The sequence below is a fragment of the Pagrus major genome, chromosome 21 (assembly GCF_040436345.1).
Source record: "Pagrus major chromosome 21, Pma_NU_1.0".
NCBI classification, from domain to species: domain Eukaryota; kingdom Metazoa; phylum Chordata; class Actinopteri; order Spariformes; family Sparidae; genus Pagrus; species Pagrus major.
In genome coordinates, this window is record NC_133235.1 from 25729448 (window position 1) to 25800160 (window position 70713).

Below are 70713 nucleotides of genomic sequence, written 5' to 3' on the forward strand. Positions count from 1 at the left end.
TCTACATCCTCATTGAGTGTGGGCCGAGTCGTTTTATAGGCATGTAATGAAAAAGAAAAGTGTACGACTGCCAGTGAGGACATTTTTAAGACCTTGAACAATATAATGCGAACGACCATTTCATTCAACTCTTCTGCAAAGGAAGCTTTAAACCATTTTAACTATTGTTCAGTCAGCAAAGGCACGACAGATGTTTCCAGCACGTCTTCCCAGAGGGAGGCGGAAAATCAGGCAGTCTTGTAAAAAGGCTGAAACTGTCGGAAATCTGTCTTTTTTTTAAAGATTAGAGTTCAGCTAACACTTAAAGTCTCCCTGTTTATCGTGTCGAAACATGTGATAAATAGTTTATAACACACTTCAATGTGACTGTAAGCAGAAATGAATGAAAACAGAGAATTTATAAACAACACGTAACACAAAAATGTCCTTATATCTACAAACAGCTACATTTTAGAGGGTTTAATCGTTTATTACGTTTATATACTGTTTAGAAACACTTCTCTGTGTGTGTGTCTGTGTGTGTGTGTGTGTGTGTGAGTCTCTATTGTCGGTGTGCTCTCGCTGTTCAGAGCTCTGTCCTCTTCACAGTTACCTTGAGCTGTTGGTATGTATGAGATATTACATAAAATATGACTCTCACATGGTGAGGGAGTGTGCGGCTGTGTTCGCACTATGTGTGAGGAATGCGATAATGGATTGACGTTACACAAGCTGCAGTCTGTGTAAATAATCGTGTCCCGTCAGCTCTTTCTTTCTGCCGTCCTCTCGCCACACTTGTCCTCCTGTCTCACGGTGTCTCGTTAGTCTGCGAGTGGAGAGACTGACAGGAGAGTTTATTGTCAGGGACTCTTGCTTATTGTTCATCTCGAGGAGGCGTCAGTTTGGACGCATTGGGGTTTAATGCACAGCACTCAATCCAGACAGTTGTGTCACATCAGTATGTTAAAGGGGCATTACACCAATTGTATACATGTAGATCAGTTTACCTGCCAGGTGGAGTAGCGTTTAGCCTCTGAGAATAGTTGTGTGATGTTTTCTGTTGCTCTCTGACGTGATGTGATCAGGGTTATCTTTACTTTGGATCGATGATGTCAAACTTGTGACAGAAAGCCTTCATTGCAAACTGGGACTGTGGAGTTTGAAAGATGTGGCTGCAACTAATGATTACTTTCACTGTCGGTCAATCTGTCAATTATTTTTATATACATATAAGAGACTCAGTTTACTGTCATAGAGGAGTAAAGAAAGAGAGTTTGTCTTTTTTCTTAAAGAGGTCATATAATGCATATTCTCGGGTTCATACTTTTATTTGGGGGTCCTAGTGGAACAGGTTTACATCCTTTAATTTTCAAAAAACACGTTATTTTTCTCATATGGTGCATTGCTGCAGGCCCCTTTGCACACTGTGTCTTGAATGCTCCATTTTAGCTACAGAGTGAGACATCTTGCCTCTGTTCAATCTTTGGTGAGAGATGCACATGCTCATTACTTAACGGGCAGGATGTAGCCAATCAGAGGCAGAGTAGGGCGTGTCATGCTGAGAAAGGTAGTGTGATATAAAATAAGCAGCTGCAGCAGTAGCAGCTGTATGTCTGCTGACTGACTGGAGTGAATATATTTTATAATAAATATATATTTATATAGTGGCTGTTCTTTCATAATGGCTCTTTCAGTGAGTGCAGGAGCAGTGTGGTGACCCACAGAACAACATACCCAATCATTCAGTTATTAGGAGTCCTCACACAATGCCCATATAATTATAACACTAAGAGAATAGCACAAAATCAGTGCACACTTACACAAAAAATGAAACGATAAGTCTGGTTGTATTCTATCGTCAAATCCTGTGAAAAGACCAGAACCAACAGTACGATAATCCATCTCTCAATACTTTTCCGGCCTGTCGCTGCGGCTCATTCATTCATTACTAACGACTTAAATCATCAAAAAGGGGCAACAAAACAGGCTGAAACAACTGGGCACTGTGGCTTCAAACAGACGCTGCTCAAACAGGAGGAAGTAGTGTTTTTGTTGGGGACTATTTACAGCGGTGGATGAATACACATTTTTACACCAGTGAGCATTTACAGCAGCAGGATGCTGTATATTGGACTGAGTTACGATAAACTACACTCATCCACGTTCATCGTAATGAAGAGACATGTCTCCAGGTGCAATAGTGTGACTCATTAATTGGTTTTTAATTCGTCTTTAAACAATGGAGGTCTACGATACATGAGGAACGCTTGTTTGCAGGATCAGTTAAATGCTGTCAACCCAAACTCCAGAGTAAATGTTGCGATGTCCTCGCTGCGTGAATGTGAATGTATCAGTGGTTTGCAGAAACGTTAACATTTAACATTTTATCACTGTCCTCTCAGCTCTGTCTGACCCCTCTCTCCGTCCTCTGCAGGGTTCACTCACGCTGACCTGGACCATGAGCAATGATTTGCCTGTTCTTACAAGTCTGACTGAGAACTCCACTGTGAGTACCGACTGTGTCCACCTCCACCCCTCCTCCTGCACTCTGTCCATCAGCACACACTCCCCACATTTCACATCCAGCTAGTGTGTCTGTCGTCCGGTGAGCGACGACTCTTCTTCAATACTTCACAGATCACACTGGACCTCTGCCAAAAAATACACAGTGAGTTAACACCAAGTCTTTTATCCCGGTGGTGGAGGACAGTCTGATCTGTGTCCAAAGAGGATTTGACTCAAAAACAGAACTGAGTGTGCTGCCGCTGCTGCTGAAGGCTTTGTGTGCCATGTAGCCCCCGGAGGGACTGGGGGGGGGATATCTGAGCCAGCGGTGGTGATTATCGGACAGTTAAAGCTGTCCTTGTGGAGGGAGAATTGACAGTTGTTTGCTCGACAGTGTGTGTTAGAAACATGGCCCGAAGACTAGCGAGAGGCTTCGCCGCTCCAGCTGATTGATTGTGTTGTTCTCCCTGTTTGGCTGAGCTTGTAAAAACAGCAGATTTCATTAAGCTACAGATGCTCTGACAAAGTGTGTGTGTTTCTGTGCTGCACACACACACACACACACACACACACACACACACACGCAATCGTGGGTGCATCAAGGTGTGTGCTTTGCTTTTGTGCTGTGATGGATCTGTTATTCTATCGCAGACGTGCATTCAGACAGCGTCAAACATATTATGCTGCATCTCCCCGAAGGCTGCTGGAATACCAGAATTTTAAACTTGAGGTTGAACATAAAGGCAAAAAGGGCGTTTTTCATTTCCTGGTTTTACAAGTAGAGAATTATAACAGCTTCCTCTGTTCAGCAGCTCGCTCTCTCCTCCGTGTCAGATTGACTTTGTGATTGAAGTGGACGCAGACTGATTTACGCTCACATGGAGTACCTTAACCGTTTACAGCGGAAGCAGAGTCATCAGAAAATCAGCTGTTTTTGCTCTTTTTCACACACATTTACAAACACTTTCACACACACACCCTCTGTTCTTCACACCTCCATTTGTCCACAAACAGGAAAATTATTTGCAACTATTTTCACAATTCATTAACCCTCAAAGACAATTTTTACGGCACCTGGCTCTCCTGTATGTAGGCTGCGTTGTTTTCCCCACCCTATTCCTGCAGTAAGCATCACGTGCCATACATCACTGATTCAGTAAACCTTACGTTTAAATCTGGCTCATTTGCTTTAATCCTGACTTTAAACTCAGAATCCTGACTTTAAACTACTATACTCAGCATTTCTCAGTGAAAAACAGGTGTAATCCTATATTTAATTAACTGACCATGTAGATGTGTCCAAAAAAGTTCAGCTAGTAAATAGAAAGGTTGTCAAATCATAACAAATGGGACTGAAGCAAAAGTGACTTTTTTCAGAAATATATCATCCATTGAACATGAACAACAAGAGTAGCTCGGCTACAACCATTGTGGAAGAAACTACGTGGGTTTCTTTGAATAATCGATGCTTCAGAACATGCTGATGTAATCATGTTCACTATCTGGAGCCACTGAATGCCCCAAACAAGATGTGTTTTTAAAGTGTATAGGTAGGATTAGAGGTTCAGAAGATATTAAACATTGTAGAACAATGTCCAGATCTTTGACAGAGAGCAGATTATAAATGTTTTTCACTATTTTCTGACATTATATAAAGAAAATGATTGATTGAGAGCGCAACAGGCAGATTAATCGATAATGAAAATGATCCAGTCAGCAGCAGGATTTGAGTTTTTCTGCTGCTGCTGCTCCTCCCGTTAAGGTCATCATCATCTAAAGGTCGGTCTGTTCTCAGCGAGGAGCTCCTCCACTCCTTCAGAGCCGTGCACGATGACATCCTTTAACATTAGCGTATATTATATAAGGCTAAACGCTGCAACAGATGAATGTTCCATTTGTGACGGTGCAAAGGACCCAATTATTTTCACGCTCTCTTTTGAAAAACTGACATCGGAAGAGGAGCCAGGAAAAGTCTGGTGTGGGGATTGCTCATGTGCGTCTGCATCCTCCTCCTCCTCCTCCTCCTCCGATTTCCATTTTTAGCCTGCAGAGGCCTCATTTCCCCCTCATTGAGAGGAGCTGGGAAATTGAATTAAGGGTCTCGCTGACGTTTCGATTAGCATCCCCAAGCTCACTCAGCCAAGACTGAGAGTATTAATCAGAGAGTAGAAGAGGGCAGTTTTGCTGTCGACTCCGTCTGTGTGCAGAAGCAGCAGGATGTATATGAGTGTGTGTGTGGATAAGAATCGCTGTGAGAAAGCAGCGACTTAAGGAAGTTGTTCAGCGTTAATTCTACTCCTTATTAAATATCGTGCCGCTTATCTGACAGCGTAATACGACAAAGAGATTCCTCATTACTGTGAAGCTCAAAGGGAGAAGAGTCAATGACTGTCCTGGCAGGACTGATGCAGCCGCCGAGCTCGCAAACAACGAAACATGACAACACAGATATGTGAGCTTCTGCCTTACCGTGCTGTTAAAGGATGAATTAAGGGCTCCAACGATGCCGTTTGAATATAAGCAATAGGAATTCAAATTGATGTTGTGCAACCAAAAAAAAGAAAAAAAAGAAAAGAGGATCAGGGTTCAGCTGGTATTGTTTTTGAAGGCTGGTATTTATAGTGACTTTTATATTTTGTCAGCATGGGAATGCTCCTATTTTTGTGTGCAGATGTGGTTTTTCTGCTTGGTGAGGTGGAAAAGGGGGTTTAGGGTCACTGCACAGGGCATTTTTGGCTTAGTAGTCAGGCACCAGGGGGAACAGCCCCATTCACTGCTGGGAAAAGGACAAATTACTTTCTGTCATTTGGTAAAACCTCCCTGAAAAAAACAGTCATCTGCTGTACATACACTGTTCAGATAAACTGAACTCCAGTCACACGTAAAAAAACCAAACTTTTGCTTGGGGCTGCACTAATTAATATCTTTATATTAATAGTTATGGTGGCCCTGAGGGTCAAAACACAACAACATTTGAGAAAACACAACAATATTTCAGGCCACAGACAACAACAGCAATCTCAAAGGCCCGTGACAAGTCGACAAAGATCCAATGCTAATGTTGCTTTACATATATGAGTTATGTGTTGGCAGGGGTTTAAAGTTGTAGCTGGTAGAGGTGGCACAGACTTTAACTGCTATATATCTTTTATATTTTATAAAGGTATAAGGTATAGCTGTCAAATGAGTCAAAAGTACATTACAGTATTTCCCTGTGAAGCCTTTATAGGATCTATGTAACATAGAAAGAGACAATATTTATTTGCAGCACTGTCCCAAGATGTTAAAAGTGAAGTAGAAGTACACAGGAGCATATAATGGAAATACTCTAGTGCATCAAAATTGTACCTAAGCACAGTACTTGAGTAAATGTACTGGTGCTGGTGTGCTAACCTCTTCTCCCCTCCATCAGGATGTGCCTGTGTCCGCGGGCCAGGTGGAGAACTATGTGCTGCTGTTGGTGCTGCTGAGTGTTTTTGCCGGGGGGACGCTGGTCCTGCTCTCCCTGCTGCTGCTCTTCTGTCACCGCTGCTGCATGGGTGGGCGACGCTACTCCAGGTTGGTGACACAACTTGTGTGGGGTTCGAGCAGGCCTGGTTAGTCTGGTTGTGTGAGCTGTGAGTCAAAGCTGTGTCGAATGTGAAATTGAAAGCTGTGGCGTGACGATGGGTTTTTTTGCTTCTGTGAAAGAGCACAAAAAGTAAAACTCATTCCTCCCCTTCAGAGCCAGCGATGACCTTGAGAAGACAAACACCACCTATGCTGAGGATTCTCAGCCCACCCAAGGTCAGAACTGTGTTTTCATCAAGTCCATATATGCAAGTATTCTGGTCCGCAGTCGTCACCAACTCCATTATTTCACTCCCTCTGCTTGTCCTTGCTTCTTTGTCACTCAGAGATCACCATTCATCTGGATGAATCAGACGCTCTCTCAGCGGCAAGCTGTCACGATGGAGAGTCAGAACGATTCGTCTCCACAGGGTCCACCGGCCGCAGAGTCTCCTTCAATGAATCTGCACTTTATGAACAGGAGAAGACGACTCAGGACAAAGCACGCAGGTAACGATCAAATGAGTGAATCTTTCATAATTATCCAGATGAGCTGTAGATGATGGTGATGATACGTCCACTCTCTCAGGTACACTCTGACTGAGGGAGACTTCCACCACCTGAAAAAGGCCCGGCTGACCCACCTCCACCTGCCTCCAGCCCCGTGTGACCTGAAGATCCTCACCATCATGGAGTGTGACTCGACAGAGAGCAGCACCCTCAACATCAGTGAGACTGCAGCTCCCAAACTGCCCCTCACCATCTACCAGGTGACTGGACGCACACCTGAGTGTCTCGGTGAATGAGGTTCGTTGTCTCATCTCTAACCTGTGCTGATTTCTCTCTCCAGCCGGCTGAGAGAAGAGTCTCCGAGTGGATGGGACAGAGCCTCAGTGGAGGTCTGCCAGGAGACCCGCACCACTCCACCATCCTGGACCAGATCCCCAGACAGACCTCGTCAGCCATGAAACCACAGCACACACGCTCGCAGACAGTGAGTTTTAAAATGATCATTACAGACTACAGGTCAAAAAATATTGTTACCCTAACCTTTGATGTTCCCTTTGGCCTCACATGTGCTGCAAATGTTAGCATGCTAACACGCTAATTCAACATTTTACACATATGTTCAGCATGTTAGCATGCTGCTAAGCACCGTTAGCCGGCTGTAGAGTCTCAGTCTTTTTCATCACCTCCTCAACATGGCATGAGAAGCTCTGTGTTTTTGTTGACTTTTATTTTTGGATCCGGATCAGGCTCTTGGGAATGGCTGTGAGAAAAGTTTTAAACATTTTTGTTCACATAAAAAGAGCACATTACCTCACAAATTCAGCTTTGCAGTAGAAAATATCAGGTAGTAAAGCTAACAATCACACTGTTTGGTCAGAAATACATTTGGACAGATAGGTGCCTCAGTGCAGATTGATCCACTTGTATCACACATAAACAGAGCTGTGAAAAACATCTGCCACAGGCTCAAACCTGCTGATGCGCTGGAACATCAGTCATCACTGCAGATGAGTGACAGTATGACAAACTGCTGTCCCCTGAGGGATTCGCCTCTGCCCGTCACGATTCAACCCCTCCCTAATGTCTCATCATCTCCCTCCACCCTCCTCTTCTTCCATCTCTTCTGTCAGATGGAGGCTGTCGGGGACGGGGGAGAGGCTGAAAGTGAAAGGGGTTTGAGAGGACAGTTAACTCAAGCTCCGGGCCAGACTTCAGTTCTACATTTCTTCTCTAAACTGCGGCGCCACGCCAGTCTGGAGGGGGCAGGGCCTTACTTCAGGAGGTGGAAGTTCGACAGCAGTCACCGGGCTGCCAGCCTGGATGCAAAAGGTTAGATTTGATTTGTAACTGCATTTGTGAACTGCAAGTGAAATGGTGAGAAATGTCAAGCTGACAGCTATCTTTTCAAGCAGGGTCCCCTAAGAGACGGCCCTTCCAGAGACAGAGAGCAGCGAGTGAAACCACCGATCACACCGAAGACGAATCCTCTCCTCTCCGAGATGAGGCCATTGAATCTTTCCCACACACTCCCATCCAGACCAGTGGCCTCCAGTCCCTCTCTGCAGAGTCCCTGTCTCACAGCGCCACCACGCCCACCTGCTCAGTCTTCCTCAGCAGGTACGTCCCTTCCCATAACCCCATGACTTGCACCATGAAATTCCCAGAATTTAACTGTTTAACCGTGTGTTCTCCGTCTGTGCAGGCAAAAACTGGAGGCCATGGTGGAGGTAGGTGGTAGCAGCAGCGCCAGAAGAGAGGATCTCTGCTCTCCAACAAATGTTTGTTGCGCCCAGAGCCAAGAGGAGGCCACTGTCAATGGCACAGGAGTAGAAAGAGAAACAAAGTTCTGTGCAGTTATGAGAACAGAAGAGACTGAAGTCGAGCAACAGTCGGTTGACGACGACGATTTGTTTGGGGACCAACAAGAAGCTGCCATACAGGAAAGGTTTGAAGACATGTTGAGGAAAACTAAAGACACAAAGATGGACCTCATGACATCAGATGTGAGGACAAAGAGCGAGGCCGAGGTAGACGACGGAGATGAGGTGGTGTTGGGAGCGGAGGCCAGAGGAAGGGCCGACTCAGGATCATCTCTTACCTTCATGATTCGCCAGGAGAGCTCGGAGGCTCCTCCCTCCCTGTACAGAGACATCTGGAGCCTGCGAGCCTCTCTTGAGCAGTACGCTTCCTCGGACCAGAGCAGCACAGATCGGGAGTCCGTCCGCAGTGATGCCGACAGCGTCTCGTCCATCGGTGGTGCAGGAGCTCGCTCTGGCCTCGAGAGCTGCTTGTCCCAAGACCTGGATGATGAGCCTGACGGAGAAGTTGAGGGAGAGGTGTTGGAGAGAGGAATCAGAGGGGCGTCAGGTGGGGACAGTGAGATGGGAAGTGGAGCTGGAGGAGAGATTGAGGCAGGGAACCGTAAGCTGCTCCAGATGGACAGTGGCTACGCCTCCATCGAAGCACCATCCAAGGCTCCTGAGGAAATGAGGCTTTTTGGGACTCCCGGAGCTCCTCGAGGGAAGACGGCGTCTGAGAGAAGGTTGTTCTTCACCAGCTCTGGGAGAAAAGGTTCGGTGTGCGAGAGCATCGAGGCCAAGCTGTTTCAGGAGGAGCTGGAGGATGAGATGACGGACAGCACAGAGACGGAGGAGAAACTGAAGGTGAAATCTCAAACTGGCAGCCAGTCCGTTACCCTTCAAGAACCACATCAACTTCTGAAAGCCCTCCATCCTCAGAAACCTCCAGAATCACAATCACAACTGATGTCTCCGCTGACGAAGCCGATCGCACAGCCCTCTAGTCCTCACCCACCACGTCTCCGCCGCCGTGACTACAGCATCGATGAGAAGACGGATGCTCTTTTCAACGAGTTCCTCCGTCATGACCCGCGCTTCGACCAGCAGGATTCTCCGCTGCGCGCCAGGCACAGATCCAGAGTTCACCTCCGGAAACAGTGGCAGAGACACAAGCAATACAGCGACCCGGGGTCAGGCGCTGGGGGTAGGTACTCCCCATCTTTGGAGAGGCAGAGGTTCACTCCGCTGCGGAGAGGTGACAGCGCCGGCTACCCTCTGGACACCAGGTATCACAGCACGCTCTCACGCATTGCGAGTGCTGCAGATGAAGAAGCCAGTGAGGTGGCGGCTTGTGAGGAAGCAGCCAAAGAGAGCACAGAGGACAAAGATCCATCGAGTGAAAGAGCTACAGGGGACGCCACAGGAAGTACAGCCAGCACAACCTCTGAAGGCACTGGCGCAGCGAAAAGTTGTGCAGAGTCGACGGGCGAGGACGACGGCTCGACAGAAAAGGACACGGAAAGCACAACTAGCCCAACTTTGACCACTGTGACTACACAGAAAAACCACATGGATCCGAGAGTCGACAACAGAAACAACAACAGCAGTCAAGCGATTTTATCAGAGAGCAGCCTGACAGACAAGCTGGTCGTGTCGGTGGAAGAGAGGCTCTACAGCGGTCTGCGCAGCTCAGAGAAGCTCGGCCAGGGAGGAACCGAGCGTGTGCTTACCGTGTCTCACACAGCCTCACCTGGCTTCAGTCCCACATAACCTGTAACGTGACACTCATCAACTTTATTTCAGATCCTTTGTCTATAGACGACAGACTTGGACAAAACGGTCTATAGCACTTCAAAACATCATCGTGTGTTAGACACTTGGTCCCTTACATTCGGACAAACCTTCAAAATAAACATAATCTGATAACTGATGCATCAAAACATATAATCTATAAGGACTGAAGTACCTTCTTGATGGCCAGTCTCTTCCAGAATCTCCATCCAGACCTTAATTTCCACTGTGACACCATGTGACATGTGATGCCCCCTTTTTATTGGTAACCGTTCTTCAAAATCAAAAATGCATTCTTTACATAGCTTTGAAAATATAGACCCCATCTTTAGAAAAAAAAAAAAAAAAATTTCAGACTTAACTGTGAATTTTCAGCATGCTACTGTATGTCCAGACAACGTGTATGTGAATACTGTACAGTTTTAACTTTGAAAACAAAAAGCACTTTGATGGGAAGAAAAGATGATGATGGAGTTTGTCGCCCATTTCTCTCATTTTAAAACCCACATCCTCCTCAAGTGTCCTTCTTGTCTCGATCACCATGACGGTAAATGTCTCCATGAAAGCTTCGATCGGAAGCCGACCATATAAAAGAAACCAAAACATAATCATTCTTCAGTGCTTGCCTCCCCTCTTTCATTAACAGCCTACCATATCAGCAGATCTGGAGAGTTACGCAGAGTATATCGTAAAAAAAAAACAACAGATGGGATACCCAGACTATACAGCCGTCACAGCGGTTGAAAAACCCATGCATCAAGAATTTTTATACTCATATGTCATCTATTTTTATAGGATTTTTGTTAGTCATCGTCCCTGTTATTCATCATAATTAAGGAGGTGGTATCCAGGAGCTTCCGTGGGCTCCAGTGTAGTGTTGTATCACTGCTGGGACTCTGTTGAGGGTGAGACTGACAGATGATACTTAAATTGACTGACACAGGAGCCTCTCAGGCTTTTAGACAGATGGTCCAGTGACAGAGAGTTGAGGCTGTGAAAGCGGAGGTTTAGCTCGATAGCGGTGGCACTGTCGGCTCCAACATCCAAGCAGAACAGGATATCTTATTCTGTATTACTGAATAAAAGAACGGTGATAGTCTGTATTTTTCTTATTGTCAACAAATGCAGTGAAAAGACAAAAACTAACAATTAATTAATCCCATTGAAAATGACTCATGTAGGCAAATCCTGACACGGCATAGTCCTCATTAATCAATGATCCCCATTGTTGTCCGGTGGTCATTAGACCACTTTAATTCAATCAAGCCTAATCATCTCGTTTGTATCTTTCTGAATGCCAATCGTCTCAACTGTGCATTGGAAGTAGTCGCAGGATTTTATCCCGATGTGTTACCATAAAACAGCTGGAAAAAAAAAAACCTATGAAAAACATTTAAATCCGGATTTTTTTTTAGCATGTGCATCAACTTTAACTCGCTCACAGATGACAGCCATTTTAAAATGCCTGATTTTTAAAATCAAGACCCATGCATTATTCCCCGAGAAATAAATGGAAATGACAACAACAAAAACACCCTTGTGTTGCATCTGTCCCTTTATCCGGATCCACACCAAAAGTGAATGGGGTCTTATTCTGGGCCGAGACCCGTCCTTCATCCAAGTTTTGGGGAAATGCATTCAGTAGTTTTTGTGAAATTCTACTGACAAACCAACCAAAAGAGATCAACAAAGGGACATGGGTTGAAACGTAACCTCCTTGGCAGAGGTAAATATGTTTCTTCATGGCTACAAACACGGCCACACAAGTTTAATTTAACCGAATCTCTCATACATTGTCGTTTCTAAAACAAATAAAATGATAATGATAAAATGATTGATAAAAATGACAGTGCCGAGCTGTTTTAGCATAAAATTAGCAAAAAGAAAACATTTGTGACGCCTTTCTAAGTAATAAAACATTGTGAGACAAACACCTTGCTGGTTTTGAAGTCATGACTTTCTTGACATTAAGGAAAATATAGAATATTGCCAGCCTTACCCTCGAGGTAATATTCTACATATATCCTATCTCGACATGTGAAAATCTGGTGATCTAACAGGCCAAACAGCTCTTTTCCCTCCTCTAATGCGTCATCATTTATCCTACCTTCATGTCAAATGAGAATTGCTGCATGTTATAACGTGTGATGAAGACTGTCACCTGGGAAACTGCAATGGTAGGTACAGCTTGTTCCTTTTTTCTTTCACATGGTCTTGAGTTTGAGCCGCAGTACACGTGTGTATCTTATGAAACTCATATCTTTGTCATCCATGGTGAGCCATCTGTTTTATTGTAAAACGAGTAGTGCAGAAAAATCCAAACGTCTTGCAGCCTTGACAAAGGCGAGACCTTGCGGGACCAACTGAGGCACATATTCATTTTGGACTGAACATTTTTCTGAATAAAAAGAAAGAAAAAAAAAAAAAAGTCACTCCGCTACGCATCATGTTATGCCGTGTAATGTGATTCATGTATGCTGATGTGTTGCGTGATACTGTCTAAACGGAGAGCAAACATACACACTAATCATACTGCTGAAATAATGAGAGACATCTCTTCATCCGCACCACTTTTCTCCTCGTGTCTCGTTGAGCGGAGAGCCTTTGTGTCGACCTTGCTGACGTGATAAGCGCTGCTCCCTCCCTCCCTCCCTCAGAGTTGTGACTCACCTGCTCTCTGATCTATTCCCAGCGAGGGGCTGATGATGGGCCTGGCTGCGTAAGAGGGGGGCAGGGCTCCCGCTGATGTGATCGGCACAACAAAGAGCAGCGCTGGAGAACAGGCGACTGGGCGATTGTGACGGCACACCGCCTGCAGCTGAGCGGCACTGGCACGTGATATTCTGGGGTCTGACTCTAAACTAGCTGCAGCCGTCAGAGAAAGACGAGTGTAGCATTCCTTTAAAAATATAACCTTGTAAAAAGGACACTCGAATAATAACGATAATCGACTAAAAACGCGACATAAACCACTGAGGTGTCTTGCATAATAAAAATATGCTCAAATCAAAGTTAAACAGAAAAGATCATCCAACAAAACAGCCTGTTTGGGACATATTTTATATAAATAATAATTAAAAAATATTCATTGGAAAAAAGAAAAAGAAAAAAACCTAAATGGAAATCATAAATCCCCAACAGGTCAGCGGTGGATCTCAAGGCTTCAGTCGATCAGTCTGTCCACAAACCAAGCACTTTCCCTTTCTTTCAGCTCTGTACAGCATGCAGTTTTTTATGTTGGTGGTAGTAGAGTACTATCATAATTATTCTCATCATAGATCTAAATATAGAATTATTCATAACTTTTGTCATTTTTTTTTTTTCTCTTTAATTTTTTACACATCACAATGTGTCTTAAAAACTGCCATTAGGGTTCTGTAAAAACAAAGGTAGTCAAAGAAACAGAGGGTGGGTGAGAGGGGGTGGATGGGTGGGTGGGGGGTACACGGGTGATGGTGTTCATAACGTCCGGTGCAACACTTGGCCCTCCTGAGAGGATGACGGGATGAAGTGGGGCGATGACTCGATGACAGAACTGGATGACAGGAGTTGAAAGAAAGGAAAAAAAAAAAAAGAAGAAGAAAAACACCATCTTCACAGCCAGTGCCTCAGTCTCAGAGCAAAAAGAACATTTCATGCTGTCCTCCTCCTCCCCGTCACTCATACCGCATCTTCAAAAGACTCTGCAGGCCAGTGGTCCAAGGAGGTATGGGGGCATTAACGTCAGCAGGTTTCTCTCACAACTGTGAGGACTCCGGACATAGAAGGACGGGGGCAGTTCAACCTGAGAGGGACACAGACGGAGGACTGTAACAGACATTTGGTGGATTTTTTTTGTTCGTTTTATCTCATCACACACACGAACAAAAGTTACAAGTTAACAACATCACGGGAATAAAACGAGAAAACTACTAATTGGAGCTGGTGCTGTTTCTCAACCCGACAGAGTGAGAATGAGAGAGACAAACATCCCACAGCCCACTTCATCTCATCCAGGGTGAGTCATCGCCTGAACAAATTAATACACAGCATCTCCTCTGCACTGCACCCATGACAAACAGCCTCACACTGCTCATGAGTGGTTCGTATGTGCGAGAGAGATTCAAAGAGCAAACTGTGGGTGGTAACGGGAAAATGAGGAGGACAACCTGTGAAGTTTGTGTGCGTGCGCTCGCAGCGTAAATCTGCCCCACTTCTGTGCCTGAATTAGGGCCTCTGACGAGCCCCTGGACGGTTACAATCTTGACAAATCCTGACAGAGAACAGAAAAAAAAGAAACATGCTCCAAAACCAGACCAGTCCAGATCTAGTTTTGTGACTGTAAAGGAAACCGCCCATGTGTTTGCCTGGGGAGTGGTGGTGAGTCAGAGCACTGCTTGCTGAATAGCAACACAAATCCTCACCCCCCCCCTCCCTGGTTTCCTCTTCCTCCTCCTGCCTGATACTCATCTCTACATCTCTGTCTGTTCGAACGCATTCTCATCTCATCCCTCTGATCTTTTCATCTGGATCTGCTGCACCTGTTCTCTTCTCAATCTTTTTCCTCTTTCTACTGTGGAAAAAAGGTGTCCTCTAAGCACAATTCAGCTGGAGTTTTTGTCAGCAGTCTGCACCACTCACCAGGTGGAGGAAGGGGAGGGGGTCATTGCTGTTTGCAGGTGGAGAGCTTGCGGATCTTGCTGGCTGTGGAGACTCCTTTACGTGAGGGGTTGGATGAAGAGGAGGATCGGCGCTCCGCTTTGGCCTTGCTGTTCAGAGTCCCGCCCTCTGTCCCATTCACACAAACTGGCTTGGCTAGAGCTGGACTGTGGTCTGCGAGCCCCTGATCATGATCTTCCTCGGCCACTTGTCCTGCAGAAAGAAAAAAAGAAGAAAAAACACACCTTAGGCTTATGAGTGCTGACTTGACCGTTGCTTTATTGAGCAAGCATGCGTTAACAGCACATTTACACTATGAGTGGTAACGTGGATGAGAATTACCACAGACCTGCCGCGGTGAAAACATGTTTATTTTAAGAGGGGACCTTTAAAAGCTAATTTGTCAGCATCAGCAGCAAAATGTCAGGTCAGGCAACCGTGAGAAAAACAAGAGGAACACTAACCTACAACAACAGGAAATCTGCTGAGTGAAAAACAGGCCCCAACCTTAATGCCACTTGTTCATTTCCAGTGAAGCGGTGTGTGTGTGTGTGTGTGTGTGTTTGTATAGCTGGGGCCGCGAGAGTCCCCACACTTCATAAACAGTACCACCGAGGAGAATATTAACAGAGGTGAGATGTTAAGAAGAGAAACATCAGGTCGAGCTGTTGTTTCATTTATCACACACTCCTTCATTTCATTCATTTGCAGCATCCTACGAGCGACAGTGCTCAGCATGTGTGGGAGTGAACCCTGGAAAACCATTCATACTCCCACACACCAAAACCAATTTCAACCCGACTATTTTTAGATCACTTCATTCACATTCCTCGGCTCCGTTTGGTTTCTATGTGGGGCACCACTTCTAGATACCCGACACAGACTGCAGCATTTATTATTACCGGCTGTTGCCTAGCAACAGATAAAGGATCTGAATTCTGTGGGGAAAAAAGATAAAAGAAGAAGAGTTGGGAAACAAATTAAGTCAAATACAAAAGATGCTGTTGTTACCTATTCACCCCAAAGTCAGTGAACACTCCGGAGAAGGTTTGTACACACAGGTCTGCATTTTATAAAGCTACATTAAGGGCCGATGAGGTGTCCATTATCAGAAATTAAATGAATGGTTAGCTAGCTGAACAAAGTCCATGTACAGAAAATGTTGCTTCTTTTCACTTTCTAGTGAAGAACAGAGAGTATAGTTTTATGGTTTTTATCAAAGTCATTAGCTCAGTGTGGGTAAGTCAGAACAGGCTTTCTACAGGTTTGAAGAATAAGCACTTAACAAGCTTTTACAAGTACCTAAACCTAACATTTCCAGACTACCAAAGCCTTTTATCATCATCATCATCACCAGCTGTTCATATTAACTTTGATAATGGTTTAATCTCAAATACTAAAATATGATTGATTTACATGAGTGATTGTGTAGATGAGAGTTCAAAAAGTGGTTTGATGTCGAACTGCAGCTGCAGTTTGGGCACATTACTCTATAGCACTGTGTAATGCGTCCTTGGGTCTTGTGAAAGGCGCTGTAGAAATCCAAGCTATTATTATTATTATTATTATAGGACAATGTTTCCTTTGTAGTGCATTTCTCAGAAAAACTATTCAGTGTCGTCATACAAAAGGAGAAAGCCGCAGCCATTCATCTTCTCGAAGGAGGACAAACATAAACAACATAAAAAGACATTTACTAATCACTGTTTGCTCCAAATGTTGGAAAACGAAATCCCAAAACAAAACAATTTAAATTGAGGCCGACTGTAAGAATGGCCTGAGCTGCTGCTTACCTGGCACTGTGAAGTCCTGAGTGTATATGATCTCGTCCTCTGCATCGTAGAGCTCGTCGTCATCATCCTCTGTGTAGCCATGCAGATCCTCCAGGTAGGGCACCACAGTCATACTCCGCCAAGGATCCCTGCTCTCGGCGCTGGCAGGGATGGGCACGGGGGGCTCAGACGGAGGATGTTTCTTACGCACCCAGCTGGAAGGGGCAGAAAGGGACAGATCAGTCTGTAGCTAGGCTTTCTTAACGCTCACTGTAGGTCTATTTGTTTCTTTTTTAAGTCTGCACATAAGATGTTTAATAGGATATACTAAATCACTCACTTGTGTTGTCTTATGTTCTGTATGGAGAACCTCTTTGCAGGGTCATACTCAAGCATTCCTGAAAAACAAACATTACAAATGCCAATTGAATCGCAACGATTGTGATCAATTTCTCCACTCGCAGCTCATTCTGTGAAGTGTTTAACATTAACTGGTGGCCGCAGCAGCGAGGGGTAAGCCGACAGCAGACAGACGATAAACTTATTCAAGAACATTAATTAATGCAGGTAATAATCTCATTCATCACTGTGTGTCAAGGCATCCTGCAAAGCTCAAGGAGTCAATGAGGTACAGTAAGGAAACATCACTATGAGTAGCATAACAGCTGTAGCAATGTAATGAAGATTTTGTCCCTTAATTATAATTATGTGAGCTGAATGTGTGGGAAAAGCAGAATGTCAGTGTGATAAGGCAGCAGTGATGCAGCGTCTATCCACACCTAATAATGTAATTGTCTCCCAGCAGGCAGAGAGGGGCAGCATGCAGAGTGCTGATAGTAGTGCTGCGCCTGCTGAAGGACACCTTTTGTGGCACTGGGCTTATTTTAGACCATGTAATTATGGACTGACTATCTCTTAGGTGCTGCGTCATCACACACAGACGTCACACTCTCACACAAAATGGGGGGTGGAGGCCTGACGAGCTATAGCAGCACCAGAATGTGGCAGCATTTTTCTCTATTTATGGTTAAACAATCAATTCACTGTGACCGAAGTGAGATAACAGATAAGACTGATAATAAGCGAGTACAGTAATCGCTCAAGCGTTTGATTAGTCGGTCCAAACATAATCTCTCCAACATTCTTTTAGTATTTTACAGCCATTCAGCCGATTATCGGTTTCACTATTAAAGACTCTCGACTGTTCCTTTTGTTTTTACGAGTGGCAGAAGCATTGCAGCATTCCACTCGGGAGAAGCAAAGCCCGACTATGAAGCGTTTAGTATTCTGCTGCTGGCTTCAGATCAATGGAAACTACGTCAACAGCTGGAGGGATTTCTACAGTTCGGAGGAAGCCTCGAATGCAGAGAAGTCACGGTGACTTTCGATGTCACAGCACCACCTACTGGACGCACACGGGAAAGATCTGCATGTGATTTATTACTGCTCTCGCTTCATACACGACCAATTCCAGCTATTCTGCCTCCTTTTCTGTAGTGCAACACAAACTAAGAGCAAACCTTTTCACAACAGTCACTGGATTAATATTACAGTGCACCATGAATCAGTGTGGGTATGGGTTTGTAACCACGATGAGAAGTTTAATTTGGTCTAAATGTTAAAACATTCAGCTCTATAGCACACTCACCTCGCAGCAGGTCTGACAGGAGGGGTCCACACTCCTCAGGAATAGTGTAGTCTCCTTTTCCAATGTTCTCAAATAGCTTATAGATGTTGTCCCCCTCAAACGGATACAGACTCGTTGTAATGTTGTATCTGAATGGATTGAAGAGCAGTAAACAAATACCGTAAGCGTATCGTAAACCAGGACACTGTTAATAGTTACACATATTTAATTTTTCAAAGTCCAGTTGCCTACGATGTAGCATTAAGATTACGGTGACCTGGATAACTGAGAATCTTCGCCAACATTTTCCATTACTAGTTTAACTGTGATGAGTCAAGCAAAGCTGTGTTAGGGATGGCCTTCAAGCGGGCTGCCAACCAGTGATAACCCCCATAAAACAAGAATGTGTTGTGCCATTTTGAGATTCATGTCTGAGCAGGAGACCAAAGAGAAAGCCGTTTTCGTTTTTTAAAGTGTCTTGGTGTTCAGCTCTCAGTACTTTCCTATCTTCTAACCGAATCTCTCTGTCTCTCCTTTAATCCTGCAAACTTTTGTCCTGCTTTATTTAACTGTTTCGCTGTCAGTTACTTCAGGGGTTGTGTCATGTTACTGCTGATAAAAAACCCAAGATGTCCTGACTTTCATTGTGAAGACTTTACAGGAAATGAAACGTCTTCATTGCCGAATTGGTGTCGATTTTCTAGCAGCGATTTTTTGATAACACTGCAGGGGGGAAGAGTGTTTACAGCCACTCCTCCAGCACTATTCAAGACAAGCGCATCATTGGTTAAAGACACAACATCAAACAGGTAGTCCCATTGTAATGGAAATGCAAATCCCTGCTGTGCCGATTCAAGCCGAGCCAGCACATGCATATGGAAAATCCCCATAACAAAGAGCTTTTCTCTATGACCACTTAGCAGATCTTCCCTTTTATAAGTGGGCCCTTAAAGTGGCACAGAATTTAAAGCTATGTCTGACTTTTAAGACTGAAGTTGTGAGACTGTAACTACTCACAGTGTTACTCCAGCAGACCAAATGTCCACTTTAAACCCTGAAAAGGTGTCCAGTCCGTTGGCGATCTCTGGAGGCTGGAAGGCCGGAGAGCCCTGACTGGTGCGACATGTGTCATCCTCTGCAAATGGGTGAAGGGCCTAAAAAATAACAAGCGAATAAGATTAGTATGAATGTTAGTTTGTGATTCTCTGTATCTAAAAACTAGAAATAAAAATCATGAGAATACTGGAAATGAATAAAAGAAGAATTAGTAGATGTTTGATTTGCTGAAATTGGTAAGTAAATAATTAAGTACAACTCATAGGCCCCTGGAGGCCAAACGCCATTATACTGCAGTCTTAACTCACCTCTGCTACTCCCAGGTCGGAGATTTTAAGTGCCCCGTCTGTGGTCAGCAGCAGATTCCCTGGTTTAATGTCTTTGTGAACTATTCCCTGGCTGTGCAAATATTCAAGGCCATCTAAGAGTTGGCAAAAGTACCTGAAAAAAAGAAAGAAAGTGGTTTGCTGATGCAATAAAAAAGGAGTGGAAGTCTTCCACACAACAACAATTATCATGTCAAACAATTTATCACTGTGGTCAGATGGACCTCCATCACTTAGTCACTTAGCTTCAGTGGCTTCCCAGCAATGACCAGACATTCATACAATCTATGGTCAGTTATTGAAACAGTAGAGGCCCTGCAGTCTTGGATCTAAACTTGGCTGCAGAGAGACTCAAACTAAATATAGCAGAGTCAGAAAGAAAAAAAAAAAAAGAGGGAGCGGAGAGGGAGAGAATAACAGAGACTTACCCGTGAGCTTGAAATACTGGAAACCTTTTTTCTGGGACGCTGTCCAGCATTTCTTGCATCCCACAAACGCAATACTCCATCACCATATACGTAAGTCAGGAGTCAAGGGGATTTGCCAAACCAAACAAATAGATCCTTTAATAAAGTGAGCCAATTATAAAGCTGATAAACATTTAGGCATAGAAACAACCCACATAAACAACAACACTTAAAACCATTAAATATAAAAAAATCAACTCATTCACGCTCGGTTAGCAACTGAAGGATATATTTTCTGCTTCTCTTCATTGTAGAGCACATCCACCAACTGAATCACATTCTTGTGTTGGAGTCTTCTTAGCAGCTGAATCTCCCTATAAAAGGACACAAGAACAAAGAACGTGCAAAAGGTGAACAAAGGGGGCGATGTATAATTTAATACTGGCCCTGCTCCGCTTTGAATGCAGGCTAAAGACCAGGCGCCACGCATCAGCTAAACGGCATTATATGGCACCGTATAGCACAAGCACAAGGGTGTTATTGATTTTATCACTGGCATTTCTAGTAATCTGTTGACCGGGGGTGATAACTGTTGCCAACTCAAATCATTTCATGATTCAGGAGTTGTGATTTTCTCTTCATGTACAATTTAAATGAATTTTGTGGTCTAGTAAACACTAACCAAATTTGTTCATCAGTTAAATTAAGATGTGAGACTCTTCTAATATGATTTGTAGAAAACAGAATTGCTCTTATGATACTGTGAGACTTGATATTGCCCGAGTGCAGCAGCAGTGAATTACAAAAGTCTTGTAAAGACAGATAACCTGACAGTTCGCCGGGCTACACGAGGGGAGGAGGTTTAAATCACCAGCGTGGCAGACCCAACCCAGGAGACTCCACATTCATCAGAGAGCCGTGAGCGAGGACACTAATGAATTTGGATCTAGGTGGGAAGAGCGCGGTGTACAAACCGCAGACTTCCCCAGACATACAACCCATATCCACACACAGAGGAGAAACTAAGGTTTTGTCTCTCAATTAGCGACGAGAATCTGGTGATTAGATTCGAACATTCCCATCTGTCTCACCGCCACATTCACAGTACCGCAGACTAATGTAATCAGCAGCAATTACATTAACGCTTTTAAATTAAAACAATAAAAGCAATCACATACTATTCTCAATGACTTTCAACTAGGCAAAGGAAGATATGCAAATTCAGTGTATCACAATATAATGCACGTAAACATACACTTTCACTTAACATTTTTTTAAGAAACAAATATTTTTCACTGCCTCAGATATGATACACTTTTAAATTTAGTGAAGATCCTTTCTCATGACAAACAAACCGTTCAGGGAGCAGAGAAAGATGGTGGTCACGGAGGTGGGAGGGCAAAGCTTGTAATCCTTTACATTTCCACCCATTTAATGTTTTCGAAAGCTTGTTAAACTGCTTGAGTCATGTCCATAGCATCACAGTACGCAACACCATGCCGGCTGTGTCTGACATTATGATGGTCCTATATGCTCGCAGCAGCGTTCACCAAAATTGTATATCAACACCAAAAACTAACAAAAAAATCAGACAGAATCAAATGTTGGTCTCTGTGAATATATCTAAAATTGTGAAGGTTGAAAACTTCTCCTCTAGATTTCTCCCCAACGCTCCCATAAAAACACGTGATTTATTGTATCACGCAATAACTGGTCAAGGCTATAAAAGGAGTGCGTCTGCGCCGAAGAGAAATAGAAATCTCATGGCCTCTACAGAGCTGAAACATCATCTGTCTTCTTTTTACTTTGACACAATCTCACAAAAAACACATTGGAGCTGTTCTGTCCCTTATCACCCCGTCAGTCTTCTGCCTAATCCACAATTGTGCTTCTGACGAATGGACGTTCTGGGAAGAGTCAGCTCCTCGCTTGCACACACACACAAGGAGTTACTGCTGCATCACTGTACTGATAAAAATAAAACCGCACTGTGATTAAAAAACACGCTACGCATAACGAGCAGCCTTCTTTTTAAGATGTAAATCGAATGTTATTCGGCTGAACAGCGAATGCAGATGACATGTGGCAAAAAAACCCGAGCTGCATCTGCATCACGGCTTGTATCCCATAAAACAAAATCATAAAAGAGGCGGCGCTGCCACTGAAGGCGCACAGTGACTGCTGCAGTCCATCTGCAGTCTCCGAGTTCAAATGTGCACCGTCGGACCTTGTGCGTTTCAAGGCCTGCAGACTGCAGAGCTGAAAGGATTTCAGCACTCAGCGATACGGCAGCTACTCTGGCACATAGCGGCAACATAAACAACTGATCACAATCTGCACTGTGCTGCTCCAGAGTCAGTGTCTAGTTCAGTGTGTGTGTCTGTGTGTGTCTGTCCATGTGCGCTCCTGTCATTCCAAACAAGGGCAAGGCATTCTTGGGCTGTTGCCGTAGAAACAGGAGTGGCATTGCTCAATCACTGCCAGTATGAGCATGCCCGTCCCCATGGCAACCCTGTAAAAGCAGGAAGTGTTTGGCGGACAGGAATGCTAAACAGGGGGCCGACTGGTTCGGGATGAGGGGCTACTGTGGCATCCGCTCGCAGACGGGCCTTCACGGGCTTCGAGGATCCGGCGTCCTCGGGCCGGACAACCATACGGCCTCCGCCAAGTGAGACAGATGCAGAAGCACCACAGGAAACACAGACAAATCAATTTCACACATCAAGAAACACTGCTGTGGTCTTATTAACGGAGTGACAAAACCATGCAGTCTACCGCTGCAGCTCTGTGCTAAAAATATAAATACAGCTTGGATAAAAAGTAGAATTAGCTCCTCACGGTCGTACGCTCGTGCCATCCAGTCACGTTGCAATTCACATCCATGTCAGTCTAGACTCATAAGATATGTAGTGAATACTTTAATAATAATGGAAAACTTTCCGGTGAGAAACACGCCGTCTTGCCTTAAGAGGGGGAGTACAGAGGACTGATAAAGTGCTTAGTTTCATGGTGCGGCGATGATCACCTGAAGCCCAATATCAGCAAAACCAATGAGCTTGCGTTGGGCTACTGCTGTCTGCCTACTAGTGTGTAAAAACAGTACATTTCCTTGTATGTGTTCAAATGCTCGGCCAATACGTTCATTTTTACAGAACACAAAGAAGCTCAAAAATCTAAAACGAGGACGCTTCACACGTGTTAAATCTCACAACACAGAAGAACTAGTGGCGTCCCTTCAGTATCCGACCAAATGTGAACGATGGTCACAAACTCCTCTTCTGATTTGACCTTATGAATATCAGATGTTATCATTTCATCCTATTGAACATGTGTGTGAAAGTTTGGCACGATTACTGTGTACATTTCTAAGTTATGGCCAAAAACGTGTCTTGTGAGGTGCAGTGAGCTCCGACCACTAAAATCGACTTAGTCCTTCATTCAGTCCGAGTGGATGTTTACGCCAAATCTGACAAAATTCCCCGAGGGCGTACCTGAGGTATCACGTTCACGTTTTGGGACAGACAGACGACCTGAAAACAAAAAGCCTCTGACCACGGCTGTCACCGGCACGGTGGCTTAAAAACAACACAGCTTTGAAAGGAAGAAAAGTGTGAACACAGCTCCAGAATAACTACGCTGTAGATAAAAATCATTTATCCTGAATGTTTGGGACAAATTCAGGATGACGGAACAAAAAAGGATTACTGCGTATATGGTATATGGCAACACGGCTAAGGTGGGATTGGGACTAGTTTTCCTATTAAGTTGCTCTCTGGCTGCCGTTCACTGCCTGGTATTCAACCCCTCATAAAATTATAGACTAAGTATTCATCCCCTTTACGCAAGAACTTGTTAAAGTCCCCTGCGGCAGGAAATACAACCTTGAGTCTGTGTTGATAGGTCAGTATCAGCTTTGTACATCTGAACATGGCAGATTCTCATCACTGGTTGTTGAAAAACTGCTCAACCTGTTAGGCAACATGGGGACTGTGACTTAACAGCACGTTAAGTTTGATTTAACTGAGCACTGAGGACCACTCCAGGACATTAATGTAGTTGTATTAAAGTAATTCATGTGTAGCTTTGGAGTCATTTGTTAAATACTCAGGCATTTCTCTGATTTGCCTTCTACCTTCACTTCTGACCAACACTAACCATCCACCAACTACCTTGCAAGATTTCTTTCAACAGCTGTAGCGTGCACGGTATCTACAATAACCCTGCAGCCTCTGAAAGGCCTCGTCAGAAGGATTTTAACGAATGCAATAGTGCAGAAGTGACATGAATATTTTTATAGGAACAACAAGAAGTAAGCGAATATGCACCATTGGTTTCAAATCAAGTATTTTCTAAATGCTAAACATTATGCATGTATTATTTATTGCCGAGCATTTTAGTAATTTGCAGTGAAGTTAGCCATGTCGACGCAGGATGCCTCTCAGCAAAATTCTTCAGTCATAAATCTGAAGAAACACGCTTTAGTTTTATTCAATCCAACATTAAAAATTCCCCCTTTATAGCAGCTTGTGAGTCACACATTTTAATGTGACCTGAAGCGTTGTTTTAGGCTTCAAGTCCATTTCCCACCCCCCAAACTTCATCTTGTTAATAAATGTTGGATTGGACCGCTGGAGCTCTCACATACATCCGAGTGCAAGGCAGTACATGGCTAAAGGCATCCACTGTAGACGCTGATGGAGGACTGCAGCTGCTGCTGTCGAGCTGCTGACAGGCTGCTTTCAGTCCCGAATAATTCTCGACTAAGCAGAGGAAATATGGTTTTTCTCAAACTTCTTAAAGTTGTCAATCTTTGAATTGTTAACACAATATTCTGGACCGACTTCAGCAATGTCAGTCTGGAAACCTGACAAACACAAGCAACTGCAACCTCAACAAAATGATTCTTACTGAGCTGTCACCGCGGCCTCTTCATCCTTCTCGTGCTGCCGTTTTTACCGCGGCCTAAAAAACACGCCATCTTGCAGCTCTTCTTTCTCCGTGTGAACTCATTTTGACAGTTTTCTAAAGCTCCCTCTATAATTAGCACAGGCCCGCAGCGATAGACTGGAGTAATATTTAATAAACTACTGTGTGATTAAAACTTCTGATACTCATCAGGAAACTGGGGATGCAGAAAAAAAGTTTGCATATAAAGACGTGACAGCCGAATCACAGAGGCATTGAGACGCTTGTCGGCTGTGTCGGCCAAGCTTCTCTCACGCTTCATCGATTACAACAGCTACATTTCTTGTCTAAGTGACGATTGCAAAAAGTTGATAATGACTCATTTACTTAAGTGCATGTAAACACTACGAAGGGGCCGTCCTGCTGTGTCATAACTATCCAAACAAATTATTATCTTGTTTTTTTTAATAGGAACTAAACCTCAACACTTTTGAGTACCAGCTGAGTGGCATCTGCTGCAATGAGTACTGAAAGCGGTCCAGTTCTTAATGTTGCTGCTCTTTAAGTTTTTTAAAGTTTTTTTTAAACCAAAGCTAAGCAAAGCTTGTCGTTGTCCTCCAGTGACCGAAGTGATGCAAAAGTGTATTTATGGCGTGCTGAGTGCACACTGTTGAGTGTGGTTACAGGAGATACAGAGCACACAGTGATGCTCGTCAAACTCGCTGAAGACACGAAACCTTCAATCAGAAGACGTCAGAGAAGAAATGCAGCGTAGAGAGTAAGTCATCAAAAGCGCGTTATTTTGGTATCGGCACTGAAACGTAGGCTATGTGTCAAAATAGGAAAAGACAAAAAACAACCTATCAATTATCACAAACGATATCATAAATGTAAATGAAATATCTGCGGGTCAAAGACCTGTTCAGCACAGGGAGCGATGGTTAAATAGAGAGCAGAACAGCCATGAAGGGCCACTGAGGGACAGTCATATGAAATCGTGTTGACAGTTGTCAGATTCATTTAAATTTCAGCGGGGCGATTCAAATTAATTATCTCATATTACGATCAAGGATAACAGTCGAGCCGGTGCTATTGTATCTGAGGAGGATAACTGACTGTGCCTGACTGAAAAGACCCTGCAACTTACCATGCATGAACCACAGTGCACAGGTGAGAAGTGAGTGACACTGGTGTTATGACTTGAGCTGTCAGGGCGATAAAGGGTTATTAAACAAAGCAAAAAGAAAGAAACACTTACTTTTTCACATTGGCTTCTCCATTAGGAATCCTCCTCAGCTTCTTCTTCTTCAGTATTTTTACAGCCCTGCGACAAAGTGTCTCTGAGTCCAGCATCTCTTTCACTTTGCCATAAGATCCCTCCCCGAGCAGGTCTCCCATCAAGTACTTTCCTATCAGCTTTGCCCTCTTCCTCCGGGGCTGGTAGATCACCTCTGTAGAGTCAATGCGGTGAATGAAAGTATCCATCTCCATCAGTTCAGCTTCATTTAGATAGTCAAGATGATGCAACTCGCCGGTACTCATGACTGACAGTTCAGCAGCCGCAGCTTAAGCCTTTTGTGCAAAAAGGTATTTGCAAATAGCTATAATTGCTGCTGGAGAGTAATCCACCGGGCTCTGAGCCGAGTGTTTTAATTCCACAAGATGGAATACAGGTGAATTACAAAATACTGAACATGGGAGAGGGAGTAATCAGGCCTGAGAGCTGAGGGATGAGGTGAGGGATCAATCCCACTTTGTAAACATTAGGGCTCTTTTTACTCAAGAGGTGCAAACAGATGTGAAAAAAACCTGTTGGGGTCCAGTGCCAAGTTAGTGCTATATACTTTGTACTACATCTGTGACAAGTGCAGTTGAACAGAAAATAAGAAAATTTGGATCCTAAAATTGTTAAGTCTTCTCCGCTTAACTCTAGATCACCTCTGTATGAATTTTAATACCATAAAGCCTTAGGTAGAGGCAACCAGTCCTGGTTCAAGCCCATGCAACACAGCATTTCTGTCAAAGGTCCATGCTTCATAGCATAGGTTTCCTCAGGACACACATGTGAACAGCTGGACTGAATCAAAGCCAAGTGCATGCAGCAGTGTCAGCCTGGCTCCCGGAGGTCGCCTGAGCCATCCAATTTGTGTCCAACCGTCCCTCAGGTGTCCTCCATGCCACCACGGCTCCTGCTGTCTGGTTCCTAAAAAAAACAAAAGTGATTAAAACGTTATTTAAAAATACATGCACAGCTTTCGCTTGCTCTTGAACCAAGTTCGCTCTCTTGGTAAACAATCTGTCAAGACATCAACACTTGACCGGTTAACCTTACTGGGTTTCAATTCTGCTTTACAGGTTCAAGTCGTACATGAAGACACTATCATTGATACTAGATCATATACAGCACCTTGGCTTTGCTAAACAGAGCAGCATGTATGTTAAAATTGACACTGCTCGGCTCAAACAAGCATTTTTTGCCAGTGTTGACTACTAAGCTAGCTGGCAGGCTAACATAGCACGTCTGCTTGAATGAACTATGCTAGCTTGCCATCATTAACTCACTTTGTAGCTCGTCTGTGCGCAGACCTTCGTCCACCATTGCAGATTATAAACTCAAAAGCCTGCTTCAAAAACAGCGGCGACTAATGTGTTATGGATGAGGACTAAAGGCGAACACATGGGGAGGATAACCGAAACGTCGTCACATAACTGTGGCTAGCGGTGCTTGTGCAGCGATAGCTAGCCAACTTTGCCTTTCCCGACGTTAAGATTAGCGTTAGCAAACTTCATCTCATCTACCGGGTGGAGCGGAGGCAACACACCGGCGACGGGCATTGTTTTCTCAGTGTGCTGCTGCGTTATGCTTACCTAAAAACGAAACCAAAAATCAGCTCTCAAATCCCAAACCAGCCCGCGACACCGGAGAAACAAACCACACACAGTCGGCTAACGCGAAGCTAACCGGAGTTGTTGCGTCCGCTAGCGCTGCCGTGCAGATTCCAATGTAAATTGCTAGCTAGCTAGTTAACAAGCTAACTAGTTAACTCCTCGTACCGGGTCTCACCTAAATCCACATGAATCTTGTTTCCGTGTGCGGGTTTTTATTTCCTCTTCGTGTACCCGTCCCTTGGTGAAGATTGATTTTTTTTAAATTTTTTACTTGGCTTACAGCAGGATATCGGTTGAATTTTCTGACTCTTCGTGTTACTCTTGCCACTCAGGTTGTCGCCATCTTGTTTACCTCCCCCCCCCAACTCGCGCGGACAGCCCATACGTTAATGCGTCAAATCAAACTTTGTCGTCCTCACACACACACACACACACACACACACACACACACACACACACACACACGCACACGCACACAGGGTCCAACAGAACCGGGAGGACAGAGCTCCAGCAGGGTCCATTCAGCCCGTGTGTACTGGAATTTAAAGGATATTAACATCACTCTTGAAATGAACTGCTGTACTTCTAATGATCACTGATCATAACAAGCATTTTGGATCAATATACATGTTTTTGTGCTGATCACACTCTTTTCTTCACTTGCTGACCCTAGGTCCAGTTAAATCGCACTGTTCCTTGGCTACAAATATAATTATAATTTCAGATTTTGCTCACAGTGCAAGAAAAAAACACAGGTGAACTCGTGTTACCTGCGGTGCATTTCTCTTGTCCGGGGCCCCCCGATGGGGCCCATGAGCCAACGTTTGCCCACCATAAAGGTTAAATGTGACGTGCCGGTGTTGAATAGTGAAATTAAAAATATATATATTGTTTGTAATGTGACATAAAAATGCTCTCTGAATATGTAGGATCCTAAGAGAAGCCGAGCTCCTTGTACTATTTTGCACCTGAACAATAATACTCGGTACAATAGGTCTTGTTTCTCCTGCGGCCCACCACTAAGTTTCAGTTTGGGCCTGCAAACGGGGGAAAACATGCGGCCACCCTCGCTAACTGTGCACTGCACCTCTTGGTCGGTCTGTGATCTGTGACCGACTGAAAGTGAGAGTGAAATAAAACTGTTAGATCTTTTTTTAGTTCGGTGCATGAAATTCACCTGGTACTTTCCAGCAGACACCTCCGTGGAGGAGCTCGCTCAGACGATATATGCTTGTGACGCTCATTTTAATACAGTCCGATGCCTGGCTCATGGGTCAAACCAGATGGCACCTTAGCAGGATTTTTTTGTTAAGGGAGCTCAGGTCAACTCTGACCATGTCACTCGCCATCCGGTGCCTTGTTTTAGCTTCTGCTGTGGCTTAAGTTGCCTCTGACTGAGTGGCCAACTCTCTTGCTTAGCTGGGATTTCAAAGTTATATTTATCCCATGTAAACCCCCCAGGGAATGACAAGCTGAAGGTCTGATTTCACTGATCTGTCACCCTCCTCACCACAGGCCGCTTCGGCCTGGTCAACTCGACTCAATGACCCGCTGCCGTCCAGAGCCACACAGAAATGAATACGGACGGCAGCTACCGACACGAGTGGATGAAAACCTGCACACAGTGTACCATTAACAAGGCGAGCTCGTCTTAGCTCCTAATAAACAGTGAATAAACACATCAGTCCTGCAGACATATCTGTGACTCCTCATGTCAGTAAGTGGCATTTTTTTTTTATTGTGAACACTGATGGGTGTAGTGAAAGGAAGCAAACATGAGTTACAGCACAACAAGGAAGATTATGCAAGAATTATACAGGAGCTTTCGTACGAATACATAACAGTGTTATCTAGTCAGGTTTGTAATGTCGGGTCGGGCTTTGACAGCCAACACAATGTGAACACAAACTGAAGAGAGAAATGTAGAAGTCAGACAGTGCAGGTCGATATATTTAAAAAGGAGTTACAGTATTAAACTGAAATGTAACAAAACTGCTGTTCCATTATTGAAAGACATTACTTGATTTTGTTCCCGATCCAAATCAAATCTCAAACGAGAGGGAGTCTTCCAACCTTTATACTCGTCTCCACACACTTAAAATTTTAAAATGTCTATTGTGCAACAGTGTCCTGGTACAACCGAGCACGGCCGTGGCAGCTGCCAAAAAAACAGCTTTTAAGTTATGATTAACAAGAATAAACAAAAAACAGGCGTCTACATTAGTAATATGGTCTCCGTGGATTATTCTGTGGAAACACAAATGAAAACACCAGATTAAAATCAAACACTTTAACAACGAGTGTAGATTTATACGTTCTGTTTCACATTAGCAAATAAAATGTTAGAATAAATTGGTGCGACAATCAGTAAACAATATGAAACAGATGTTACCAGTGGGTTGGGCCTGAAGCGGTAAGCGAGCATCATCCTCTTTCTGTAAGCGTCGTATTCGTCGTCATTTTTTGTGAGCTCGGCCGGACGCTCGACTCCGAACCCGGCTCCGTTCATCGCCGTGGTTCCCCTGGAGCGGGACGGAGAGACGGACAAAGTGAGTTTCTCTTTTCATGTCGGTCTGGTAATATGAGCGCCGAGTGCGAGTGTTACTCTCTCGCACGTAAAGGTTAAGAAGGACATTTGTTAGTGGAAAAAAACACTCAGATTGTGTCTGTTGTGAACAAATGACAGTTTGAAAAGATATTTAAAACACTTGAAATGGTATATTTTCCCATATGATTCAAAGAAAAGCAAATGTACTGAAGATGCACTCACTTGTTGACAGGGGCCTTGATTCCCTGTCCTTCACTGCCGAGGCCTTCACCCTCCTTCCAGCCCATCTTCATAAGCATCCGGAAACCCAGATTCTCCACCGTCAACTTAAACTCTTTGTACTCTGAGTAGTCCGGGTCCCGACCCTCCTGCAAGTCAGGAAAGATTCAAGGTGTGCATTCAGGCTTTCAACACTTTAGAGGTGCATAATTTCACTGTCTCCAACTCGGTATCTTCTCAGAAATACTTTGTGTCAGTACAATATACTCCAACTACTTATCTTAATATGCTCAAACGCTACGCTGTGTGGCATTTAACAACAACATCTTGGGTCTTTTGTGACTGCTGACTTTCCAATAACTTCCTGTGATCTATGGACATGGTATCTCTATGGACACACTGTTGCTGTTTTCAGCTATTAAAAGGGGGGGGGGGAGTGTGGTTTCCACAACAGTGCCAAATTGAATTTAACAGACTTTCAAATAAACAAGTGGCAATTACAGCCTCCTCCTGGGGATCCCTCTGGAGGAGCTAGAGGAATTTGCAGCGAAAAGAGACATCGGAGTTGCTCTGCTGGCTTTTGCCACAGTGCCCCCCGAACTGGATGAGCGGCTTGAAAACAGAGTCATGGATGTATGATTACAATCCTGTTTACAGACATTTTGACTGACTTTAGTTCTGCTAAATTATGTATGGCCTTCCAGTGGAAAAGCACACATTTAATGGCTAATAGTCGCTGCAAATTACACTAAAGATGCATGCAACAAGTTCAACAGTACTCTGAGGAGATTGTGCTTATGTTCTCTGTACACAACAAGCCTCTTAAAAACACACATTATAAACATTTAATGAGCTGTGGGATGTCGATGAACGTATTTACATTAGTTTGGAGCCTTCGTCTCTAAAACTGAGATTAATGGATAAGGGCAATCCTCGCGGTTGTACACAAGCAAAATCCTTCCATATTAGGCTCGGGAACAAGTGAATTCAGAGGGAAACTGACCTTGAGCGCCTTGAAGGTCTCCATGAACTTCTCCAGCTCCTCAGGAGGCAGGAAGTCGCCAATAAAGTGTTTCCCTTTGCCCATTTCTGTCAGGGATTCTGCCCACTCTGGAAAAGTGCAGACAAGCAACAGCCACTTTACCTTGATGAGAGCTTGATTACGAAGCACTGACAGCTGCTAGTGTAGCAAAAGCATGAACAGTTCTCAATACTGAACGTCAGCCGTACCTCGAGTCTTCTCCATTTCCATCTTTCGGAGGCGATGCTCCCAGGTGCCTGCCTGCTGGTCCACCTCTTCATCACTGTCGTACTCGTGTTGGTGGTCTCGGATGGCCTTCTCCCACATCTGCTGCATCTCTGCCATCGCGCGCTTGTGCTTCATGATCATGTCGTACATCTCTTGCATCTACAGACACACACAGTGGGCAACACATATACTGATGAAAGAGAGTGGGTGCAGTATAGATTTAGAAATCAGCGACTCGATTTTAACTAAATAAATGTATTTGGTTGATATTTTCATACCTCTTGTTGTTCTTTGAGTTGTCTCTTCTGGTCTTCTGACAGTTCGGTCACTCCTACCAGACCATGAGGCTTCCCCTTCTTATAGCCGAGACCTCTGAGCTCCTGGGCTGAAACAGACAATCACCACCAACTTTTATTTTCATAGATTCATTGTTGGATCAGCTGATAGTGTGGCCAAAATAGCAAATTAAAATGTGATTTCAAAAACTATGCCTATTTAAAAAATGATACATCCCATTAATAGATAGTAGTTTATGTACCAGAGAGAGAGGGCGTGTTGGGATCCGGAACAGTCAGCTCTTGAGGGATAACGATGGGAGGAATGGGCAACTCGACTTTGTCATCCTCGGACCCCCATCTACTCTTCCTCTTTCGTTTGACAGGCGGAGTCTCTCCCTCCTGGATGTGGGGTAGAGGAGCGTGGTTCAGCGGTGGAGGGGTTCCCAATAATGGCGGCGCAGCTGGTCGATGGAGGTCTCTCCCTGACTCAGCTGCTGGAGGTGAAGAGCTCTGGGACGCTGCAGCACGACACTCCTGTACTTTCTCTTTGTAGAAGCGGAAGGCTGGACTTTGCTGGTCATATAAGAAACTAAAGAAGAACAGAAGATATTTTGTGTGAGGTAAATGACAGAACAAAACATGAGAAGATTAGAAACGGAGTCACATGTAAAGCAACTGACCTGAAGGCAGGGTTGTCTCGATTGCGCTCAGCAGCGAGGGCTTCCACCTCGGGGCCACCGTCCGCCACAAACCTGGCCAGCTTCTCAGCCACCTGCTGGGTTTCCGCATCCACTGGGGGGGAGACTTTAAGCAGCCTATCAGTACTGGGACTCAATTCACACTCTACTACTGTACCGTACTCAACTGGCCCTCACACACCACCAGTCTAGAGCCAATAGGGGATAAGAGGAGGAAGGAGCAAGGAGGGACAGGGGTGGTGAATAGGGAACTGTATGGATGTGAGGCTTGTACTGTAACAAATGAAGACCATATAAAGCCCACAGAAACTGCACCACATACAGTGTGAATCTTCTTTCTTCATGTTAAATGTTGTGACTACAATCTTTACTCCACTTATAATAAAACTTAGCCATATTCACATCATCATTTATTGGCTAAAGTGAAGTACTTTATGTGCAGCCTTTAAAGTCGAATCCAAAAACAAATGTGTTTTTTTTTTTTTTAAACACCAGAGAATAACCTGAAGAAGCCACGTCCTGTATATGCACGACCACAAACAAGAAACAGTTTGATGGTGAACCAGATTAGCACCTTGACTTGAATTTATTTTTGTACAACAGTGGGTGTCTGTCAGAATGCAACTGAATATTTCTATCAATAACACAGTTTTACTCAAGTAAGAGACCTCAAAGGCAAATCACACGCAGGGTTTCTACAGGCTTCAACACATTATGAACCTTTTTAAGATCATGAATGCAACTGAAGACCTATTTTGTGTCCATACCAGCAAAAAAAAACATTACAAAGGATATGAGAATTACTTGCAAAATAAATGAATTTATTCTTTGATGATGCTCCCAATGAGAATACAGAACAATACTGAATGATGGAAGATGTTTGCTGGTGGCTTTTTACAATGACTTTTATAATTTTGTTTGTTTTTTTTACTTCCTATGCAACCCCGAAGTTCCTTATTTGACCATTTCCTTGTCATTTTTCTTTTGCTTCAACGAGCACTATATGCACTGTTCTCGAGCCAGATCTCATCAAACTTTGACTAACCCATTAGATGAAAGTAACATTAACACACACTGTTTTGACTTATTATGTTTGAAAGTAGCGTTTGCCCACATACCACACTGCAACACACTAGCTGGGTGTGCTCTAATAAATGAATAGATTAATTTTCTTGTTTTGTTACAGTGTAACAGTTTGTTACAGATTTTCCCCAAAACACATCTAAAAGAGAGGCTGAAGTACTCTTTAAAGCCTTAAATTGAGATGATTTTGACTGTTTAATCATTCTTATACAAACTGCAGAATGAGCATATGCATATGAGTAGGCCGTCACATTTTAATGAAGAATACAATAAGTGATTCTTCTTGCAATGCCATCAGGTGAAAGTCTCCAGTTAACAGGGAATGTTGAACTGGTCCTTTGCTCCTGCTGTTTTCATTTGGGGAAACACTTCTAATGGCACATTTACTCTGGTTTATGAAACTAAACTGTGCTATTGAGAAACACAGGGTTTGAGAGGCTATGATAACTGGTGACTATAATTGAAACTGACTATACTATAGACGTACTCTCTGCCCCTTTTGCAATATTTCTGAGTGGAAAGGCAAGACAAAGACAACAGGGACAAAAGACTGAGCGTGAGAAGAGATAAACTCACCATTATCTGATGTATTCTCAGGTCTTAGAAAATCTTTTCTCAATCTTGCAACTCTTTTTTTGTAGTAGAGATACTCCATGCTGTTCTCATCATATAAAAACCTGAGAGGCAAAGAAAGCATTTGAAATCAGATGAGTTTAAAAATACTGCACTTGTACTGTTAATAAATCTAGAAGAGCTAAACTCTCCTTTAAACTTACGTGAAAACAGGATTGTCCTTGTAGTCCTCCCTGGCTTTCCTCTCCAGCTCAGGTCCTCCCTCCGCCACAAAAGAAGCCATCTTGTCGATAATGAGTCTGGTGTCTGAATCCTCTGGGGGAGAGACTTTAAGCAGGCTATGAGTACATTTACTCTATGGGCACCTATGACAAAATGCCAGTCACAAGGCATCTGTGCCACTGGAGTAGGCAGAAGATGCACTGAAATGTCCAAGCCATGGAGTTGTCCAGAGACACACTGAAAAACACAGGCCTTGAATTACCTTTCATCTCTAAGAATCTGGAGTAATCAGCCTCTCCCTCCTCATCTTCGTCATCCGGAGAACAAAACACACTCGGTCTCTGGCTGAGAACAGGATTCTTCTTGGACTGTGAGTAGTTCTTGAACTGACTGAGCATGCTACTGACACCGAGGCCAGGCCGCTTGCCAACAAGGATGCTCTTCTTTTGAAGCGCATTTCCTCCTGGTGATGAAGCGGAGGTTGAGGAAGTTTTGGTATCACTAGTTGAACCTAGAAAGAGCACAAAAGACACACGTTTAAAGTATCTAGCACAAGCCTTCAGGCAAATGCCATTGTAGTTTTGCAAAAGACAATAAGGCTTTTTCCTCAACTAGAACAGCTGGCAGTTAGCCATCGCAAGAAGGTAACGTTCACAGTCAAGATGTCCTTTGTCCCAGACTGTCAAGGATTTTTTGTAGACAGCTTGGAGATACTTTATCTATCTTCAATGTGAGCCAAAACAACAAGGTCACAGCTATCATTCTGAGCTCCTATTGCTGTGCTAAATTTCACAATCCAACATCGCTGTGATAATTCCCCTGACTGTAACCTTCTGTTCAAAACTGTGTAGATCAAGGTACTAACCAGACACATTGTTGGGTTTGTCCTTCTGCATCTTCATGAACTGCTGTAAGAAGCTTCCATCGTTTACAAATTTGTTTGAGGACGGTCCTTGAAGACTGGGAGAACTACTGAGATCAGAGTAGAGTAGTATTTGTTATAACTGGAGGTTGATGTTGGTGTCAAAGAAAAACATTCATGCATACTCACTGACAGCACCAGGCATTAGCACGCTTAAAATAATTCTTGCGTCAGTCCAAAAGCATATCGTTACCTGGGAGGCAGGGGTTTGCTTGGGGTTTGCATATTCATTTTGGCTTTCTCTGCCATTTTGGCCTCGATCTCCTTCTTCTTCTGAGCTATGAGCTTCTCTTGACGGAGAATATTCATGTTCATCTTGTTTTTCTGTGGCTGGCCAGGCTTGGGCTTCCATCCTCCTCGCCCTACAAAATATAAAAGGGATAACTGGAATATATGAAAACAATAAGCATGTTATAATGCATTGTATCTGGAAGTTGATGCTTCAAAAGACACACTTTCTGATATGCTATTAAATGTCCCCCGCAGTTATTAGATATTAGTAGGGTTCAACTTATACATGTATTCGTAATAGTGAAACTTTGCATTGCATACCAGCAAATCAGAGTGCTTCTCTGCACCAGACAAACACTGTTGCAGTACACAGGGTTACTTTTAACAGCTATTAAGACTTGAACAGGCGACTTTTTTGTCACTGAATGTGGAAAATCACTTGAAGGAAAGTCGGGCATTTGTTAAGTACATTCAATGCAAAATATCTTGTTGATTATTATGTTACCCATCTAGTTTAACTTCCACAAGAGCTAACCACTAGCTATGGCTATACGCTAAGCTAAGCTAAGCTAGCTGTCCAACGGCTACACAAGTTAGCTAGTTTACAGCTATCCTGGCTAAATGTAGTGTTCAGGCTACTGAGGGTAACTGCGACATATTTAGCCTTAGCATCTCGGTAAATTAAGGGTAAATATTTACCTGAGTCGCTAGACTCCATGCCGTAGCTGGGTTTAAAAATATTTTTTCGAAAACAACGCCAACGGACTACAACAAGGCCTCCAGCTGCCCGCTAGTAGCTGAGACGTGCGAGCAGCTCGGACGAGAAGCTCGCCGAAGCAATGGCGACACTTCCGGTCTTAGCGTCTTCAGAATAAAAGCATCACCTCTGCTTAAACTGTGATCTCTACAAATCCACAGTACCCCAGACATTAACTAAAAAACCCCACAGTGTTACACAAAAGCGAAAGCAGATCTAAGGATTAATCCAGTGTACATTACATTGTTACATTCAAGTAATTACTTGTAGAATGTAATGCAATCCAGCACAATAGCCCTGTCTACATCATTATGTGTAGTTGTGTTGTCATGATGCTGAACACAGTTTGCTTGCAGGGGTATTGAATTGCATCAGGTTTTAAAGGAGAACTGAATAATCTGGTAACTCAAACCAAATATAGCAAAATATGCTTGAGGACTGTGCCTTCACCACACTCTGCAACTGGCTATTGGACTTCCTTAGAAGCAGACCCCAGGCAGTCACACCTCCTCTACCTTAGTGCTCAACACCAGGGCCCCCCAGGGCTGTGTGCTCGACCCCCTCCTGTTCACACTGCACACCCATGATTGCACTCCCAGACACCTGGAGAACTCGATTGCGAAGTAAGCGTCATTATGATTTTGTTACCTTCAGCCTTAAGGACACCTTCCTTAAAATGATAAATGACATTTTTTTGTGTTGTGACTGATAAATTATGAATGTAAGACAGGGTAAATGATAAAACGTGACTGTTTAAATCCAATCGCTTGATAATTTATCAATACATACCCCTCTATTTTTCAATTTACCTGCATTTTTATCAAATATTTTTTACTTTCACCCCTCGTAGCAGACTTAGCTGTATACACCAATGTCTTAATGTCTGTTATGAATGGCTGAAAATTAGGGCCTGCCATGATCATTCATTAAAAACTGGGGTCTATATTTTAGTGTGTAAGTACAGGTGTTATGGAAAGTATTGACGTCCCAGTGACAGAAAGACATTCGTGCCCAGCTTATATGGTTGCTCAACATCTTCTACTGTTCAAAAATATACTTATGATAAAAGTGTGTTTTTTTTATGTAACTAGGCACATTTAAAAATACATTTTGTGAGACTTTTATTGTCATGTAAATATCAAACCGGAAGTCTTCTTCTCGGTAAGTTTTTCTAGCTGCCATGGTAACGTTACGTAGGCGCTCGTACGCTTCCGCTTCCACCGCTTTTCCCAAAGCAAAAGTCAGGGCTTCTTGTCCCTCGCTGCTATCCGTCCGTATCGCACGAACCGCTCTCCTGCTTAGAAATGGCTGAAGCTCCCCCACGGCCCTGCCGGTTTTTTTGTCACCGGTGTTCAGCAGAGATTAGTCCTCGTTTACCGGTAAGAGACACATTTACCCGATTAAATTTGGGGCTTGTGTGTGTGTGTTTTTTTTTTTGTGTGTGTGTGTGTATTTGTGTCGCACGCGCACACCCAGTCACGTCGACCCACTGCTGCTGTTCGGCTAAGCTAGCTAGCTAGCCCCACAGGCAACAACGGTCCAGAGTGACAGCCGAGTGGTAGTAATTAAGTTGGCGGGTTACACTCGTGTTGTGATGTTGTGTTTTTAGGTGTTGACATTCAACTGTATGTATAATGAATAGTAGCTAGACGGAGCCCATCTTCACAGCCTGACATGTCTCATAGCGGTGGCGTTTAACGTCAGCAGGCAAGCTAACACAAGAAAGCGTAGGTTCACTTTTTCTTTTTTTTTTTTATAGTCAGGTTTTTAGCAGGTTGTGGTTTATTTTACTGATGCTCAAGTCAGCTAATATGTCAGCTCTACATCTGGATCTGTTGTCTTGGTGACTTGGTGCTTGTGTATTGTGGGAGAGAGGTAAAACTTTCGCTACACAGAGAGCCCAGTCTCAGTCGGTGAACATTGCTGCTGAGGCAACAGCCCGCCAGCCACAGCAGCCTGTTGTCAAGCCATTCATGGGAAGCTTCTTGAACGTTACAGTACAGTTACTTTATTGACAGTCAGCCAGCTGCTCACCTGTGTGACAGCACGCATACTAATTGAAGGTGCTCATAATGTGTGATCTATAGAGGCTGCAGTCTGTGGTCCTGTTGAATTGTATTGCCTAACACTGACAGGCATTTCTACAATGTTGTCCATCCCATTTGTTTCAGTGATATTAGAAACACCTCTGAGAGAGGAAAGTTGAATCAACACTCTCTAACACCTTACAACACCTTACAACATTCATGTGTATGAATGTTGACTACTTAATCTGTTAAGTTGCACTTGTCTATGGGATGCTGCTGGGAAAAAAGGCCCAGTTTCTAATAGTTAAATAATGTGTGATCAGATCATTGCACAGACTCCAGTGTCCAAATATCGATACATGTGGATTCTGAATATTTGAAATGGTCTCAATACTCGTTGTTCGCAGTATCAATACACCGATACTAGTTGCGACTTTTGTCCGACACTGAGTTGACATAGCCCCACTTTCTTAAGACCTACATTAACTTAGATTTGGGCCGGGCAATATATACGATATATGACATTATCGATATGAGACTACATTTCATCTGAGATTGTGGATACCGTTATATCACGATATGGCTTAGGTGTTGTCTTTTCCTGGTTTTAAAGGACGCATGACAGGAAAGTAATGTTATTTCCTGAACTTATTCGATCCACTTAGTCATCATATCCACATTACTGATGTTTATTTATCATAAATTTCATTGTCCTAATGTTTTGTGAAAGTACAAATAGTCATCCCTAAAATATTATCACAATATTAATATTAAGGAGTTATTTGGTCAAAAATATTGTGATATGAAGCTTAATCATTTAAGCCTTTGAGGACATTTTAAGAGATATCTACTGTGAATCGCAATTTAGCCTAAAAATACCATGATATTATTTTAAGACCATACCGCCCAGCCCCAACTTAGATGCTGTTGTTCTTAACACACTGCACAAGCCTTTCTCTGTTCAACTTTAAATAGAAAATCTAAAATAGTATGCCCTCAATGTTGTGTCAATTTTTCACTGTGCTAATAAACATTCTATCAAATATCAATATTTTTCAAGGTATTGTGTTGTTAGAATAAGTTACAAAAAAAATTGTGACAACACTCATAGACTCACGTACTCGCCAGTAGTGTTTCCAGTATTTCAGGCAGTAATGGAGGCTTTTCTGATACTGGGATCGGTGTTCGAAAAGCCCTAATTTTGTCCACCCCATTTTATATCAGTGATGGTAGGCTTAATATTACACACACCTCTAACACAATACAATTTAAAAGCCGCACACAGCCTCCAAATGACGATACAGTTTGGTCCACACCTCTAATGCTCTAACCTAAACCTTACAACCCTCATGATGGTAGGATTTCTTTGCTGAGCTGTTGAAGTAGCGTGCATTAGTTTTAGCCAGGTGTACTGAATTAACAGATGACTGTGTATGTGTTAGTTTTGGTGAATACATAGTAGATGTTCATCTTTATGTTTTCACTGTAGGACTATACCTGTCCACGTTGTGAATCTGGCTTCATTGAGGAACTGCCTGAAGAAAGAAGGTACGGAGGATTATTGTGTGTCTTGTTAATTTGATGTTTTAAAGCAGATACATTTGAGTACCAGTTTTTGCACTTTCTGTGTTTGTCCAGTACTGAAAATGGGTCCGCATCCACGTCCTCCACTAGTGATCAGAACCGCCCAGCCTTTGAGGTCAGTGTGACTTGTTATATCAGCTGGCCCAGGAAAACATTTTGCACCCTGCAGCACTATGATTTGACTTTGTCTTTCTCTTTTCTACTAGAACATGGATCACCAACATTTATTCACATTCCCCTCTGGGTACGGTCCGTTCGCCCTCGGGATTTTTGACGAAAACTTCGACCTTCGAACGCGGCTACCTGCAGAGGACAACAGGGAGACAGAAAACAGGAGAGAAAGGGAAATGGCATCACGGCAGCGATACAGTGCGCGGCAACCACGGGGTCGACATGTTCCTCGACGACAGGGTACGCGCCACGAAGGAGTGCCCACATTAGAGGGGTGAGACATTTTCAGCAGTAGAGTGTGTGTGGGAGGTTGTTGTGGGACACGAGGATACAGGTAGAGGATTCGCTTCTTTTGTGCGAGTAATACTTGCATCACATGCTATGGTGTAAAATACTTAAACAATATTTTTCCCAGTTTTATAATATGTAGACATAATCTTAAACATAATGTAGCATTTGGCTTGAAGTGATCTGCTATGGCTCATACCAGAAGCATTTTACCTATCTAGTATTACTGTGTGTGTTAAGACCATTAAATTATTATGTACAGACATTTTCCCCTTTATTTAATTTACCTAAGAAGACAAGTTGAATATCTCTGTTTGAGTCAACAAATGCTTATTGTAACTGTTTTTCTGTGATGTTTTTTCTGGATACAGAATTATCCAGCAGCTAGTAAATGGAATTATAGCACCTACAGCCATGCCAAATATCGGGATGGGACCATGGTAAGTGTTAAAAAAATGGTGTTGCATGCTCAAGTAAGTAAAATGAGGCTCACTGTGTTAACTGTTGTTCTTTGTTTGTCGACCACCTCCCTGTCTTTCAGGGGTATGCTACATTCCAACCCAATGGACTACGCCTGGGGTGCCAATGGTCTTGATGCAATCATTACACAGGTATAAGTGGTGATCAAACTGCACATAAATAAGGCGACTATAGTGTCCCAAGAGCCTTTTCATTAAAGCCCTACAAATTCACAAAATCATAATTAATATGTTTGAATTGTGTAATCATTTTTTTATAGCAATATAATGATACCAGGATCCAAAAACCTAAAAGTGGTTCATACATTTTAAAGAAAGTGGCTTTTTGTTAGGATGGAGTATACATGGAAGGTACTCCATCTTCAAATCAGACATATAGATGAGCAAGATTTTGGAAAAGAACGTCTTTAAAGTTGTCGTTTCCAGAACAACCTCATTCTCGCAGTCATTTATTGGGATTCTGCTCTCTTTCACTTGTAGTTATTGAACCAGTTTGAAAACACGGGTCCCCCTCCTGCAGACAGAGAAAGGATAAAGAGTTTACCCACCATCCACATTACAGAGGAACATGTTGGTAAGTCCACGGCTCCCTCACAGACTCTCACTTACTGTTACTCACTCGTCGTCTCTCGGTATTCCTTTTGATCAGCATTGTGCTGTGTACTGGCTCAGACGAACATAAATATGCCATTAATATCCTCTAAGCATATTTTATACAGAACTAACCTTTGCATTGGCCTTTAAGTCAATTCAGTAACAATGTTTCCTCTATTGTGAGTAGAAATCTGACAATAACTGCCTCTGAAATGTAGTGAAATTATATTTTCTTTTATGGTTTTTAGTCTTATATTATTATACTAATGTGGAATGACTCCTACACATATATGCACTTGTATTTTAACTTTTACCATGTTTTTTGTTAGTGGTAGAGAGGTGAAGTGCTTGAATTTAACCTTACACTGTGTTAACTAAAATAAACCCAGTCAGTGTGAACACAGTCTTCCATGCAGCTGACGCATGTGATCGTGGGTCTCACACAGACACACACACAGACAAACACACACACACACACACACACACACACACACACACACACACACACACACACACACACACACACACAGACTGACACACACAGACAGTCTGTTGCTTTCTGTTTGTGCAGGTGCTGGTTTAGAGTGTCCTGTGTGCAAAGAAGACTACAGCGTTGAGGAGAGTGTTAGACAACTGCCGTGCAATCATTTGTTTCACAATGACTGTATAGTACCATGGCTGGAACAGGTATGTATTTCTATCATTTCTATTGGTATCAGCTACACTTACTTTATAACTACATAATGGCAGATTTGTGACTGATGTACTTCATCCAACCAGTCATTGTGTTCATGTTTGCTGTTTTCTCGTATGGAGGGGAGTTGTTTTGTTTTGCTCTAACCAATCTGTAGTGGGTAAGCTGTGAGTCCTGCTGTTGTCATTTTGAGTTAACTCTACTAAACCTTTGATATCGGTCGCTGGAAGCCGTTGACTCGACTCTTCTTACACTGATCAAAGAAATCTCTCAATTTGAGAGGAAGTATTTTTCAGTAAGCGGCTGTATGACACCTTCTCACCCACTTTTTTGCCATTTTTCTGTCACTATTTAACACGAATGTCGTAAGCTACTGGTCTAAGATGGTGACATCCCTGTTGTTAATCACAACTACTGAGCTCTGATTGGTCAATCATTTCTTTAACCAAGGGAAACAGCAGCAGCCTTGTATGAATCACCGAACTAACCTCAGATGTGGGTGGCAAACACAGTGATTTGGAAGCAGGTTAATGTTAGCTATTCAATCACATGTGAATTGGTTTGACCTTGTGTGCTCAATACACTTGTATTGTAGAATTGGCTACAATTGTTTGTACCCTTTTTTTTTTCAACTGTACTGAAAACACTTCTCCTTTCTCCTTGTTTCTGACAGCATGACACGTGTCCTGTGTGCAGGAAGAGTCTTAGCGGTCAGAACACAGCCACAGACCCACCAGGGTTATCAGGAATGAACTTCTCTCCCTCCTCCTCCTCCTCTTCCTCCCCTAGCTCACCTAGCAATGAGAATGCTGCTAGCAACTCATAGATTTTTCACCGTCACCGCCACCTCACATCTGAAAACCTCACAACATAAGTCAGATAAGACCCAACGGCTCCAGGACAGTCGTCCGTCTCAATTCAAGCGGACGATATGAGTCGAGGTGAACTCTGTTGCAGACCGTTAGTCATCATCCCTCCCCCTGTGCTGATCGGATGCTGGGTCCAGGTCCTGCTGCTATCGTTGCTGAGTAATTGAGGAGGGGGGATTGGGCAGTGACGATGGAGGATCCAGAAAGGCTGTGAATAGTGATAATAAGATTGGGATTGTAACCTGAACCGGAGCAGAGTTTGAGTCGGAGTGGACTGCTTTTTGACTGAGACATGTCTTTGCCACGAGGCTGGGACACATTTTATATTTAAAAGACAAAATGCTCTTTTTTTTAAAAAAAAAATCCAACATTTCCTGTGGTGGTGCAGAGTACATAGATGTGTAGATAGAGAATTCATTTTGAACCGTGAGCCACTGTACAGCTACTGGATCAAACTAAAACCTTGTGGAGAGGAAGCTGAGTGTTTGCATCAGATTTTATTTATTTGCACCTTTTTTTTTTATTTTGCACAAAATTCTGTCTGATGTTGAGAATGTGAATTTGGATAAACTACTGAAAAAAAAAAAAGATTTTTCACATTTTTGCATTGGAAAAAGTCTTTTAGGACTTGTTTCTTTTCTTTCTTTCTTTCTTTTTGATTAGATTCTCTTTATTAGCGCTTGGTCCGGTGTACTTGGTGTGTGTTGACAAGGTAAAGATCCACACAGCTCAACAGTGGACACATTTTTAATCCACAGACCTACTTATTTATTGAACCCTTGCCCAAGACACAAATTGAGCAATGTAAAAGGAAAAAAAAAGACACATTAAAAAAAAAAACAGGCATGGGATCATCTTACCTCTATGGAACTGACCAAATGTGTTTCACAAAACAAGTGTTATTATTTTATTTACTGATTTTTCGTACGGTCACAATAAAGTGCTTAAACAAACACATTTGTGTTCTGCTGATAATGTGCAGTTTGATTTTACACATTTAATAACGCTCAAATCACACCTCAGTGGTTTTTAATTAGGAGAAAGACTACGGTTTTGCCATTTACTTGCCAAGGTGAGAGGAAGGAAGTAAGCAATTAAGATATTATTCTCACCTACTTTTCTCACGATCAGGACTGTTTCTTTGAAGCTTACTTTGCTTTAATGTATAAATTTATTGTGTGATATTTAAAGTAAGTGTTTAATCAAAGTTAGCCTCGTGTACTTCTTGAGGACTTTGACTGATCATGTTGTGAAGTGATTATTGGATAATTAATCACAACTCTGCCTCTTATGTGCATCAGTTGCACCACATTTTACGACATGTCATGCCCAATAACAAAAATCAACATTTTTAAGAAGGATTAACCCACCTTGGACATTTTCACATTTGATTGCCTCACAACATTGAATCAAAATAGAGTTAACGTGGCGTTTTTCACACTGATCCAGAGAAAAACACCTGTTGATGTCGAAGGGAAAGCAGATGTCTACAAACTTATATAAAGGTCACACCTAGATCAACACTGACCCTTGTCATGTCAGACATTTTGACTCGTCAAAGCAGGAAAAGTACAGGTGGAACTGGTAACGGTAATGACGGCTGCATTCTGCTCAGGTGACCCAGTTCCAGACTGGTATTGTGCTCACTCCTTGGCATATCTTCCTGGGACACATGAAGGAATGAAACCATCATTAATGGTATTTACACCTGCTGTTTTGACAGAAGCTAACTTCCAAATGGCATACTTAGCTGTAGCTGCCCACATTATGTACGGTTTCATGCAGTATGTATACAAGTGGGACATACTACGAATGAGCTTTCATCTGTCTGTGTTCTTTATCTTTTGCTGCACAGAGGATCGTGGGTCAGAATAGTCAGAAAAGCATGCTGGCAGTAGGACGTCGTGGTATGTTTGGCATACTGCATGTAACAATACTGATGCTGTTTTCCTAGTTGAAATTTCCCACTTCTAACCTCCAGCGTTCCAGGTGCACATTGCACAAAAACGTGTCTGACTGTGACAAGCTGATGTCTCTTTGATAAGTGTATACACGACTGAACCATCAGCAGTGCAGCCTGCTTGCATGTGTGAATAAAATAGATGAGGGAAAAAAATATTTTAAGGCATTTTCAGACTTGGAAATGTGTCTAAATAGTCAATGGCAGCACTTGTGTGCATCAGACAATGACCTCTTAATGAAATCAAGGTAGATGGATGGAGATCAGGAATTGTTAAGCTCCAAGTTGTCTGGACCGCTGCATAAATCTTTCTGTCTGCTGTGAAAGGGGTCTGTTGGTTATAAATATCACATTAGTAGTTTAATGGAGATCACATGTGCGTAGTCAGGCAGCAGGTTTCACTTGATTGTAGTATAAGTGCACCTGTATCTCCAAAGTCCGACTCTTGGTGAGTCAGTATCGACGCAAAACCCTCACCGGGAAGAGGGAAGGAACACTCCAATCAAACTAGGTGAGAAGCACAACACAGGACGGATATCAGAAAGTAAAGAGTGCAATAAACAGACAAAAAACATGAACCAGCCTCCCAGTGGATGAGTAATCTTTATATGCTCTGTCTTTCCTTTGTGGCTCTGGTGCTGACAAACCTCTAAAATTAGTGCTGATAAAGTATTGATGCAGCTCATTGAGACGAGGCAGCGTGCCAGTGTGGCATTAAAGACGTATTTGTTTGACATTTCAAGCGAGCACGGGACATTTTTAGCGAGCAGGTGGTGGCTGAGTCACCAGACCAGTGAGGTTGTCATAATCAAATAAATGATAGCAAATTGATTTTTGATTCCTGATGGTCTCCAAAATTGCCAATGACGCTAATAAAAAAAGCTCTAAAAATGGTTTAATGGTTTATTTGCACGACCTTACAGAGGACAGAGGCAGAGGAAGATTAGATGATTCATAATTTCCCTGTTTTCACCATAGGTCTGGACACCAATAAGATCATCACTTAAACCTAACCACAAAGTCTACCTCTCTTCACTTTGATTATTAGATAAACCCTTTTAGCTCCTGTGTAGCACCAGAACACATTTCTGGGCCGCTCATACCACCACCACCTGCCCATATGTCTTCTTTTGTGTCTTTTTGGTCCCGTGTCACTTGTTGAAAACAACCTGAGAGTGTCACACTGATGCATCACCCTTCTAGGAAAAATTCAGCTGAAGCTCGGTGCAGCTGTGTAGTTCGGAGTAATGAAGTGGCTCCTTGAGAGAGGATGGCAGCGAGAGAGAGAGAGAGAGGGGACGCTGATGACTTCCTGGCACTGATGTCAAAAAGGAAAGACACTTGCAACAGGGGGATTCAGTAAAATAAAGTTTTTATTAGATTTTTCAGGGAAAATGTAGCAGGGACGACGTAGCTTATAAACTCAGCGGTTGGAAATGTTACACGGTCGTATTGTTGTTGTGATGTCGGCCTGTGTGAGTTATTTGTGTGTAAAACCGAGCTTTCCTTTACAAATGTGACCAAAATTAGACTCCAACCAAATCTAGATCAAAGAAAATAGGCTAACTGCTTTATCTCCTCTGTAGTGACAGGGCACTCGATTATCATGGCCCACATCCTCGGAGTGGAGGGATAATGCTCTGTGCTCAGACATTTTGACTCGTCAGAGCAGGAAAAGCACCAATTACCTTTACGATGGCGATTAACGATTGCCATTTTGTAGTGGCGTCTGAATGTATAGTGGAAAATATGATACCCTATATAGTTGACTCAAAGTATCCCACAATGCATCTTAAAAAGGAGTGTAAGACTGATAGTCACTAACCAAGCATCATATGCCATCATGCATTGCGTTTAATGGAAAGAAAATGACCCGAGCGGTGTCCAAAAGTGTCCCAGTGAGCTCACTATACAGTCCTCTAAATAGGACTCACTCAGAGTTGGACGCGCCCCCAGTGCGCCATGTCAGTGAGTGAGTGAGCTCACGATATGAGAGCCCTGAAACCAGCTCACCTAAATGGAATGCAGCCATCATTCATGTCACAATGTTAGAAATGTTATACAGCTGTTATAAATTACACGTGAGCTTTTCCTGCATCGTCAAGTCAAGATGTCTGCCGTGAAAAGGGTCTGTTGGCACAAACTGGCATTTAGGGCTGCGACTATTATTTTCCTTCACGATTAACTTCACCTTAAAGGTCCAATCCGTGAGAAAGTAGATTTTTGAGTCTCATTCCCAACTCTGCAAATACTGACACTTTGGGATTGTAGGTCGGGTCGGCTGCCTTCCCAATGCGTCAGTTTTTGACAAGCTGGAAATTCTTATAAATTGGACCTTTTAAAGGTGCAGTATGTAAGAACTTGGCCACCTGTCCAGTGGATACTGAAAACAGATAAAGGGGCTCCATATCACTGGAGTAAACACTAACTGTAGCTGCCATTAGCTAGTTAGCTTACCTGTTGAAATGTAGCTGTCCCTCTACCATCACAGGAGCTTTGGATCCGGACGGGACAGGGCTAGCTGGTTAGCATGCTAGACATCATAACATCACAACAATCTGTTGGTAATTTCAGCTAATTTTTGAATGTTTTCAACTAAAATTCATTGTTGAGTCTATGTGACGTCAAAAAATTGTGAAAAATGCTTATTGCAGCTTCCCAGAACCAAAACTGACGTCTTCAGACGGCTTCTTTAGTCCAACCAACAGTCCAAAACTCAGATTCATAGAGAGAAGCAGCAGATCTTCACATTTAAGAAGCTGACTCCAGCAAATGTTCGCCTTTTTTTGAGAAAAACGAATGAAACAATTAATCAATTGATCAACTAATTGATTATTTGAATAATCGTTGCAGCTCTGCATGCATCCAGGCTATATTGTACACTATTCCTTCCAACAGAGATGCTAACACTAACCCTGATGAAAGTGCATCTACTATTAAACTACAGATGTAAAACCAGCTGTTTTTATTCTCATGTCATGCAGTTTAAACCAGAGCACCCAACAGCCCACCAGCGATGCTGCGGCTGCATCTGAGTGTCACTGTGTGTGCGACGCTGACACCTCCGCTGTCACAGGTATATCTGTGAGGATTATGCAGCAGCTGCCTCTGAGTGTTTAAGCATTTGGGGTTGTCAGCTGTTGAAAGATAACAAGAATAACGAGCTTCTTTGGTGCAGGAAACGTGTCTTTAAACAAAAATGTATCAGAAGGCACAATATGTTCCCCGGGTGGGATGAGCACCTTCTGAGGCGACGTGTGTGACAGTAAGTGCACCTTTCTCTGAGACAAACACCCAGACTGGGTGCCTTGTCCCTGTTTCTGATCACGAGCCTTGGACAAAGTTTGACACTGGTGTCACAGTCACATTAATGCTGAACGACTGTCCTGCACCTCCTGTGCCACCCCGGTACGGCCGCTAGGAGGCGCTAAAAAACAACTATGTGTGACATCAATTCAGGAAGGTTGTCATTGAAAACACCTTCTAAAACATATGACATCATATGAGTTTTCATTAACACGTGGTAATTAACTTTTGATGTTCGCGTGTGCCGTCACTGACATCATGCTGAGCTCCTGTTTCATGTGGCTGTCCAGGACTGAGCTCCTGGAGGCCGTGCAGGCTGTAGGTCATGGCTGAGGCCTCAGCTGGAGGCAGCTGCGGCTGAATTAGCAGCAGCATACGCTAATAGTTTAATGATATTTGACGCAGTCAAAGGGCTCAATTAGTTTGATGCCTGAGCATCTTTGACACAATGACGAGTGAAAGTAAAAGCGCAGTAGTTTGCAAAGAAGTCACGTCCACCCCTCCCTCTGTCCCTCTCTCCTTTCTCTCTCCCCCTCTCCTCTTCTTCTCTCCATCTCCCCTCTATCTCTGATTGGTTTTCTCCAAAGATAATTGGAGGCAAAATTTGATATGCTCAATGTCATGGACAGGAATGAGGTTTCACCGGCGTCTGCTGCCACCATGAAAAAGAAGGCGGTGGGCGGCAGCGGATGCAGCCACATCAGCGCACCCAAGGCTGCCGCGTCCAAATGCACAAGAAGCAGCAGCAGCCAGAACTGTCTGGACTCCGCCTCACCGAGCGGTAAGCAGCCCGGGGCGGCCAGCAACGTCGTGATGGACGAGACGGAGGACGGAGAAGAGGAGTCCAAGTTTCAGCATCCACGGTTGCGCCGAGCCGGGGGGAGCGGCAGCGGCGGAGGTGGAGGAGGAGGAGGCGGCGGCAGTATCAGGATGAAGAACTTTACGCCAGGAGGGGGAGCCGCGTCCTCGGGTTCCAGGAGAAACTCCAACAAGGAGCCCTACCACACGCACACAGAGGACGCTGCCGCCGCTCCACGGCCCACTGCTGCCTCCAGAGCCACCGAGACCCAGACACCCTGTCCGGGCGATGCTGCCCAGCGCGGCCAGACCAGCAGAGCATCTGGGGCGGAGGCGTCGGAATCAGCGGTCGCGGTCGAGGTTTTAAACGCGACAGCGGGTGATGGTTGCAACAGCGTCGCTCCAATTTCCAGCATGAAATGCAACAAAAACGGAGAATGCAGGAGGGACTCGGGTACCGGGAGCCTGCGCTCAATCATCTCCAAGCAGGAGAAGCAGACAGGAGGGTCGGGGAGGGCCGAGGACGGAGGGAGCGCCAAGCGAGGAGCCTGTAACTCGACCTCCGCCAGCATGGACGGCTCGATCACACCAGGCGGGTCCCTGACCGGGGCGCACGGAGGAGAGAGCGCAAACCCCGGCACTACCCCCGTGTCCAGCGGCGTCCCCGAGAAAAAGGACTCCAAGGTGTCCTTCTCCAACGCACCAAGCCGGAAAGCCTCGTCCTCGCTGCACGGCCCGACTCAGACTCAGACCCAGCAGCCCAGGAACTCTGTCACTTTCCAGAAGCCGGAGGATGGACCGCCAATTGTGCCCGCCGAGGATGCGGAGCCTCGGGGCAGCCAAGCCAGCTTCATGCAGCGGCAGTTTAGTAGTATGCTGCAGCCTGGAGTTAACAAATTCTCCTTACGCATGTATGGTAGTCAAAAAGCAGTGGAGAGAGAGCAGGAGAGGGTAAAATCAGCTGGAAATTGGATTATCCACCCTTACAGCGATTTCAGGTAAGAGCTGGGGGCTGCCATTGGTTGCACGTTGAAAGTCATGCGGGGCCCGTATGGATCCTCATTGTCACCTACAACTCACTTTATAGTGAGTAACCGCTGCGCCTCCGCGGGAACACACGCATGGTTATTGTTCCAGGCTAAAGGCTGATGATTTCTCCCCCTTTTCAGCCCCTTTATGATCGAAATCTGTAGAGATTTGAATCGATGCATTGCAACGTGCTGCCATTAACCCCCTCAAACAACCTGTTGTCAGGCAGATGGACTTGAGTGTCCTTTCAAGGTTGTAAACAAATCCCTATTCCGGTCTGTATGTACAGTAGCATGTCTGGGATGCTCAACAAGCCCCGGCCTGCTAACACATCTCCACTTTTCGTTGCGGTGCGCGCACATTTTACCACAGAGGGACAGCGGAGCGATGCTAATTCAAGGCTCGTTTTTATGAATCATTTTCTCAAAAAAAAATAAAAATAATAAGATGTGGTTATTGTTCCAGTAGGAGCTCTGCGACGAGAGCTGACAGGATGTAGGCTACGTGTGTGTGAGAGAGAGCGTGTGTGTGTGTGTGTGTGTGTGTGTGTGTGTGTGTGTGCACTCAGTAATGGAATGTCACCTTGAGCCAAGTGTGCGAAAACCTCAAGCATGCTCACTGGAGACATGTCCGCCTGCTCGGCTGCCCGGATCCTGCATTTTAATGACGGATGCGCGTTGTTTATCTCGGCTCGGGCTGGAGAGAGGACCAGCTGGACATCCAGCTCATATTTTTGGTCTGACAAATATTTAAGGAAATCCACGAGCCAAGACGCCTCGTGACAAATGCGCCTTTTTAAAAAAATTTTATTCCCCCCCCTCCCCCTTTTTACTCGACATGTATCAGTCGCTGAAGCGCATTTGGGTCAGAAAATCAGCCCGCTCGCCTTTTCAGCACCACCAGGAGTGGACAGCTCCGTCTCATTTGGAGTCGGCTCGCGCGTTTGAGCGCCACCTTCAAACCCCCTCCATCCTCCTCCTCCCTCCCTCCCTCCATCCATCCATCCATCCATCCCCCCTCCTCCTCTTCCTCCTCCTCCTCCTCCTCCTTCACAGCGCCATTCATGTTTGGCCCATTTGTATCACATAACGCCGAGTCAGTAGACCACCAAAGGCCACACTTGAGACACGTTTTCAGCAGCAGAGATGCGATCGGACCGCGGGACACCGTCTCTGCGCCGCTCGGGTCGGTGTGTGGAGCTTCCAGCCGCCATTCTCGTGCTAATTCATGCAAAGTTGAGGCAGCAAAGTTGCTCCACGCGTTTAATAAATCGGGGCGGTTATTGTTGTCGCCGTGGAGTGGAGGAGTCAGAGCTTGTTGCGTAAGTCGCAGTGTAATGACTCAGCGCTGCACCTGTCCTGCAGAGCCCCCTCTGACGGGCTCAAACCTCCGCTACTTTTTACTCCCTGTCCCGCTCACAAAGTGCCACATCACCACTGGCAGCACACACTCACCTTCTCGGTGTCCATGTGGACCGGAAGGTCGATAACAGTCTTATAAATTAACCCTGATGTTGTGTTAACCCCCAGAAGCATACTTAACATGCTTTCATCGGGTTAAAGCTTCATGACTTTGTCTCATTCTGAGGATAAACATGATTCAGCCTGCAGAAATGTTTAGAAAATGACTTCTGTTTGGTGTCTCGGAGACTCTGGCTGTCAATACTAAAGGATATTGGTGTGTCGACAGTGCCACATCTCACACACTCTGTTTGGATTTCATATTTGTTCTCAATTTACTTAAAACATTTACTTTAAAGAGGCACTATGGAGCTTTGTAGAAAAAATTCAAACTCAGAATTTTCATATTTATAATATTAATGAGGAAATAATACAAAGCTCAAATCTGTATTTTGTCCATAAGTGAATAAACAAGCTTTTCTCAGAGGAAAATAAGGTCCAGAACACTGTTTGAAGCTAGAAAGGTGGCAGGGTCCGCCACATATAAACAAAGTAAAACAGAATGAAACTGTGTTGTCCTTTAAGGTCAGTTTACTGCAGCTTTAAAGATCACATTTAGTGCAACGTTTTCATGTCATGTTGAGTCAGTTTGAAAAAATTAAATAACTTTTGTCTTATTACATTAAATGAATGCAGACTTCTGTATAAACCTGATGTGTATATTTAGTTATTACATAGAAAGTTAAGGGGAATTCAACATAAACATTGTGTGGTTCAAAGTGTTTTTATACATCAAAGTGATGCTTTTCAAGTCTCCAGTAAAAAAAATCTCACATCTAGTTATTAAACTTGTACACACTGACTCAACATGATAGAAAAACTTTACATTGAACTTTAGGCAAATTATATTATTATTATTATTATTATTATTATTATTATTATTATTATTGTTATTATTATTATTATTATTATTATTACTATTATTATCATAGTTTGTCCAGAAGAGGTCTAATTTACCACAATCTTAAGCAGGTTTGGATGATTACTAATTACCTCTTAAAAAATGTAATCCAGGTATCACAATATTAAAGTAATGTAACTTGATTACTTCCCCTTACTTTTGGATTACCTCAATATGCAAAATTATGCAAACATATGCAAATAAAGTTACAGAAAAGAAGTATCAGTAGGAGGACTTTTATTTAATCTTAATTTCGAGTTTATATTCTCTAAGAAAACACACTTGTGTATCAGGTTTCACACAACACCAGCGTGATGTTGTGTGAGACTGGTGAAGTGTCGTCATGTGTGCACATGTGCACGGTTACAGACTATATTTCATTCTTTATTTTAGAAACTTTACCAAAATACAGTTACAGTTTTTTAAAATCCTAATAACATAATCCATTTGATTTACTCTGTTTCTCCCCAAACCTGAACAAAAGTCAATATGAAAGATAACACATGTACTATGTAACAGGTGCCCACATCATATAAAACATGATATATTTCATTGATTTATGGCCTTTTCTGTAGTTTGTGGCAAAGAGAAGAATAATCACTACAGTGGTTTTCTGAATGTGGGGTTTTAGTAACGTCAGAAGACAAAAGAATCAGAAAAAAAGCAAATAAAGTTTCCTGTAATGTAAAGAAAAAACATGTACAGTTGTGGACGGGCATGTCACGGTTACCCTGTCCTGCATAATTGCGATACAAGATATTATCCTGATAAGCAATAAAATATTCTAAAAACTCTTAAAAATTGTACAAAAGCGTACTGGAATCACTTTAACCTTACATTTAGTACGAAAACAAATGTTTTTATTGCATTACCGATAAGACACACATCATTTTTAAGTGAAAAATGAACAATCAAAGAATCTTAAATAAGTCATCACAAATCATTTAACTTTACAATGACATGCCTTCAGTCATGGTGACAGGCTTAGAAATTCAAAATAAGTCAGGAAACCGATAAAGGGCTGTAGGTCAGTGAGCCAGACAGCTTTTTGTGATTGTCATGTGAGGATACTCATGATTATCTCGATAATGAAAATTAAGACTTATTGTGAGTTTTTTTATCACGTTCCACGATAAATTCTTCTATCATCCCGTCCTAAGATTTGGGTTATCTGTAAATAAAGCCGCTGTCCAGCAAACAGAAGGGCTAAGAAGAGAGCTCCCATCTTTTAATTCATCATTTAAACCTTGAAAATGCAGCATGAAGAGCCCATCAGTCATAGAAAACCGACCAGAACACAGAAAAAAATCTTCATCAGCAATTCTTTTAAAGTTATTTTTAGTCGCTGAGCAGAGAGAGAGAGAGAGAAGATTCATTTTATTGCATTATAGGAGTGTTAATTGAAAGGGAGAAATTGCCTCTAACAAACAATTATAATTGTGTGAGTTGAGGTCTGTTCGTGTCCGGGCAGGCAGAGTGCAGCTCCTCCGCTTTGTTTACGCTTTTCCATCTCGAGTCAGAAAGTCTCTTGTGTCTATCGACTTTCCACAGCAACTCCCTTTTCTTATCTGACTCTATTTTTGTCCCCCCCTCTCACTTTTTCCCCTCCTGTACCCATGTCAACACACTGTCATGTGCACACACCACGACTACACACACACACACACACACACACACACGCCTGCTTTAGGTTCTACTGGGATTTCACAATGCTGCTGTTTATGGTGGGCAACCTGATCATCATCCCCGTGGGCATCACCTTCTTCAAGGACGAGACCACCACGCCCTGGATCATCTTCAACGTGGTCTCCGACACCTTCTTCCTCATGGACCTGGTGCTCAACTTTCGCACCGGGATCATCATCGAGGACAACTCAGACATCATTTTGGACCCTAAAACCATTAAGAAGAAGTACCTAAAAACTTGGTTCATTGTGGACTTTATCTCCTCCATCCCAGTGGATTACATATTCCTCATAGTGGAGAAAGGGATCGACTCGGAGGTGTACAAGACTGCTCGGGCCCTGAGGATCGTCCGCTTCACCAAGATCCTGAGTCTTCTGAGGCTGCTGAGGCTGTCCAGATTAATACGCTACATTCACCAGTGGGAAGAGGTAAGGGCACACATTTCCCGACTGTAAATATATGAAATCTAATCACACAGTCTCTCCGCCACAGAGGAAGAAACACCCAATCTAGCCAGTGATAAAAGGTCACTGATTTGCCTCCAATATGTTGCTGTTGGCTCATGACCAAACCAACAATCTGCCTCTCTGTCTGCTCCGAGCGGCCTGCTCTCCTCCGCCTGGAGGCTCCATATTAATGTTCTCACCTGCCACCTGGTGAGAAATGTCTAATGTCAGCAGGATGTTTGAGCTTTAACAAAGTTTGCATTCTAATTACTGTTATTGTCACACAACCTCCCCCCTCCCCTCACCCCTCTGTCTCTCTGTCTGACCTGGCAGTCTCACAGGTGGCATCAGACGGGCTAATAAGCAGCCTATTAACAGGGCAAACACAGTTAATCAATTAAGGCGCTGGAGGAAGAGCAGGTGGGGTGGAGGGTGATGATAATATTCAGCACTAGGGGGCTGTTGACTGTGATTATATATGTCACTAATTGTTCATTTAAAGGGACTGAAGAGGTAAGATAAGCTGGCATTTCCTCAGAGGCCTGACAGCCACACTTTGGACGTGAAAATGGGTGCCGATGCTAGCTCAAGAGCCAGCCTGGCCTTTCCTGGTTGCTCAGCTTTTATGTACCCTGTGAGGGATGCACTTTGTCAGGGGTGGCCCTCCCTGCTCTGGCCTCTCCTCCGGACTCCTGCCTCAAATGAAGGAGAGCAGGCCGGGAGACAGGAGGTCCGACAATGTCACGAGATCACTCGACTTTTCGTTTATGTCAGTGCTGGCAGCCTGGTGTTGGCATTTTGCAGTGGTGAGCAGCGCAGTGGGGCTCGGCTGCTAACTTGACCTTTGGATAATTGGATTTCTGAAGATATGATGTGATGCGCGCACATACGCACACACACAGCGGCGCGTGATGGGAAGTGATACTTGGCATGCATGGAGAATGAGAGTGGAGACGTGGTGGACAGCTGACGCATGAAATGCCCAGCTTCAGATAGAGCTGCAGCGATTCATCGGCTAGTTGTCAGCTATTGAATTAATCACCAACTATGTTGATAATTGATTAATCAGTTTGAGTAAAATAATCTGTCATATTATGCTCATTTTCAGGTTCAGAATTTTATTTTGGGTTACTTTCAGAATAGGTTTACTTGCTTTAATGCTTAAAAAACACATCAGTTTTCTCAGACTGTCCAGTGCTGCAGCTCTGTATCCTCCCTCTGTCCGAAACACTCTGTTTTAGCTCCTGTCTCTTTAAGACCTCGCCCTCCTGAACACCTAGTCTGCTCTGATTGGTCAGCTCACACAAGCCTGAGCCAGCGCCTCTAACAACAACAGAGCAGCTGTGCTAAATCAGTTCTTATGTGCCAAACTACCCGCTGGGCATAAATTCTGCAACTGTGTGACATGGTGATGTAGTGCGATGTCACAAAGTCACGGAATTAGAGGCGGGACTACTGGTGAGGCGTTTGAGGAGCAGTGTTTTCTTTGGGAGAGAGGAGCTTCTGTTGGTGCGGACGTTTGACCTTTTTAACTTTCAAGATCTTTTACATGCAGGAGAACCAATAAAACACTGACGGAAAGTAAAACAACAGAAAAGCACAATTAAAACTATCTTCAGACTAAGTTTAGGTATAAATCCAAGAACATTTTTATAAATGAGGCTCCTGAACAATAAGCTACTTACTTCCTGTAACTTTCTTGGTGCTGTCCACGGTGCTGAACGTCTCCATCAGCGGCGCGGCTGTGTACAGCCAGTCCGGTTTCTCTCATCCATCCTCAGTGAAACAGATATGACAAATGAATCTATGTTGTCAGCTGGTGATTGATAAAAAGTGACAGTGAAAACCCTATAAAGGTTAAAGCGGCATTTAGAAAGATCAGCACATGTGATTCATGTCCAGTCTCATTCCTCATCACTCCCATCGCAGTGTATCACTTCTCCCTCAGCTGCACTGACTAACAGATTACCCGTTCCTTCATAGTAGACTCTATCAGATCTTTCGTCATGGTTGACTCTGAAAAGTATTGTAACATATACAGATTTAGACCTTATAAACATAATTATGGTATTAAATGGCGTCAGAGCACCAACAAGGACTGGCTTGTCGAAGTCAGCGAGGTGATAGATGATTGGCCTAAGTGACTGTCCAGTGACTCAGAGTGATTGATGTGTGAGACGACATGGACTATCAGTTGTTAAGGATCATGATGGTCCCTGTCCATCACTCTACGTGTTTGAATGAGTGTGTGTGTGTGTACGTGTTGGCATGTCTGTCTGTGTTGTTAGTGTAACAATGAGCCCGCAGGCATGCGTGAGCGTTTCGTGTGCGTGTTTGAGCCTCTGATTGATGTCATGTATCTCGGTAACAAATGTCTTGCCCGCTCCTGCTGTGCTTGATTTGGGACTGATGGGAACCTGTCTCCCCTGCTCATTAATCAAACTTGGTATAGTCCAGAGGAGACCGTGGAGCCGAGCAGGGAGCCAGTCCTGCCACTGAGACATGAATTCAAAAAGTATTTGACAAACTTATGTCAGCCATGTTCACTGAGCTCTTATTCCAAAAATCCAACTCCCCTCCCTGTCTTATCGTCTCGCTCCAGATCTTCCATATGACCTATGACCTGGCCAGTGCGGTGATGCGGATCTTTAACCTGATTGGCATGATGCTGCTGCTGTGTCACTGGGACGGCTGCCTACAGTTCCTGGTTCCCATGCTGCAGGACTTCCCCTCAGACTGCTGGGTGTCCCTCAACAAGATGGAGGTAAGTGTCAGGGAGTCATGCCTGCGCATACCAAGTTGCACATCTCTACCCCCTGGAACTGGATTTGCGCCTTTTACTCCGAGGGTGATTGGGAAAGAGCTACCAGTGGTCACAGAATATTGATTGAAGTCACTGAGGGTCGTCAGAAAATATTGGCTGAATGTCAATCAATATTTTGCGACCATGATAAACTAAAAACGGAGGCCCCAGCGCTCTTGTAAGGATGTTGTCATCAACAGAGGAAAGCCTGAAAACTTTGTATGACTGAAAATGTGGTTATTTTCCTATTAACTCGTCTTTATTGTAGGACTGGAGGAACATATTGATTGATTTAGTCTTCCTTTATCAGGGTGAGCAGTGATAAATGGAGGTCCTCGTCACTCATACAAGATTAAAGAGTCCACAGCCACACACGCAGCTGGAAATTGTCCTGTGGTCCCTCGTCAAAAATATCCAGTTGTTTCACGCTTACAAATGTTGAAACAGCGTCTCAAACTGAGGTCACTGGCCCGTAACTCCACCACCATTCCCTCCACCTCCCGATATGAAAGTCGGGTCATAAACAGCTAAAAATTTAATGTGATATGAAAACATTTTGAGGGAGTGTCAGTAGGTACGTGACCTATGATATGTACAAACGTGAACGTAACAGTGGTTTGCAGATACGTTAATGGCTGACATGTTGTCCTGGTGTGGCTTTACTGAGGGACATCAGTGCTTTGAGCTGGTCAAATCTAGTCAAGTAATTCTATAACCCAATATCACAAATAATAAAGTGCCTCAGAGGGCTTCACAATCTGTTTGGTGTCCTTACACCTTTCAAAAAAACCCTTTAATGGGGCAAAAACGGACAAAACCTGAGGAAGGTGAGCAGAGGAAGGACCCCTCTTCTAGGACAGACATACATGCACTAGATGTTGTGTGTATAGAGCAGACTAGCAACACCATTTTTACAGTAAATACAAATTATGAAATAGATTGTACAACCCTGATTCAAAAAAGTCGGAACCCTTTGTCAAACACTAACCAAATTTTATAATTTCCCAATTCTTTTTGACATAAACTCAATTGGAAACAATATAAAGACAATATATTTGATTCATTCATTGATTTTTGTAAATATATATGCTTATTCTGAATTAGATGCAAGCACCACATTTCAAACAAGTTGGGAAAGGGTTGGGAAAGGATATTTCTGCAGGGGCTCAGGATCACTTTGTTAAACCGTTTTTTGTGGTAAAAACATGGTTTTACAAATAACGACCCAAATACAAATACACCAAGGCAGGTTGAACAACAACTGGCAAGGACTAAGCAGGAACACTGATGAGACACAAGGAGTAAACGCAGGATCGGGGAGCAGACGTTGTTGACCTGACGACTGAAAGGGTTAAACACACCGACTAAATACACAGGGATTCATTAACGAAACACAGGTGAACACAGAAAACAGGCTGGAAAAGGACAAAGACAGGAAGTGTAATTCAAAACATGACACGTGAGGAGAGTCTCCTTCAACATTAAAGAGGAAATTTGTTTGCAAATTGTTTTTATTTGTGTTTTACACAGCGTCCCAACTTTCAAAAATCTACAGCCAAGCTCACAGTGATGATGCTGAAATGATGATCTTTTAACTATCACAGATTGGTGTGTTAGCATGATTACATTTGCAGAGTTAGAGGGGAATATCATTAGTGTTTACATAAGATATTGGACCAAACCCTAAATACTGGACAAATTAAATTTTGATCTGATGATGGCGCCACATGAAAAGTCATAGAAAAACACCAGCGTCATTAGGATTCATCCTCCGGGAAACGTGAACGTCTGCACCAGATTTCATAACAATCCATCCAACAGTTGTTACTTCAGTTTGGACTTACATTTCCATCCCCAGAGTCGTGCTGCTTGCGTTGCTAAAAAAACGCAGAGTGCTCCAGGTTAGCGGTGATAGTTGTGCATACTGTAATTTAGATCAATACGGTCCACTTGGAAAACAGAGCTCTGCACTATTCAGGGAGCCATTATTACCCTAAGTGATGCCTATTGCAATTATGCTATCACTGGATTCAGGAGGAAAAGTCAGTATTGTGTTCCAACAAATCCAGAAAATTACTCATATCACTGCCCTCTGAAGTAGCATTCAGCTGGTGTGCCAGACACAGAAAACAACCGTAGGATACCAATGAAGAAGCTGCGAAACAGAAAGATTCAAACGCACCTCTAGCTCCCCCCCAACGCCTCCTCTTCAGCACGGTGGGGTGATGACAGGAAAGATAAAAGAGGAAAACAGAGGGAAGGGTGGAGGGGGGGGGGATATGGCCAGGCAGCTGGGCTCTTTGTTGCCATGTCTCTCTCAGAGAGATAAAAGCTGGTTGTTTATAGGTCTGTCTGTCAGCCCAGCCTTTTACTGAGTGAGGGGAGACCACGCTAACCCAGACATGAGGCACAGGTCCAAATGGGGTTTTAAACAGATTGGGTCCCGCTCCCCGACACCGTGAGGGCCTGCCATGACTACTTGTAAATTTCGGATTTGAAGTACTTCCTGGATGGCAGCGCTGACCCTTGTTTTAATGGTTGTACAGGATTAATTCCAGTTGGAACAAGTTAATGTGGAGCTGAGAATGAATGTCCTCTCTCGCTCACGTCTGCGACAGGGAAGGAATTCCTCTCCCAGACGGAGACGTACTGCAGTTTTACAGGCACACGTCTGCGGCGCTGGGCAGTATTGGCAAAACCATATATTACAATATTGACTTGGGCGCTCAGTATTTCTAATGTGAGGATATTTTGGGGTCTGATGAATGGAGCTTTCATGTGATGTTCAATCAACATTAGCTGCTGTCAGAAAAAAATACTAAGATGTTTTATGGTGGCAAAACAGGTATAGACGTTTGCTACTCATATCACCGAGCTGAAAAATCATTTAAAAATTCAGAGGGTAGATTCACATCACTGCAGTTTTAACCTGTCAGAAAATAAAAGAGAATATATTTAAGCTTCATGTGCGTCACTGTTACAATAAGCAGAATGCTCCGCTGTCCCCGAGGCCGACGCTGGACCATGTCCACACCGAGTCTTTGATGTTATAAACTATTAAAAACTCCGTCATGCTGCATCATTCAACTGTTCATCCTCCACTGAAATACACTCACAGTGAATGTAACAAAGCAGAGTAAACACTGAATCCTCAGCCGTGCATTTCTTCACAAAAAAGCACAGGTAATGAATACTGTAAAGCTGGGCTGAGAGATATGTTGATGTAGTAAGAGCTGAAAATGTCAGTCGATCAATTAAGCAACTATTTTGATTGATTATTATTTCAGTCATTTTTCAAACATCTATAATTTCCTGCTCTTCTGTTTTGCATCACTGTAAATTGAAAATCATTCAGTTTAGGACAAAACCACTGACATGGTTGTCATCTCTGTGATGTCACCAATCAGTTTCTGAGGAACCATTTTGCTCAGTGTGATGACTCCGGTCGTCGCCATCTTGGCAGTGACAGACTCCGCGTAACTCCTGCTTAATCCAAAAATGTGCAAAGAGGTGGAGACCTTTTATTGTGGTGGAGCTGAGGCGGGCTGAGTGAAGCCTGGTTGCTAGCTGTCACTCAAAGCACCCACGCCCTTAATTATGTATAAATTTAAGCCTTGAAAGAGACGTATTATGTTCATTTTCAGGTTACCCCTGAATACGTAGTCTGCTGTGATTGGTCCGCTCACACATGCCTGACCCAGAGCCGCTAACAACAACTGAGCAGCTGTGCTAAATCATTTCTTAGGTGCAAAACAAACTGCTCGGCAATAATGAGACAAATGTGTGACATGGTGATGTAGTGTGATGTCACAAAGTCACAGAATTAAAGGCGAGAGTTCTGACGAGGCGTTTAAGAAGCAGTGTTTTCTGTGGGAGAGAGGAGCTTCTTTTTAACTTTCAAGATCTTTTACATGCACAATAACCTTTATAAAACATTGGAAAGGAAAGGAAATGAAAAACCGAAAAGCATAACAGGTATATTTCAATATGATTTGGAAGAGTGAGTTGTATAAAAATTTGGGGTAAAGGGAAATTAGTTCAGAGAACGTAACCGTTTTTTGTACCAGTCTGTTAACATGTTTATTTCTGTTATAAATGGCCATTTTAACATGGGACTCTATGGGGATTGACTAATTTTTGCAGTTTTTGGCACTTAGCATTAGTTTTTTCAGCCCTGGAGGTTGTCGCTTGGACAAATCAAGCTATTTAAAGACGCCATCTTGGGCTCTGAGAAATTATGATTTTGACATTATGTACATTATATGATTAATGAATTAATCAAGAATATAATTTAAAGATGAATTGATAATGAAAATAATAGTTTTTTTTTAAAAACCTTTGCTTTCCCAGACGCAATATCAAAATGCTGATATGCAGCTATACATAAACTATGCTGACCTTCCCTGTGAAGCTTTATAGCATAACAACCTTAACTTCGAGAGCCCTTAAATAGTTCTGCTTTTATAACTTACATGAGACTGAAGAGGACAACCTTGTGCTGTGTACAGTGCAGAGTTTGATGAAGTTGGGGGCTGACAGGCCACTGACTCCTCCGTTGCTCTCTCTCTCTCTGGATAATCAAAGACAGTCCGTCTCCAGAGAGCCGTCACTCTCGAGCTAAAGGGCCACTCTGGCACGGTACGGGCTGCGTACAGCCACCTGAGACCGCCCCCCTATTGAGTGGCTGACAACTTGTAACATTAGCCATTGTGCTGCAGCCAGGCCATCCATCAAGCGTCGCACCCTATAGTGGCTCTGGTGGTGTGCGGGCCCACGGGCAGGACCCATGGAGGGCGTCGAGAACACTCTGTATCTCTGGATGACATCCACCAACCAGTAATTGGATTCACTCGAACTTGTAATACCTCAGGGAACATAGGTTGTTTCTGCAGTACACCTCAACTTCCATCCATTAATTTAATTTCGTTTATATTTAGCGTTAGCTTCGCGCAGCCTTGTCAGCCGCATAGTTCATTTTCATGGCGGAGCGCAGGTCGGTGGCGGGAGCCTCGCTGAGTACAGAGGCGACTGGTTAATAATAGTGACAGCAGAGCTAACTGACAAACACAGAGGGGATAGTTTCAACGCTGTAATTACAACTGTGTGTACCCATCCCTTACTGTATTCACATCACAGAGACGTCTCTTTATGATCCCCCACTGCCATCAGCGGGGGGGGGCTTTGCAGCACAGTGGTCTGCTCTCTTGGAGAAGATAAGCTGGTGTTAAATCACAATCTGTTTACTCACCACACCTAGTTTTACCAAACAGTGTTACAGGTCTGCTGCTGGATGTCGCAAATTTGATTTAAACTACCCGCTAAGCTGCTTTAAGAGCATATAAACATGAGAAGTGAAAGCAGCTGTCTAACCTCTGTGAATGGACTAGAAATTAGGTGGTGTTTGCTTCCTGGGCGAGGAGGGGGGAAGGATGTGATTATCTCAGTCCCAGAGGAGCTCAGGTGTGTTCTGTTCTGAAGGATCTCACTGCGCTGGAGGACCAGCAGGCCCGCAGCATCCTACTCAAGCATGACGCACCGCACTTAAACATTACTCAAGCTTCCTTATGTTGTAAAGCAGATGTGCAAATGTTGCAGCTGAGTAACAGTTACTTTGTTATGGTCAGCCTTTTACACATTAAAGGAACCGTTAACACAAAAAGGAAAAATGTATTCATCATCTATTCAGATGGATGGTGAAGTTTCGTAGTCCACAAAACATTTCTGGAGCTTCACAGCAAAACAGCATTTTCTGAAATAACAAAGTGTGATTGAAAAAAAAACATAAAATGGCTCCATACAGCTCGTCCATGGAAATAATGCCTTTTCAAATCAATTTCGGGACTCTGGACGAGCTGTATGGAGCCATTTTATGTTTTTTTTTCAGTTGGTTTCCATCCATCTTCCATTCTCCATCCGCTTCAGTTGTTTGGGAGGATGCTGCGACGCTGTTTTGCAGTGAAGCTCCAGAAATGTTTCGTAGACCACGAAACTTCACCCGACTAGATAGAGATAATGTAGATAATGACTGCATTTTCATTCCCGGATGAGCTTATCCTTTAAGGAAACATGTATCGACATAAACAGGAGAACTTAAAAGTCAGTTTGTGTTCATTACGACTCAGCTTGTGGAAAATAATGTGTGTTTTGTGGCTCTGGAGGAGCTTTGTCAGGTCTAAAAAATAGCCCCTGATAATGTCATTGGGCTTATCTCTGCTTGAGTTTGGAGACGAGCCAAACCGAGGTCATGTTATTTAAAATACACAGGCATTTATCAAGCATTTAAGCTATCAAGCAGCTTTGTTGGAAATGTTTTTGGAGCTTGACTCATTCAAGAGACTAAAAGTCCTTCTGCTGTAATTGTTTCTGACCATTTTTTTTTTAAATAAAATATGTTTCTGGAGCTCCACTTGAGAAGTACAATTAAAAATTCACACCCAGTATTTAATTTATTTAAATATTACAGGAATAGTTTGACATTCTGGGAAATATTCTTACTTGTTTAATCAATCCCACTCTCATTACTGTGTGTTATACGTGAAGCGAGAGCCGGGGGATCGTCGCTTTAACTTAAAGACTAGAACTAGCTAGTAAAAGTAAAAACTTTACACCTACACCTCTGAAGCTCACTAATTAATTTGTAGCTAATATTTCCCCGCCGGTCCTACAGATTACAAAGAGACCCCTCAGACTCACTGAGGCCGACGAGAAGAAAGGCAGAAAGCGACAGAGAGAGAGAGAGATGAAGCAGGAGACAGAGCTGACTGCACAATAAACTCAGATAAGACATTGTAAAATAAACCGGTGTGTGTGTCTGTGTGTGTGTGCGTGTGACGGAGACCAGCTTTGTTACATGTGTGTCAATTCTCTTTCAATATTTGTCCAGCTTATCGGCCGTCGGACACACACAATGATTGGTCATTCAGGGTGATAAAACTTCATTTTCCTTTATCTGCTTCACACTGTCTCGGCTTTTTCTTCCATTCCTGCACCTATCAGTCCGACACAGAGCCTCAGTCATTCACCTCCTGGTGCAAGGAGGTGTGAACTGATGGGAGCGGTGACAGGGCAAAAGTTCATCCCGTGTAGCTCTTTGTGTGCACTTTTAGCCGTGCTAGCTTTTTTTAGGGACAGCAGTGTTGGTCGTTCGGTCGGTTTTGATCCAGATTGAAATATTTCAACAACTATTAGATGGATCACCGTAACATTCATGGTCCCTGGAGGATAAATCATAATGAATTCGGTGCCCTTAACCGACCCTTAGCTGACAACTATTGGATTGGAAATTACAATTTGGAGCAGATGGTCACTTTCAAATTAGACTTGCATAGCCAGACCTATCTGCACAGTTTGTTTTAGCGCTGTGCCAGTGCTGGAGAAAGGTCTGACTCAACCTGTTATCATTCTTTTAAACTAATCACAATCATCTTGGGTGGCAACGGTGCCCTTGCAAAAGGTAACGCGCAGATGGTAGAAGGGGAGAAGTCCAACTGAAATAACTGGCAAATTGCAGGATTAATCACCGTATTCCCATCCCCCCATTATAAATGTGAATTATGGCCGTGTTTCCATTGTATCCTGTCACTTAAAGTTGCTTTAAGTGTTATTTTCTTAATAAAATAAATCTTAAATAGCTCTATATTCCAACAGTAGTCACTGTTATCAGGTGTTTGGTGGGTAACAGCGTCTCTCCTCCTCCTGCTCATGTAGTAGAAAAGAAAAGTATGGTGTCCCTGCCCGCTTTATCCAATCAGGACAGAAAAACTGGACACAGTCGTCCTGTGTTCAGACTATTTCTAAGTTAATAACGCTCATCAGCCTCAGCTATACCTTCTGCTTTGTGCTGCTTAGCAAATGTTAGCATGCTGACACGCTAACCTAAGGTGGTAACGGAGTAAAAAATGACATTAACACGGTTGAATTAAAACTTACTTTATGCGTAATTGTTCACACAAAGCAATGACTATTTCACACACGTCTTCACATCACCCAACATTACCTTTAGCACCTTTACCTTTTAACGTTATACCATCAAATTTTACGTGACCCTTTGACTTTTACACAAGTCACGCACATGTCTTCACACTGTTAGCACCTGACAAACCTTTGATAAACCTCTCTGATATGTCGCCACAGACGGTTTTTCTGCTAAATAATAAAAACTAATGAGGGAAAACGAGCGTTATAGCCTCACAGAGCTGCTAGCGTGACTTCAGACTCTCCCCCTGAGCCAAACGCTGCCACGTCCGGTCACTTCTGGAAGGCGCCTGACTGTCATGCGTGTGGTCGCTCAGTTTGGCGGGTGAAATGTATGTTTGTGCATCTGCGCGGGACACGTGAGGCCGGCTGCTTCAGCAAGGTCGCAGCTGCATCCACGAAAAAGGCATTTTAGGACGACGGAAGATAAATTTAAAGCCCTTTTGCGTTATCAGCCAACTTCAAACAGACTATCTGCAGCTAATGGAGACGGTGATTACCAACAATGCAACGGATAGTTCCCAAACTGAAGTCTCCGGGGAGGGCTGCTGAGACTTGTGAGGATATGGAGTCGCTCTCTGCCTCTCTCTTGCCTGTGCTATTTCAGAATCAAAGTGCTCATCGTTCATCTATTATTCAATCTGTTTCACTCCACTGTTTCTCTTTCTGTTTTCACATACACCATTTAGCCTCAGCCCACTTGGTGGAGCTGTATTTATTTTTGGACTCCTCGTTTTTTTCCTCCGCTCATGACGTTGAAGTCCTTCCATCACTGTGTCGTCCTTTTTGTGCAGATGACACGTGCATGTTGTATTGTACATGTGTTTTGCGATTAATTATTGATCGATCAGTCTTTTTGTATTTGCTGATTTATTCATCTTGTAATCGATTACAATTCCCCAGAGCCCAAGCTGTCAAAATACGTCGAATATGTCACAATGCTTGATATGTAACATAACTTGATAAACAAAACCGTTTATTGATTGTCAAAACAGTTGACACTGAGCTCATATGAATTTTCTGTCAATCAGCGAATCGATTAATTATCTAATCAGCTGCTTTATAATAACGAGGGTTGTTCCGATACAGATACCAGTATCGGAAATGCCGCATATACTGCCTAAAATACTGGAATCGTTATGGGCGAGAACACAAGTCTGTGCACTGATCTAATATCATGTAATTTATTTATAGGAAACAGGACCCTGCTACTTCCCTCCTGACTGCAGCCGCCAAGTTATGAATTTCTAAACAACCATTTCTGACTCTATGAACTCGACCATATTTATAGCAAAACAATTAGCAGCTATTTTAATCATCACTCCGTGTTTGTATAGTTAACTCCGTGTGGGCTCGAGGCTTTTAGCATTCATAACATACCTGAGGTGGACGGGGAAACGAGAGATGGGCAGTCCATACATTGCTCCATCTATATGTATAAAAACATGTTTCCATCCTGACATGCAGAAGACTTGTAGCATTTGTGGCAGCGAGTATGAAGTTCAACCAGTCTTTTGAGCACATTGTCATCAGAGCAAGTATAAATTAATACATGACTATCAGAATTTCACAGCAGCACCCTAAAAAACATTTAACAGATTTTGTGGGAACACTGTTCCCTCCTGACTTTAACTCCTGGGACACGTGTTCCCGTGTGTCCCCCAACATTTACACCACTGCTGGTACAAAATATGCAGATTTTTAAAAGAGCCGTTGTTGCTTTTATTTACTATATCGTCACTTTTCAGCTGTCCATGTATCTCTGGCATTGGTGGCTTTGAATGTTTCACATTAACGCAGGTGTTCAGTAATCGTCGGGAAAATATTCATACTTCTTAAAGCAACGTTATGTAGAAATTGGCATTTTGTGCGATTTGGGTGCAACACCGCTGTCGTAAATACAAATCCCAGGTGTGTAACAGTTTGTCAGACGTGATGTAGGTGCCGACTACAAACAGAACTCACATCGTTACAGTGTTATGTGTTGAAAAGTTGTATGTTGAGGTAAACATGTGTGTGACGCTGTGATCCTACCCTCTCACGGAAGTTACATAGAGCAGAAACAAGTGATGGAGACACCATTCACCTTATTACAAGACACTGTACCATCAAAATGATTTTGAAGCTTTTACATAATGTTGCTTTAATCTAAATAAACCATATAAACCTTTCCTGGATTGTGTTGAAAGTGTCTATAGTGCGACAAATCTGAAAACAGCATTGTTTCTCGAAGCTCATGAAGAGTTTTGGAGAAACGGGGATTTAACAGGACGGTGACGGGGCGAATTTAGTTACATGAACTAAGCCTGGGAAAGGAAAGTGTGTTTAACAATGTGACGGCAAACACACTAATAGACTGCTAATGCACGTCTAGAAGCTATAAGAGAGGATATAGTTGATTGCCTTTCCTATCTAAGTGCAGACTGTAACCTCTGTGTAGCCCTGTTCGAATTTAAACAGAGTGTGTGTGTGTGTGTGTGTGTTGTGCTTTGGAGACCAGGCTCTAAAAGGTTTTTTTAGGATGCTGTTTTTAACTTCATTTTTCCATCCATGGACAGAAGCTTTAATAATACAGTTTCATTACACAGGGTACTAGTTTCTCTGGCAGAATAATTTAAATCCCACCAAAAAAAAGGGGGGAAGGGAGGTTCAATCCCGGCTTTTTGGCTTTACCTTGAATTAATTGGCATCAGCGGCGGTGTGTGTGCAGGCCGAGGTCACTGCAGTCAGCACTCAGAGCTAATGAAAGGAAAAAAGGGAAACAAAGGAGGCCTGGTGCACAAACGTCTCAGCAATCCAGCTTGTTTGGTTGCCTTTTTTTTGCAATAAAGGGAGTTTTGGCATAAAAGGAATAACACCGAGCCACTTTTAGCTATTTAGGGAAGTATACTGAGTGTTGTTCAGATGTCGTCAAAGTGATCCAACAACATCACTAATGCTTCTTGATGTTTTTACAACCTGAGGTTTGTCCCTTCATGAGTCTCAACACCAGCAGCCTGGTGACCGCTGGCTGGCTGTCACCGCCTGTAGTAGATTCCTATTCACGCAGCTCTGAAAGGGCATATTTAATGACCTCTCATTATCATTCCCCTCCGAGGAAATAATTTCCAAACCATCTCTACTTTACTGATTAGGCCTCGAAGGATTCCCCTGATGTCGTTTCCTCCTCTGCCGTCTTTCTTTTCTAATGCGACTCCGTCCCCGGAGTTCTCATTTGTGTAAGTGCTATTCCATGACCTCGCTGTCCCCACAGCTTTTCTTCCAGTTCCTGACTCTCTGTCTTCCGTAAACTTGTTTTATGTAACTTTGATGTCTTTTACCTGTTTGTTTATCTCCCTGTTTTCTCTCTCTCCACAGAATGATACCTGGTCTGAGCTGTACTCCTTCGCTGTATTCAAGGCCATGAGCCACATGCTGTGCATCGGTTATGGCCGGCAGGCCCCGGAGAGTCTCTCAGATATCTGGCTCACCATGCTGAGTATGATTGTAGGAGCTACTTGCTATGCTGTTTTTATTGGCCATGCGACCGCTCTTATTCAGTCCCTGGACTCCTCCAGACGGCAGTATCAGGAAAAGGTGAGAAGCTTCATTAAGTCATCTCTGTCCCGTGTTCTCAACACTTCTCTGTTTGCTGTTTCCTATTAACCGCTTAACATGCAGTTTCACCCTCAGAGGAAAAGTTTGACATTTTGGGAAATACGCTTTCTTGCCAAGAGTTAGACGAGAAAATGAGTGCGCCCTCACGTCTGCACAATGAAGCTACCACCAGCAGTGGCTGACTTAGCTTAGCATGAAGACTGGGAAGAAGTTGGCAGGACAAGTCTGGCTCCATCCAAAGGGAACAAAATCTGCCTCCCAGCAGCTGAAGTTTACTAATTAACACGTCTCAAGTGTGAAAATGAAGAAAATGCTGTCTTATGGGGGATTATGTGCTGAGCGATGTCTTGGTCAGGACCTGTAACTCAACACAAGTGTGGTATCAATCAAATCACAGTAAGAAAGATGTTGAACTGCGTCAATCTACATTAACTCTAAATAATAAAGTCTCCCAGCTTCAAGTTCCTCATACTCCTAAAATGTGTACAGCCAAAGCTAAAAGGTTATGTATCTCAGTAAACCTTAACAATTGATCAAAGTATTGAAATTGTGTCATAAATTTAAAGAATAAACATAAATCGGACATGATTTTAGATAAAGTTAGATAAATAATCACAAAAAACAAACTGATCCAATGATTTTTAGTGATTCTTAATTATTCAATCCTGTTTCTCGCAATCTCTGACGTGAGCCGTCGACCTGCTTCTCTGCTCCTCTGGCATCACATAACTGCACCACATGTTGCCACGCTCTGCCCAACACGAGTGATGACGCAGAGCTGGAGGTGGAGCTCTTGTGGTCTTCACTGTAGATCAATTTGAACAGGATTGGGCAAACAACGACCTCCCATGGCGTTGTCAGGGCTTTCCGTTGTGTACCAGTTAGCTGCTGGCAGCGGTCGGTGTTTACTACGAAACTGGAAGTGCTGACCATGACGTGCAAGGTTCGCAAATGCTGCTGAAGATCAACTTCATCTAGTTTCACAGTTTCTATAGTTGACAACTGACATGTTGTCGCAGCCTCGTGTTACCGTACGTAGAAGATATCTGCAGATTTGAAGAGGATCTCTGGTATCGGAGGATTACTCACTCAATACCTGCTGATACCAGTTTGGGTTTCAGGATTTGTCGGGGACAAAAAGTTGGATGGGTTTCAACTGTGTGTGGCTGCAGGTTGTGAGTTTTGTCGTGACTGACCCGCTGGTCTGTGGTCAGTTTTTTAAAAAATTCTCTTAGTTGATCAGAACAGCGGTGCAGCTCATTAACTCGTGCATATATTCTCTTGTTTTCTTACATTATTGATTATTTGCTCCTGCAGAAATGTAAAAATGTATCATTCTGTTATTCTCTTGTATTCATGTATTCATAATGCAGGATTTGAATATCACGAATATGAATTTTGAAACGTGTAAAAGTGCAGCACGAGGTCACACCGAAACCCTTTCCTTTTGCGTTACGACCTCAATCACACACTCTCAGGTGCTGTTTAACCTCTCATATATATATTATCGTCAG

General features: G+C 43.4%; 5 protein-coding genes across 6 annotated transcripts in view; 3 read left to right on the forward strand and 2 right to left on the reverse strand.

Moving 5' to 3' along the window:
• Window positions 1–2235: 2235 nt before the first annotated feature.
• Window positions 2236–10112, forward strand: cbarpa (CACN subunit beta associated regulatory protein a). Its single transcript, XM_073491689.1, has 11 exons — window positions 2236–2289; window positions 2414–2485; window positions 5897–6060; window positions 6209–6270; window positions 6381–6543; window positions 6623–6803; window positions 6884–7027; window positions 7674–7872; window positions 7956–8160; window positions 8246–9266; window positions 9327–10112. The coding sequence occupies exons 1-11, from the start codon at window positions 2236–2238 to the stop codon at window positions 10110–10112; spliced, it is 3051 nt and encodes a 1016-aa protein (XP_073347790.1).
• A 3064-nt stretch (window positions 10113–13176) lies between these two features.
• Window positions 13177–28107, reverse strand: stk11 (serine/threonine kinase 11). The gene is made up of 11 exons (XM_073491997.1): window positions 27929–28107; window positions 26123–27067; window positions 20250–20333; window positions 19981–20070; window positions 19535–19667; window positions 19188–19324; window positions 18192–18319; window positions 16884–16941; window positions 16565–16758; window positions 14754–14984; window positions 13177–13917 (listed from the first exon to the last, which is right to left on the reverse strand). The coding sequence occupies exons 2-10, from the start codon at window positions 26404–26406 to the stop codon at window positions 14776–14778; spliced, it is 1317 nt and encodes a 438-aa protein (XP_073348098.1). The 5' UTR covers window positions 26407–27067; window positions 27929–28107; the 3' UTR covers window positions 13177–13917; window positions 14754–14775.
• Window positions 28108–29453: 1346 nt separating this feature from the next.
• Window positions 29454–36583, reverse strand: sugp1 (SURP and G patch domain containing 1). Of its 2 annotated transcripts, none has more exons than XM_073491101.1 (14): window positions 36476–36583; window positions 35739–35907; window positions 35489–35592; window positions 34886–35134; window positions 34605–34728; window positions 34405–34505; window positions 32728–32851; window positions 32308–32636; window positions 32048–32154; window positions 31751–31928; window positions 31524–31630; window positions 30524–30669; window positions 30146–30275; window positions 29454–30000 (listed from the first exon to the last, which is right to left on the reverse strand). In XM_073491101.1, exons 1-14 carry the CDS (start codon window positions 36492–36494, stop codon window positions 29974–29976), a joined length of 1914 nt encoding a protein of 637 aa, XP_073347202.1. In that variant the 5' UTR covers window positions 36495–36583; the 3' UTR covers window positions 29454–29973. The 2 variants fall into 2 exon arrangements, with proteins under 2 accessions (XP_073347202.1, XP_073347201.1); XM_073491100.1 differs by having other exon boundaries at window positions 35489–35595.
• A 1208-nt stretch (window positions 36584–37791) lies between these two features.
• Window positions 37792–44196, forward strand: rnf126 (ring finger protein 126). The gene is made up of 9 exons (XM_073491241.1): window positions 37792–37912; window positions 40050–40108; window positions 40199–40259; window positions 40351–40589; window positions 40975–41043; window positions 41145–41214; window positions 41563–41656; window positions 42248–42363; window positions 43044–44196. Exons 1-9 carry the CDS (start codon window positions 37838–37840, stop codon window positions 43194–43196), a joined length of 936 nt encoding a protein of 311 aa, XP_073347342.1. The 5' UTR covers window positions 37792–37837; the 3' UTR covers window positions 43197–44196.
• A 4918-nt stretch (window positions 44197–49114) lies between these two features.
• Window positions 49115–70713, forward strand: part of LOC141016932 (potassium/sodium hyperpolarization-activated cyclic nucleotide-gated channel 2-like) — a 35604-nt gene continuing 14005 nt past the window's right edge. The window contains exons 1-4 of the mRNA XM_073491528.1: window positions 49115–50301; window positions 54384–54807; window positions 57428–57589; window positions 68960–69178. Coding sequence (XP_073347629.1) covers window positions 49115–50301; window positions 54384–54807; window positions 57428–57589; window positions 68960–69178 — 1992 coding nt within the window. The remainder of the gene's footprint in view (window positions 50302–54383; window positions 54808–57427; window positions 57590–68959; window positions 69179–70713) is intronic.

What these genes read in the sequence shown, in the direction of transcription:
- cbarpa (XM_073491689.1), top strand. Translation starts at nt 2,236, where the DNA reads ATGAGGAACGCTTGTTTGCAGGATCAGTTAAATGCTGTCAACCCAAAC. An exon ending in AGCACACACGCTCGCAGACA is followed by an intron (nt 7,028 to 7,673) that starts GTGAGTTTTAAA and finishes CTCTTCTGTCAG; the next exon opens with ATGGAGGCTGTCGGGGACGG. An exon ending in TGCCAGCCTGGATGCAAAAG is followed by an intron (nt 7,873 to 7,955) that starts GTTAGATTTGAT and finishes CTTTTCAAGCAG; the next exon opens with GGTCCCCTAAGAGACGGCCC.
- stk11 (XM_073491997.1), bottom strand. Translation starts at nt 26,406, where the DNA reads ATGAGTACCGGCGAGTTGCATCATCTTGACTATCTAAATGAAGCTGAA. An exon ending in CCAGTATTTCAAGCTCACGG is followed by an intron (nt 19,668 to 19,980) that starts GTAAGTCTCTGT and finishes TCTTTTTTTCAG; the next exon opens with GTACTTTTGCCAACTCTTAG. An exon ending in TGGTCTGCTGGAGTAACACT is followed by an intron (nt 18,320 to 19,187) that starts GTGAGTAGTTAC and finishes CAATCCATTCAG; the next exon opens with ATACAACATTACAACGAGTC.
- sugp1 (XM_073491100.1), bottom strand. An exon ending in CAAACCCAACAATGTGTCTG is followed by an intron (nt 35,135 to 35,488) that starts GTTAGTACCTTG and finishes TGCTCTTTCTAG; the next exon opens with GTTCAACTAGTGATACCAAA. An exon ending in GGAAATGGAGAAGACTCGAG is followed by an intron (nt 31,631 to 31,750) that starts GTACGGCTGACG and finishes GCACTTTTCCAG; the next exon opens with AGTGGGCAGAATCCCTGACA.
- rnf126 (XM_073491241.1), top strand. Translation starts at nt 37,838, where the DNA reads ATGGCTGAAGCTCCCCCACGGCCCTGCCGGTTTTTTTGTCACCGGTGT. An exon ending in AGATTAGTCCTCGTTTACCG is followed by an intron (nt 37,913 to 40,049) that starts GTAAGAGACACA and finishes TTTTCACTGTAG; the next exon opens with GACTATACCTGTCCACGTTG. An exon ending in GAACTGCCTGAAGAAAGAAG is followed by an intron (nt 40,109 to 40,198) that starts GTACGGAGGATT and finishes GTGTTTGTCCAG; the next exon opens with TACTGAAAATGGGTCCGCAT.